Below are 58,494 nucleotides of genomic sequence, written 5' to 3' on the forward strand. Positions count from 1 at the left end.
CGTGCGGGCCGGCTATAAATCTTCACCTTGTCGCCTCCACGGGGTGACTTGCCTTTGTGTCCCCCACTCCCGCCCCCCCCAACCCGGACAGCGCTCCCAGGGAGGTGAGTACTTGATGTCTTCAGGGGTATAAGCTAGGGAGCCTTACCCACCTGGTGACTCAGCTCACAGGCTTGAGTAAGAACTTAAATATGCTAAAAAGGTCTAGTGCTCTCACTTGTAAATTAAGGTCCTGAGGGAGAAGTGGGTCCCAGACTGCTTGAGTGGGTGTGATGGCTTTGGGGGATTTCTGAAAATGTCTGAGGCGGCCCAGTCATGGAAGAGATATACAATCTATGCCAATGACTCGAAAGCTTATTTCGTAGCTAGCTGAATCTGGGCTTCCATTAAGCGAACGATACTATTAAAATGTTTTACCTGCGCGTTTGGGTGGTGAGGATAGGGAGAAGAGAAACAGAAACATGTTTGTCATGAAAAGGAAACAAAGTTAATAGTTCTCAAAATGTCCTCACGGGCAACTGGGTCGTTCTGTGGATTTTGACAGAGCCCTTAAGGAAAGTGGTGGGGGACATGGCATTGAAATCAGCTGAGTCACCTGGGCACAAACCACAAAGAACCATTTCCCAATCAAAAACGTTGTGTGGTATATGGCTTATGGTTCTCTGGAATGACAGGACTAGCAACAGAATCCCTGTTCTCACTTCGGGACCAGGCTGCCGGTCTGGGGACAGGTGGTTGTAGACTGTGGCGGGACGTGGCTTGGGCTCATCCTTTGGGCCTACTGGATACACCTTATAAGTTGGCACATCCGTGAAATAGACGGGGTTTCATATTCTCGTGATGAAGAATTTGTTTCAGCTTCTGCGTAGACCTTCATTCATTCAGTTCTGCAGTATATAATTAACTGTCTGCTAAGTGCTAAGCACAGGGGCTGAGTGAACAAACCCACAATCCCTGACCCGAAGGCACATGGCATCAGGTTCGTAGAAGATGAACTTACATGTGCGGTCGATGAGGAAACCACGCGGTACGAGCGAAGTACCTGAGAGTGGAACGAAATTGTGTCTAAGAATTCCATAGCTGTGGTCTGTTGCCCATTTTTAAGTTAGTTTCTGTGTATGGTGTGAGATGGGGTCCAGCTTCACACTTTTGTGTGCAGATAACCGGTTGTGTCAGCACAACTTGCTGGACAGAACCTTCTCTGCCCCATCGAATTGTTTCGGCACGCCTGCAACAAATCATTTGGCCCTCAACTTAGGAGTATATTTCTGAATTCTCCATTCAATCCCCTTGATCTATGTTCTTGTCCTAGCACCGCACTACCTTTGAATACTGTAGCTACATGGTTGTTTTTGAAATCAGGAAACCTTTCCATGATGGTTTTTGTTATTCTGGGTGCCTTGCATTTCCATATGAATCCTAGAACCAGCTTGCCAATTTCTGCAAAGAAGTCAGCTGGGATTTTGATAGGATTCTATTGAATTTCCACATCGATTCGGGGAGTGTTGCTATCTTAACAGTATGAAGTTTTCCAAATCATGAACACGACAGGTCTTTCTATTTAAGTCTTCAAATTTCCTGGAACAATCTCTTGCTGTTTTCAGTACACAAGTTTTACATCTCTTTTGTTAAATGTATTCCTATGTATTTTATTCTTTTTGAGGCTACTGTGAATATTTTCTTAATTTTATTTTTGAATCTGTGCCTTGCTGGTACATAGAGAGACAATTGAGTTTTGTCTATATTTTTTTCAGTTTGCAATCTTGCCGAAGTTATTTATTCAATATAAGTCATTTAGTGAATTCCTGAAGATTTTTCTGTGTTTAAGATTATGTCCCTGTACTTCTATCTTTCCAAATTTGATGCCTTTTATTTCGTTTTATTACCTAATTGCCCTGGCCAGAACCTCCAGTACAATGTTGACTGGAAGTGGCATGATGGATATCCTTGTCTTATTCTTAATCATTCAGTCTTTCAACATTAAGTACTGGATTAGTTGTGGGGGGTTTTGTTGTGTTTTGTTTTGTTTTTGTAGATGTCCTTTATCAGGCTGAGAAAGTGTCCTTAGATCCCTAGTTTGAGTGTTTTCATTACAAAGGAATATCAGATTTTGTCAGATTCTTTCTGTGTTGGGCATGATCCTGTGGTTTGTCTTTAATTTTTTTGATGTGGTGTGGTATGTAAATGGATCTTCAAATGTTAAACCAACCTTGCATTCAGGGGCTCAATCCCACTTGATCATGACGTATAAGTCGTTATTCCTGGATCTGGCTTGCTAGAATTTTATTAAGAATTTTGACATCTATATTCATAAGAGATATTGGCTTTCTTGTTTTTGTGTCCCTGGTTTGGTATCTAAACTACAAAAGAACTCTTACAACTCAATAGTGAAAGACAGCCTGACTAAAAATGGGTGAAGGATTCAAATAGACATTTCCCCAAAGAATATACACAGGTGGCTAATAAGAACATGAAGATACTCTATGTCAGTAGCCATTACAGACATGTAAATCAAAACCACTGTGAGATAACCCTTCACTCCCATTAGGATGGCTAGAATCAAAAAGTGTTGGTGAGAATGTAGTAAATATCCAGAAAGGCATTATAATAGCCCCAAACTGGAAAAATACTTAAATTTGTTAACTGATGAATTGGTAGATGAAATGTATATGCATTCGAAGGAGAACTATTTCTCGATAAAAATGGAAGCAAGTACTTATATGCTACAGATTAGATGAACTTGAAAAACATTATTTTAAGTGCAAGAAGCCAGTCACAAAAGACCACACATTATATGATTCCATTTATATGAAAGGTCCAGAATAGGTGAATGTATAGAGATAGAAATTAGACTCGTGTTTGCCTAAGGCTGCAAGGTGGTGAATGGGAGAGTGGGGAGCGGGAGAGGATTGTGGGTAAATACAGACTGATTGCTAATGGAGACAGCTTTACTAATTTTTTTTAATGAAAATGTTGTAAAATTGATTGTGGTGATGGTTGCATAACTGAATATGTGAACATACTAAAAGACATTGAAGTGTGTACCTCAAAAGGGTGAATTGTAGGGTGTGTGAATTATCTTGGTAAAGTGGTTATGTGTAGATGAAAACATGATTCTGTGACCTAGACAACCTGGCAGGTTTTTCACATCCATTCTATAATGACTAAAGCAATCCTGTTAGGGGGAGAGTATTATTACCCTCGCTTGACACATCAGAAAATGGACGCTTAGAGAGGTTAAGTAACTTGTCCCAGGTCACATACCTTGTAAATAACAGATTTGGGATTCAAAGCAGGCACTGTGCTTGTAAAGACCAGAGTTAACCACGGACCTCTCATGGCTGAGCAGACGTCTTATTTCAGTTCAACTGACCTCTGTGTACCCCATTTTTCCCATCCTGTGTTACATTTTGTATTAGCATAAGGATAGAAAAATGGAGGCTAAAAGCTATTTAAGTAATGTGACTAGCCTTATAAATTTGTACCTACCGAAGAAGAAACACAATGATCGATGCTGGCTATTTAAGATGACCATCCAACGCTCCGTGTGTGTGTGTGTGTGTGTGTGTGTGTGTGTATTCTGAATAGACCTGTTCTTCAAGAGAATTCACATCTATGAACATTTTTCAAAAAAGACTGTTCAAGAGCATAACTAGTTTAAAACACTGATTTGTGCTGTAGTGAATTAAAGCAGTGACATAAGGTCCTATTTTCCTTTTCACAAACTCTTTGCCATCTGGTTTTCAGTGTCCCCTTAACATAGTTTTCAGGCTATGAAATTCTGTACATCTTTATGAAGCTCAAGAATTGACCTCTGAGAGGGAAAAATCTTATTTTATTATGCCAACACCACACATCATAACTCTTATTTTGCTTGGAGATCTCACTCAATGTCATCACCAGCATGTGCAACAAGAGATACGTCATGTTTATGGCTAGAATATTCCTTTTATTTCCAGTTATAGTTTTCCCATAAAATCTCTATTGAAAATAATCTCCATTCAGTCATTGAATGTTATTGCTTGGAACAGAAATGCTAAAACAATTTGCTTATTTAGGATCTTGCGCCGTTCCCAGCATTTCGAAGTGTCTCGATCTCTCATGAAATATCTTTTCAGCCAGAGCAGTAGTAATGTGAGTCCGTGGCTTTTCTTGTCATGTATTTTATGGGATTGTGTTACCTCTATAATATATTTTGTATTCCTCCCATGTGTATTAGAGTACAATGGGTAAATAATTCTATGTTGACGCTTTTCTCCCAGATATTTTATAGCTATGATTGGCACTCTCTCAAGAGTTGGTCATTAAAAAATAGAAAAATTTTGGGGGATCCAAGAATGATAAAAGGCAGAACCTGTACATCATACTAAGGTCCAAAAAATACTGGTACACATCTTCACAATTAGATTTCTTTAGTCTTCTACCTATCCTCTTTTCTGACTATATAAGCCCCCTGTAGAACTGGGTAAGCAGGGGGAGGCAGACCTTGCCCCAGGAGGCGAAGGGCAGGAGAACAAGAAGGTCCCTGGAAAATCCTGAAGGTCACGCCCTGGAGACAAAATCCTAAGGATTGGTGGGGGTGAGGAAGGGAAGGTTGCAGGGGAAGGAGCTGGAAAACAAAGTCCAGTGGGAAAGAGCCTAGCAGAACTAGCAGGATGGGGGCAGAGGAAGGAATGATTTGGGTGATTTCCATAAATGCAGATGAAGTGTGTAAAACTTGGTACGTGAGATCTGGTGCACTGAAATGAATGTGGCATTGGAGTTGGATCTAGACTCAAATCTTGCTTCATAAGCTGGCTTGGATAAACAGTCCATTAGACTCCTGGATCAGAATGATCTGGAGCATATGTTATTAGAGGAATCCTAGACTCTACTGTAGACCTGCATTAGTATTTCTGGGGGTGGGGCCCAGGAACGTGCATTTGAACTCACCACTTAGGTGACTGTTCTGCTCTATGTAAGAGTACTCTAGAGCCTTGATGCCTAAGGTGTGGTCTATGGTTCAGGACCAGCAGCATCGGCATCACCTGGGAACTTGTGAGAAATGTAAATCCTCAGTCCCTATCCAAGCCCTGCTGAATTTGGATCTATATTGACTCTATCAGATTCCCTAGGTGATTCGGGTACTCATTAAAGTTTGGGAAGGTCTGATCTATAGGGGTTTTGTGAGGATTAAAGACACGAAATATAAAGTGTCTGCCATAGTATAGGCACACATGCTCTTTGTTACCATTTCCTTTTTGATCAAGTAGAAGATAGTGGTCTGGGAGGGCCCACGGGTATAAGATTAGGGTAAACAGCTGTCTTGCTCTCCCTTTCCCTTGGGATCTATGCCCACTGCTCTTATGCTTCCCAGCTTTCCAGCATATTCTACACAAACCTTTCTTTCTTGAAAGCACATCACGTTCTTCTTCTATCAACGCGTCAAACAGATGTGTTTTGGTGGCTCCGGTACCAACACTTCAGGGCGGAATCAGAAGACACGGCTTTAACTCTTGGCTTGGCTAATTGTTGAGGCTAAGACTCGACCTTTCTGAGTCTCAATTGTCTCAGTTCTAAAAAAAAATATAATAATGATGGAAATGATACACTTTATCATACTAAAACCTAAGAGTCCTATCTGCCCCTATTACCTTTGGGGTGTCAATTGGACAAGTAAGCAAGAGATGATAAAAAAGCATGAGAGTCAATATTTTCTTTTAAGTTTTAAACACTTCAATACTGTGAATAAATTTTATGAAATTATCTGTTCTGCTCTGATGACAAAAATCGACTTTTAGAAATAGGGGAGGAGGCGCCTGAATGGTTGGGTGAAGCATCTAACTTCGGCTCAGTTCATGACCTCATGGGTTGGGAGTTCAAGCCCCGCATCAGGCTCTCTGCTATCAGCACAGAGCCTGCTTTGGATCCTCTGTCCCCCTCCCTCTCTGCCCCTCCCTTGCTCATTCTCTCTCTCTCTCTCTCTCTCTCTCTCTCTCTTTCTCTCTTTCTTTCTCTCTCTCTAGAATAAATAAACATTAAAAAAATTAAAAAATAGTGTGTAAATAATCTATAATAAAAAATGAATCCAGGGGCACCTGGGTGGCTAATTTAAGCCTCTAACTTTGGCTCGGGTCATGATCTCATGGTTCGTGGGTTCAAGCCCTGCATCAGGCTCTGTGCTGACAGCTCAGAACCTGGAGGCTGCTTGGGATTCTGTGTCTCCCTCTCTCTCTCTCTCTGTCTCTCTCTGTCTCTCTCTGTCTCTCTGTCTCTCTCTCTGCCCCTCCCCCACCCGCACACTGTCTGCCTCTCTCTCTCTTAAAAATAAATAAACATTAAAAAAAAGTTTTTAAAAGGTGAATTTAGGTATAAATTCACAAAACTTAAAAATTTACCCATCCTTAGAAAAGCGTGCAGTCCAAATTCTTGATTTTTATGGCAATAGAAACAACGGAGTGTCTTTTAAAAATGACGTCAAGCTAGTTAATGGATGTGCTTGATTTTAATTGGCATAATTGATTTGCAAAGAGTTCTATTTAATGCTGTGTTTCTAAGTAAAAACATACCTCTCTTAATGAATGTTTAACTCCCTACAGTACATTCTATTAATTCATTAGTTTCAACACTTAACTGGCTTATAGCTAACAGTTCTGAAATGGAATTGAATTCCATCAGTTGCAAGGAGTGCATTTGGTGATCATTTTGTCTTGGAAGGAAAATGGGAAGTTCCATTACTCTCAAAGGTGTGCATGGCTGATGTTCTCTCTCTCTCTCTCTCTCTCTCTCTCTCTCTCTCTCTCTCTCTCTCTCTTTTAAATGTTTACTTATTCTTGAGAGAGCGAGAGAGGCAGACCATGAGTGGGGAAGGGGCAGAGAGAGGGAGACACAGAATCCAAGGCAGGCTCCAGGCTCTGAGCTGCAGCACGGAGCCCAACGCGGGGCTCAAACCCACAAACCGCAAGATCATGACCTGAGCCCCAGTTGGATGCTCAACCGACTGAGCCACCCAGATACTCCATGGCTGATGTTTTCTAATGGCCTTTTCAGTGCCTTTTACATGGCACTGTGGGTCCTGGTGGATTGTGTGTTAGAGTAGATTCGAATAGCATTTAGAGGAAAAGCTTGGCCCCGTCTGTGCACATTTCCTACTTCACTTCTCCGGAATACCCCATTTTTTAGACCTCTGTGTCTTGTAGCTTTTAAACGTCACTTCCTCAAGAAGGCCTTTGTGGGCCACCAGACTGGGATAATCCCTCCTCCTCATTACATCCTCTCAGCAACCTCTCCTTCCTCCCTGAGAACTGATTCATTGTAGTTTCTTAGGCTAAGTTCTCTCTCATCAGTGGTTTCACAGGGACCCTTGGCAATACCTGGAGACACTTGTGCTTGTCACAACTGGTGAAATTGCTACGGGTACATAGTAGCTAGTGTCCAGGAATGCTGCTAAACCTCCCACAGGACAGCCCCACAACCAAGATTTATGCAGCCCCACAGGTACAGCGCTACAGTTGAGAAATCCTGTTCTAGATTGTATTGTCACTTCTGTGAGCACTGCAGTGGCCACACCTGCCCCGATCAGCTCTGTTTTCCTAGCATGTAAACAGGCCTCTGGGAAAGAAGCTTTCAAGAAATGTGTGTTGAATTACTCTGAACTAATCGAGTGAATGAACGAATGACAAAGGACCGCACCCTTTCATTTAGTGCATTATCAAAACCTATAAATTGGCTTCCAAAAGCAAATAGTGCTATCAGGGACTGTTACCCAGTTTGCTGCGGCTCTCGGCTTTTCAGTTTAGTTGGCAGAATTACTACCGGAGTGTTTAAAAAGATGCGCAGTTTGTGCCTTCCTACATATGAAAAAATACCTTAAGATTAAGCAAGAGCACTGAGCTGCGAACCTGGACCGCTGGGGTCACTTCTCCAACCTCTGAGTTGCTTCTGATAAACTGTGAATTGGTCTGTCAGTATCAGCCCCCACTGGGAATCACTGCGAGAAACAGCTCAATGGGTGCGAATGTCCTGAAGGGGATGCTGGAAATTTCCCTCATTACGTCACATAGTTGTTCTTACTAGGGCTTTATGGAATAAAGTGTCCTTTGGTTTCTGCGGTGACTCTGTCTTGTTTTTGTCTTAGAAATATTATGAATTACAGAATTGTTGTATTGCATTGGTGGCATTGGCTACCAAGAAGCTTAAATACAAATTTCTAGCTCATTTTTATCAAGCATGTAGGATATCATGGTTTGCTCACCCCTGGCTATCTTTTTAAAAGTTTATTTTTCCTTTCCTTTGCTTTTCATAAACTTTTTATCCCTTCACCTCTCTCCTTTCCCTCATTTTTTCTTTTCTTTTCCTTTTTTTTTTCTTTCTAAATATGCTTTGGAAATAGTGTTTTCTTCAAAAAGGACATTTTGAGAAGTAACTTACTTAATCCATAAGTATTTGAGTGCCTATTTTATTACCACTGTAGCTGTTTGGCAATAAAACTTACAGCATGCCCTGGGCACTTAAAACTTTATCAAAACGGTCATCACAACTAATTGCACCCGGTATTTCTACAGAGTTAAGAGCATGAAACATTCATGGCACTCTGTGCTTGCTGTTTCTGGAGCCTAGTCCCAGAAAGCAATCCAAGGGATGTCCTTCAGATGTCTGAGAAGAGAAAAAGTGAGAGAAGGCTACAGTAATCAAATTGTCTCACGACTAACATGACCAATTTCCTGTCCACTCAGCACATATCATGGCTGGTCACACATTTTAATTCCTTTCTAACCTTTTGAGGTTTTGCTAAATTGAGTTGGTTTGGCTGTCCCATACTTACACGATGTGTGAGTGGGCCGCTTGCCAGTATTTCAGGATTCTCCTTGCCTCTGCTAAAAAAGAAATAATGACTATTGAAAAACAACAGATTTTTAAGTGCAGCACATTCTTTGTAAAATTTGGGGATGGGAGTGGAGTTGGGGACTCACGAGCAAAAAGCCAACCAAAAAATCACTCACCCAATGAACCGCTGCGCTGTAACGACTACTATCATTCTGGTAAATTCCACTGTTTTATGCATGCATAATGACGCATGCTTTTTTTTTTAATGGAAATGGGATATTTTACATATTCTTCTGCAATTCTGGTATACTTTTGCTTGGTACTTCCTTTCCATGTCCTGGAACATTGCTCTGCTCTATATTATCAGTTTTGGTCACTGGGTGTTATTCTGTTGTATGGGTGTGTCCTACTTGATTAACCAGTTCAATATATTAGACATTTAAGTTCTTTCCATTGTAAGTGTTATTATGGTGTGTGTGTGTGTGTGTGTGTGTGTGTGTGTGTGTGTGTAAGTACACATGCTTTTTAATCAGCTTGATTCTGTAATCCAAAGTCAAACAGTTGATAACTTTAAAATTTCCTTGAGACACAAATATAGAATTAGTTCCATTGTGGGCTGATATAGCAGGGTAATTTTATAATGTACATTTGCATTAATAGTTAAATACTTCATCGTCCTATTTAGTTGGAGAAATAATTGTTTAAGGAAATTAAAGAAATGTAAGGAAATCAAACAACGTGTGCAGCCTAATTCATCATTGTATGTAGTATGCTTCTGTCTAGGCTAGGAGCATGAAGTAAATGCTAAGTCTTAATTTAAAGCAACATTAGTGGTGTATCTTAGAGACCAAGAATTTCAGATGGGCATTTTTCTTTTTAAAGCAGAACGTGGAGAAAATATCTTAGAGATTGAATTTCAGTGAGCAAATTGTTGATCAAAATTAATGTGCCACTTTCAGAGCATAACGACCCAATCTTCTTTCACATAAAAGAATTAGGAGGACTATTTTATTTTCACAAATAACTGAAAAAGAGGTAGAGATAAAAGGGATGGGGAGGGAAAAGACCGACAAATCCCTGTAGACATCCCTGATTTACAGGTGGGATTCAAAAGTGCCTGCTGTGTGAAAAAGGCACCATTATGAAGAAACTCTCCTCAAATTACTCAGTCGGGAAAAAAGTGAAAAACGACTCTCAGTACACCCTTTCAGTATTGTCGCCCCGCCACAGCAAATTAAATTCATTCAGGTTGACTTCATGGTATGCACCACTTGAAAACCTTTTTCTTGCCTAACCCCCCCCCCCTCAACCCCATGAACTGGTTACCCTGGAAACACGGCAAGGAGAGAATAACTGATCCAAGTACAGTGTTAGTAAACAGCACAGCTCAAATACACTAGAGGAACATTCCAGCTCGCTCTGCTGCCATCTTGGTTTTGGAGTCTGTTTCCCGCTTTGCAACATTTGGCAAATAGCTTCCTTCTTACACTCTGAGGTGAAGACTGAATAAGAAGGTAGGGATCACGAAGCATTGTTTTGATGCTACAGAAAGATTGGATTTTGACTGACACATGGGTTCACTTGAATGGGTTTTAGGACCAGGTGTTAAAAAAATTTCCCCTAAACATCCAGGAGCTCAGGAAGGACCGTTTCTACCCCATGCTGAGATTTGTAAGCAAAGGCTCTAGGAGGTTCCTCCTGGTGGGGTCTTTACTACCTTTGATTTGCAACAGGAGAATGAGGTCAACATATGGGCCTCGTTCCGGAAGCTCTGAGTCATTCCATTCTGTCTGCCCTCTGTCATACCTTTTCAACTTTAGTAGCATTTTTCCCGCAGTGTGATGATTAGAACCGCATATCTTCACCCAAAAGTAAGTTCAGTGGTGCCCGCCAGGGCACCCCATCAGCTCCTCCGGCCTTACCCTCTCTGTCCTGGTCATTGCTCCCTCCCAGAGAAACCTGGTGGCCTCGTAGAGCACACGCTAACGAGAGCATCAGGCGGATGTTGCATTTTTTGGACGACACTTAAATGTCTTGTGTGAAGGCATGCTGTGAGGGGACTTAGCTGTCAGACTAATTTTTAAATGATCTTTCAGCACACTATGCTCTTAATAGTAAGACCCATGGCTTTGGGAAAGGATATGAAGCCATTCTGACTCTGCTCAACAGGAAACTCCATGTCTAGTACAAGAAAAAGTCTCTGTCTATCTGACCTGTAGTTAACTCAAGCTTTGCTTCAGCGGGTCTGAAATGTGGGGAAGTAGCCTGAAGGGAAGTGTTTGAAGACTGTGCTGTGTGTGTCCGTATACACGTACTGTGTGTGTGTGTGTGTGTGTGTGTGTGTGTGTGTGTGTGTGTGTTATCTGTCCCCGGGGCCCGAGGGCAGGACTGGGCCTTCCTGTGCCTCGCAGCTCCGGCTTCTGTTGGAAAGCAGGTACACAAAGCCTTCTTTAACTCGCCCGCCAGGAGCGGTGAGATGAAACGTGCCCGCTGATGCTTAACAGATCTGTCCCCTAAGACGCCTCTCCTCAGAACATGGCGTTTGTTGACTCTGGGTGAAGCTTTTGGTAGTTTCGCTCTGTGAGATTTGGCCAGTGGCCTCTGTGTTGATTGCCATATTCCCTAGCCAGAAATGTCGGTCACCAGTTTTCTTTCTTCAAATGCTCATTAAGCCTTTTGTATATTTTCCTCTCTGATATCCCAGGAATTAGTGGTGACATGTGTCATTTTCATAGCATTGAACTTCCTAAGGAACAAGGTATACAATCGTTAGCAATTCTCCACGTTGTAGGGGTTCAAATGTCTGAGGACATTGTACTTTCTTTTTAACTGTGAGCAAGTGAAAATGGGTACATTTATAATGTTGTTTAGCTCATTTTACTCCTATTTATTATAGACATAAGAACCAGGGTGGTTATTTACAAGTGAAACAAGCCCATAAGCTTATTTCCAAAAAGCTCATTATAGGCAATAATTTTATCCTTCAACGGCTTGTTTGAGGTAATAAAATTGCCTGACGTGGGTTTCCTATCTTCTGATCCCATCAGAGAATGACAGCTCTTTGGGAATCTTCTTCCATCTGTTCGGGTAATGAGAAAAAAAGGAGCCACTAGGAAGGCAGAAAGCAAAGACGAAGAGCCTGGGCCATCAACAGGCAGGGTGATCACTTTGTGAGGAGTTATAAATAAGTTGCGGTTCTGGACAGTTGTCACAGCCCTGCTTCTATTGGACTGTTAGGCAGCACGCCCGTGATGGTTTCCCCAGATGTCTCTGACGGCTCTAAATCTCTGCCTTTGGTCTCAGGAGGACCCCTTCCCACAAGTGGTCGATTTTTGTGCCTCAAACTGCCCAGTCTGCGGGTCTCCAGAGGCTTGTATTCCATACATACTCTAGTTTTAATATTAGAGTTCTCAAACAGTTCTATTCTCTTTAGAGGAGGGTGGCCCAGGGTCTCACGAGAATCTTCCTTCGGGATTTAGAGCACAGAGGGGCCAGAAATGGGCTTTGGAACCCCACGTTGTATGTTTCAGAATTGTCGTCTAAGACTCATCTTCAAAGAGAAATTCCAGATCTCAGAATTGGATAGGGATCCGATTAGTGAAAATGTCCAACTCTGCGGCCCCTCACCAAGTTCTCTCTGTCAGGATCTGTAACAGGCACTCTGTATGACTTTTCTCACTCAGTTTCTGTGGTAGAGACTATTACTCTTTTCCTTTTTTTTTTTTTTTTTTTTTTTTTTTTGGATGAGGGCATCATCCTGAAATGCAGACCCGTGTTGCCGATTCCCTGCCTCCACAACTACTTTGAATTCAACCAAAGCAAAACCAAACTCATTCTCTCTTCCCTGAATTTCCATTTCATTCCCCTTTGTTTCCTATGTTACTTGATGGAATCACTACCCATCTGTTAAGAATTGTGAGTGGTCTGAGATTTTGCCCTACTCTATAGGCTAACAAATTTGCCTACCACGGTTTCCCGGATGCCGGCAGTAAGACGCGAGTCTCCTGGGTCAGAGACAGCCGTCTTTCTTACTCCTGCACAGCAAGCAACATGAGCTTCATGATGGTGTAGGTTTCCCTCCCCCCCAACCCCCCACCGAATCCTACAGAGATGACGCGGAGTGATTCCGATGGATGTTGTGCACGTACTGGGTTTGCATCATCACTGCAGTATAATGAGCTACAGGCAAAACCGTACAACGTGTGATCCAGAGGGAAACGTTGTCTTTATTATACTGGACAGTAAAAAGTGTCACGCTGGGATACTAAGTTTCAACACTGTTTACTCACAGACAGACTTAAAAAGATAATTTGGACAAAGGTGGGGCTTACTCTCCTAGGAGGAAATTGCTACTTCACGTTCTGTGCCTTGCTCTCATCATGACTTCTGTCTTCCTTGTCCTTTGGCTTCCTGTCTAGCTGAAGAACTCTATTCATCCTTCAAGGCTTGGCTTCGTCACCTGCCACCCACCTACCTGTATGATAGCTTTTCCTTCCACAGGCATCCTAAGAAATTCCACATATTCCTTTATACGCACATTTCAAAATAACATCCATTCCCATTTTTTATTCCTTGAGCTGAATTCAAATTTGGTTGGGCTTCTTTCCATTTCTGCAAATTCTGGAAATTCCAAAATCATTTCATTCTCACCTCACTGGAAAAACCACGTAACTACTTTTGCAATGAATTGATAACCAGTCAAATATATTGCCATGCATTTCACATAAAAAGATAAATCCCACCCACTGGAGGATTAATGAAGGCAAAGCCTAAAACCATGCTAAATCCCTAACACTGGTGACTTTTATGAAATTGTTTTAGGTTTCATAGAAATATCAATCTGTTATTCATAAAGCGTATTACCTGGGTTGTTACTGATCCAATCCTTGAGATGGTATATTAGGCAGGACATTTGAGTCAGGTTCCCGGAAAATTGCTTGATTACTATCGAAGCTCATTTAAAACTAAGGTTTTGTTTTTAACCAAGGAAATCTATAAGAAATTAAATTTGTTTTATGCTTCATAGAGGGAGATGTGACTATAAAAATCCCTTAAAAAGGTAGTATTTAAAAAGTAGTAAAAAAACATTTTTAATTGGTTGAATTGTCTTCGTTAAGTGTATGAATAGTGGTAAGTTTTTCCTTAATGAAAGAGCATGCAATTAAGATAAATTTCAAACTTTGTCTCTTACACTGAGTCTATGTGACAACAGACTAAGTGTCAATAGACTATGTGACTGAGTCTAGGTGCCAATTGATAAGTGAAGACTTAGGTTGCTCAGGTGTTTTGATGTGTTCGATATGACATAATTGAGATGAATCTCTTTTTCTGAAACTAGTGATTCGGTTAGAGTTGTTGTTTTCCGTGTATACAGATAAATAAGCTATATAACTTTTACAACATCCTAGATATATTAGCTATTTCCTGTGACCGGGTTTCTCACGCTAAATCCTACGAACAGCGTTTAAGTTTTTAAAGACTGCTTTGTGAGTGAATGAATGAAAGAAGGCGTAAAAGGAGGAGCAGGGAAGGAAAGAAGGTAGCACACGCCATAGTCAGCTAAGAGACAGCCAGTCAAGACAATTTTGCTTTCTTGAGCGACATTCAGAAATACTTGGTATATATTGTTTCTAGCCATTTACTTGGGTATTAAAACTAATTCTTGGGGCACTAGGTGTCTCAGTCAGTTGAGCATCAGTTGAGCACTCGACTCTTGATTTTTGGCTCAGGTCCTGATGTTGGTTAGGGTTGTGGGATCAAGACACACACTGGGCTCCACACTGAGTGTGGAGCCTGCTTGAGAGTATTTCTCTCTCTCTTTCCCTCTCTGCTGCTTGTGCTCTCTCCCTAAAACAAACAAACAAACAAACAAACATAATTCTGGTTTTATCTTTATTTTCAAAAGCCATATGTGCTTTTTGTAGACAATTTGGTTAATATAAAATGAAATTGATAAAATCACAAATCTCTGTCTCATTTAAAGTAATAGGTAGAGAAAAGGATATTTTTAATCTCAATATATGTTCTGGGGTCCAGGTCATCTCTGTTGACCCTGTCCTTAGAGAGGGGTGTTCACAGCTTTAAGTTCCTTGTGGGTTGTTTTCAGGCCCTGCTGAGAAGCTATTCTGAAAATGTGCGCTATTAATCACCAGGGAGACTTACTTAGAGAACCCGTAATGGATAAAAACTAATTATGGCCATTTCTTAAAGAACAATTCAAAGTCTCCTTTGATAATGGATAAATAGTTTGATGTCAAACTATAAAAATGGTAGTACATTGTCTTCTGTGGTTTACATAATGGACAAAGTTTATTCCTTCTTTTATATGTCTGTCTGCAAAATTTGCCATCACATAAAGCCAGCTCAGTGGAAGACTGTTAAATCCCTCTAGACATTCTATCTGTAATGAAGGTGGTGACTTCTATACATAGAGTGCCATAGGTTAGAACACAGCAGCAAAAGTGCTAGGACTTCGTCAGGTGTGGCCAGATAAGGGACCTAACAGAACACCTAATCAGTTTGCACTTTGGTGTAAAAATAGAATTCTCCATGAAGAGAATTTAGATATTTAACAATTTATTAAAATTAGAAACTCAGATACTATACAGATATAGAGCAAGAATTAAAGGAGCACAAACAGGGGCTCCTGGTGGGCTCCGTTGGTGACCCATCGACTACTGATTTCCACTCAGGTCATGATTTCATAGTTGTGAGATTGAGCCCCATGGCGGACTCTGTGCTGGGCGTGAAGCCTGCTTGGGATATTCTCTCTCTCTCTCTCTCCCCCTCCCCCCCATCTCTCCCCCTCCCCCCCATCTCTCTCTGCCCCTCCCACCCCTGCTTTTGCACGCTCTTTCTCTTTCAAAATAAATAAGTAAACATTAAAAAAAACACACATGTCAAGGTAAAAATTGGTTTATTTTTTTCTTCTATACCTGTGTAATCACTCTTAGTGTCACGTTTGGGTCCTAGTCACAATTTCTTGCAATATACTTGGAGTTCTCCTGTTAACTACTCCTTACTTTTGCTACTGGTTGGGCTTCTTAAAGCTACTTGTTGCTGGTCCCAGTAACTAGTCTTTGTGTGGCTAAAAGATTATTGCTATCAATAGCAAGCAGCATCTCCTCTCTGTCTCTCCCCCTCCCTAAAGCTAAAACGATGCATGCCACGATTGTCCTCCTTTCAGCCAATAACCACCCACATTTAATTAGTGTATTCTTCTAGCTTGCTTCAGCAATATTCGATTAATGTTGAATAACTTACATAGCTCCTGTAATTTTGGGGTTTTTTTTTGTATATTTTATTTGAGAGAGAGAGCGTGCGTGAGTGAGTGGGGGAGGGGCAGAGAGAGAGGGAGAGAGAGAATCCCAAGCAGGCTCTGGCTGTCAGCACAGAGCTCCATGCGGGGCTCAAACTCATGAACTGTGAGATCATGACCTAGGCCGAAATCAAGAGTCAGTCGCTTAACTAACTGAGCCACCCTGCCCCCAGCTCCTGTATTCTGTTTACTGAATCTGCTGTATGTTTCAAGGAACTTCTCTCTGTCTCCTCATCCATCCATCCATCCATCCATCCATCCATCCAATCTTACTTTAAAAGAATTTAAGGCAGACTCTTAAAAGGAGTATGATATTTTTATTATGAATGTTTTGAAATGCCAGTTGAATTTATGTCAAATAGTAGCTTATTTATGTCAAATTCACTACTTGTCTCATCCTTTCAAGGGAAATATCAAGCAGGATATTGAATGATTCAAAACACGAAAGTGACATCCTTGTAAAGACTCTCTTTTAAATTAATAACAAATCTGATACTTTTTGATTCCATAGGGAGATGACAAGGTGCCAAACACAAATATAGCACCTTTGTTAGATAAATGACAGATTCAAACATTGGCCTTTGATAGATGAGGGAAATAGAAATTAGGATTTAAAAAACAAGGGATTTGAGATCAGTCAATCAGAGAATAAAGTGATGTAGGAGGGGAAATGACAGAAAAGGTGGTCATTGCAAACACAAGTGACCTTTATAAAAGGAAAATTACAGATCTCAGAAGGTTAAAGAATTCAGCCCAGAGCAGCAGGAGTAGCAACAACGACGACGACAACGGCGACAAAATTGTACCTGGAATATAGCAACATAATAATGTTTAATCGCTTGCCAGAAAAGTTAGCAAACTAACTGTCCTTGAAGAGCATAATGATTAAGTGAAGGCGTATAGCATACTACGATTGGAGCTGAGTAGCTGTTTCCTTCTTTGATCATCCCAACGTTGGCATGGAAAACATTCCACTAAAGGGACGAATGTAGATTTGACAGGTGGAAAGTGCCACTGTGCTGGACATTATGACAGCTACACCTAACCAGTGCATACCGCTCATCAGAACAGTGTAAGTAATTGTTTAGCAAAGTCGATTAGTACCTTTAGAAGAATGAGCAATTTATCAATAGGCATAATACGTGAAATACATTTATCGTGTTCACGTGCATTCACGTGCCCAACAGATAAAAACATATAGACTATGATCTAGGGCATGTCGGTATTTTTACCTTCCGACAGGTCCCTCTGGAACTGCATTTCAATATGAGCTTACATTCGAAACAAAACAACACTTACTTCTAGATATTACATATTTATGTTTATCATCTGGCACCAAGGTAGCTGCTTTCCAATCTCTCTTGGCTCCAATAGACTGATTTTATCGACGTGACACAGCTTCCTTCCTCCCTTCACCCAGAGGCACCCACAGCTATGTGTTCAGGGGGAGAAGCCCAGAGGAGAAAATGACATAGCCCTGGGTGGTGGTTTTTCCTGTTGCCAGCTAATCCCGGATTATTTATGGATCCAGAAGAGAGCCTCTGGAGAAATGGAATCCTTCTCATTTCTGAGGCTGGTGCTATTCATCATTTCCCAAAACCATTTAATACTTAGCACCCAGAAAATTGTCCATTAAATTATGGCAGAAAAGTAACTCCATACCCTCTCTTTCCAGCCACTTTAGCCCTGGATTTAGTCATTGGCACAGTAGAACGTAAAATCAGATCATCTAGGACACATGGAAGACAGCAGCCCTTCTGTGAAGAGGCCTCTCCTTGTCACTTCTTGAGATGGACCTTTTTTTTAAACATGATAAGGAAATCGGCATGGCAGGCAGCTCCAGTAGATAGAAAATGACAACAATGGGAGTTAATTTTTCCCACCGTTTACTGTCGCTCTAGCGCTATGTGAAAATGAATGGATTTAAAATCAAAATGCCCACAGACAGAATCTCTTCTTTGAGAGCCGGTGACTCTTGATTTTGTTCTCAGATGCAATTTTCGTTTTTGACCCCTGGGAGAAAACAGGGATTCTTACACCTTCCAAATTTCTTGGCTCACTTCGTTTGTGTGTCAAGGCCACATCTTTTTACTGTAGGTTGTATATCCACCATTCTGATGTGCTTATGTTTACTTATATGCCATGAATTGAAAAAAAAAATTAGGATAAATTTCTGAAAGTTATCTGGGCAGAACATGTCTTAGAGCATGCTCATACTAATGGAGGAAAGTAACCCTTAAACTTGGATTTTTTTGTGCTAAAGGAAAGCCTGTAAGTTATAAAAAGATCATTTCCTCCTCCCAGTTCCTGGTTAAAAAGGAAGCCAGTTGATTTGATTTAATAACTGGCAATTGCTTAATATATCACAAATGGGTAAAAATGACAGAGATGTCTAGAGTGGCATTAAAAACAATAGGTTTGTGGGGTACCCGGGTGGCTCAGTCAGTTGAGTGTCCGATTTTAGCTCAGGTCATGATCTCATGGTTCATGAGTTTGAGCCCTGCATCGGGCTTGCTGCTCTCAGCACAAGCCTGCTTCAGCTCCTCTGTCCGCCCCCCTTCTCTACCCCTTCCCTACTCATGCTCTTTCAAAAATAAATAAACATTAAAAAAAGAAACAATAGATTTGTGTTTCACTGTATGGTTTTCTTTTTTTTTTTTAATTTTTTTTTTTAACGTTTATTTATTTTTGAGACAGAGACAGAGCATGAGCAGGGGAGGGGCAGAGAGAGAGGGAGACACAGAATCTGAAACAGGCTCCAGGCTCTGAGCTGTCAGCACAGAGCCCGACGCGGGGCTCGAACTCACGGACCGTGAGATCATGACCTGAGCCGAAGTCGGACGCTTACCCGACCAAGCCACCCAGGCGCCCCATGTATGGTTTTCTTACTCTGTATATTAACTAATAGGGAGTAGAAGGCACACGTGTGGAATGGGAAGTGAAAAAAACTCCCAAATTGTTAAGTTCAAGGTTTTTGAAAAACAGTGAATAGAAGGAAAATGCGATTTGGGATTTACTGGGATTTTGCAATTTCCATCCTCACATTTTTCGCTGAATATTTTGCCATCCTGGCTCCATCACGTTATTCAAGCACAAGTAAGAATGCTGCGTGCCCAGGAGAACGAGGGGAGAAGCCCGAGACGCGGTGCCAGCTCATGGACGTTAACAAGTTTGCATATAAAATAAGAAACCATAACTAATTAACACCAGGCAGGTGGTCTCAATGGAAACTTAAAATCTCAACTGGGGCAGCAGGGAATACAGACTTGGCAGCTGAAACTAGCTGCAGTGATCCCCGAAGAGTCGCCAAGCGAACCTGGAGGCAACAGCCCTTCGAAAAAGCTTCCTATGCCAGTCGTTTCTGGGGAAATTGAGCCAAGGACAAATGACTGCAGATCTTAAAATGAACATGATTACATTACAATTTCAGGCCTCCACCCCCGCGCCCCCCGCCCTGCGCTCACCCAGAGTTGTCTCGAGTGCCAGTATTACTTTGTGAGAGCTGACATGGGACCGGCATGGATGCCACCCCACACGCCTGGGTTAATAGCAGAAGGAGGACGGTGGGGAGGGGCCGGCTAAGCTTTCAACAAAGGAGAGGGTGTGAAGTTTTGCTGGAATGAGCTGGAGTCGAGAGGAGGAACTGCTTAGACCCACAGCGACTGCCAGAGGAGAATCAGATACCAATAAGGACTGAGCTATCTGAGTAACAGCCAGGATAGCTGAAGTGTTGGGAGTGAAAAATCAGTTTTACGGCTACATGATTGGCAAGGGAAAGAAGGCTGAGAGTGTAAGATGAAATAGAGAAATACAGAGAAAAGGGGGATGCCCGAGGTGTGATTTCTATCACGATGCTGTGGTCAGATGACTCAGCAACGCATCTCGGCTTTGCTTTCTGGTCTTCCCCGAAGGGGCCCATAAAATGGCGGCATGTCAATCCTAGATGGGCCCTTAGAGATGATCTCGAGATCACGGCCCTTGTTTTACAGCTGAAGAAGCTGTAGCCGGGAGGGCAAGCGTCTCACCAAAGGCCACACAGTGAATTCTTTAGCAGAGCTGTCTGGAAATCTGACTCTTGAGTCTTTCCATTTGTTGCCCTTTCCACCTCAAGACAAGCACATGCTGTTGTTGATACTTACTCATTCACTTTATTTGCTTTTAGCATTCAAAGGCAAGCAGCGGTTCTGAAGAAAACAAAAAACCAAAAACTGGAACCACCCTGGCATCAAAACAACGGACGGAGAATTCCGCGTGAATGGATACCAGTGTGAAATTGTGAGGTTTCAAGTGGCCAGAACTATTTGGAGCTGAGCATGGGCTCAGTGCAAAATGGCCCTTGACCAGGAAGATGTTAGGTTTTCTGGTTATGAAAAAAATCATACTTACTGCAGGGAGTGGGAAATCGAAGACTGTTTCAAATAAGCATCCCTTACCTTCCTACTACTGAGGGATAACCACCGCTAATATTTTGATCTTTCCTTCCGGATTTGTTGAACATAATGTGTCTTATAAAAGGTTAGACCATGATAGACATATAATTTTTTAAAATCAACTTTATTCGGTTATAATTTACAAAGGATAAAATAAACCCATTTTCGGGGAGTACTCTGATGAGGGTCTGGCTCGTGCACTTACAAGCCCCCTCAGCCCTTCCTGTCTCCAAGAACCTGCTGACGGTCCTGCTGCGCAAAGCTGTGCTGCCCCAGGATGCTTCGGGTCTTTCCTCGTCTCTTAGTCTCCCTCCGTCTCCTCTTGGGCTCTGTCTCCAAACTATCTGTGTCTCTGGGTGACTCTTTTGTGATCTCCAGTCCTCCAGATTGTTAAAGTCTTCACGATAGGAAATCATTGACACCCTCTGTCCCTCCATTATTTTAACCCAGATTTCTTTCTACGTGGGCCTGTGGAGGGGGGTGTGTGGAGAGGAAGAGGAAAGAGGCTTTATTATTGACAACTACAGAGGTTAGGTAGATATTTTGCTTCTCCAAAGACAGTTTTCCTCCCGAAGAGGGAGGCTGCCTCTCTATTGCACACACTGTGAAAATAATTTAGGGAACTATTTGGTCTTTCCATCCAAGAACCTGGTGTTTGACCATGCTTTTATTTCTGTTGTTTTTTTTTCCTCCCAGAAATGGCTGTTTCTTACTTCCCTGTAACTCTTACATTACAGGCTTCCTGTTGCCCTCTTCTGAGTTACAGTCTTCACCTTAAAACCATTATAAATGCCTGTCCAGTAATCATACTAACACTGATGGTAGTGGTGATATTCAAATGTTTATTACTCTATTTTGAGAGAAAGAGAGTGCACCTGCGTGTGTGCATGTGTGTGTGAGTTGGGGAGGGGCAGAGAGAGAGGGAGAGAGAGAATCCGAAGTAGGCCCCTGAGCTGTCATCATGCAGACTGATGCAGGGATCAATCTCATGAACCGTGAGATCACGACCAGAGCCGAAATCAAGAATCCTACGCTTAACTGACGGAGCCATCCAGGCACCCCAATGATGGTGATATTTAGAATATAGTGCTTGTAACCTATCACATCACATTAATTCCTTTAGCAACCTGTGAGGATTGTCTCTGCCATTCGCATTTCGGAGTTGAGAATACTATAGCTGGTAATAGTTATAAATATTTCTTTGTTATTTTGTTGTTAATATGTTTGTGTACATATTAAACAAATATTTTTGTTTTTTCTTTCTCATCTACTTATCATCTAACATAAAATTTACTAATAGTGAACTTTGGAACACAGTGTTTAAGTAACAGGATGTCATTGGAAAAATGGTGAACTTTAGCCAAGAACTTGACATTGTTTTCTGGAGAAAGGGCTAATGTGTTTTTAGTTGTAGGAAGTATAGTTACACCATGGTAGGCCGAAGTATGACTTTGTTGTTCTTTTTATTTGGAGATTAAGTGTGATTGTAGGAGATGGGGAAGGGGCCAAGTTGAAAAGGGATAGTCTATGATGGTCTTTTGATATGTCAGCTTGGCAAGGTTAGTGCTTTATTATTCAATCAAACACTGATCTGGGCGTTGCTCTGAAGGTGTTTTGTGGACATGATTAAAGTCCATAATAAGCTGGTTTTATTAAGGGAGATTGTTCTAGTTAGTCTGGGTGGGCCTGATTCAATCAGTCAAAAGGCTCTAAGAGCACAGCTGAGGCCTCTTCAAAGGAGAAAGTCCGCCTGTGGCCAGAGTGATAGCCCATGTTCAAGACTTCCAGCTTGCCTTCCTGATTTCTTGCCCTGTGGATTTCAGACTTGCTTAGCCAGCCCCCATAATGGTTTCAGTCAATTCCTTGCAATAAATCTCTTAATGTACATCTACTGATTCATTTCCAGTTGAACTGTGATGGATAAAGGGGCTAAGACGCTCATCCCCAGCCAGATAGCTAGTACTGCCTTGGATCTTGCTCTCAGAATTCCTGGATGCCTTCCCTTCCATTGGTGTTATCCTCCCTAACCCCCGACTTAGATCTTGCTTCATGTCACGCTTGACATTTACTCTTTGCTGAGAAGTGTATTATTGATTATGTGTTAGTATTAAATACAGACATCTTCCCAAAGAGCTTAGAGTTAGCCTGTGCTTTTCACCTTACCCAATGACTAGTCAATGACTATTTGATTCATTTTTTTGAGTAATTTATTGCATCGAAGTAGAGAATATGGGATTTTCAGAATCTTACTTAGCTTGAAATTAGTTACTAATGTGTGTGGAATTCAACTGGTTTTCATTAACTTCACTGTAAATAACCACACATGCTGTTCTACCTCATGTGGTAAGACTTTTCACTGGACATGGTTCCTTGAGGAAGTATTCCTCAAATTTGTTAGACTTATGGGGACTGTGTTTTCAAAAGGGGAAATTTGAGATTTTCTTTGTAAAATTGTCAAGGAAGAGCGTTTTCACTGAAGGCTGGGAGGCTAAGTACTTAAATGGTTAAGAATCAAGTCTTTATCAGATGCAGTGTCCCCTCTTTATAAGAAAGGCACTTAAAATTTTTTTTTAATGTTTATTTTTGAGAGAGACAGACAGACATACCATGAGTGGGGGAGTGACAGAGAGAGAGGAAGACACAAAATCTGAAATAGACTCCAGGCTCTGAGCTATCCGCACAGAGCCCAATGTGGAGCTCGAACTCATGAGCCGTGAGATCATGACCTGAGCTGAAGTTGGACGCTTAACCAACTGAGCCACCCAGGCACCCCAGAAAGACACCTTTTTCTTTTTTCCTACATTACATTTGCTATCTTGGAATGAGAATCATTGATAACACAACCAAGCATACACACACATTAAACAACAACAGCAACAACAACAACAATGTAATACCCTAAGTAGAATGTGGCTAAAACGAAGTAAAGCGATTTACAACAAAAAACCCACCTATTTCTGAATGTAAAAGTTTGGGCATGGGTATGTGAGAAAATGTAATGAAGGACCCAAATGTTTGCCTAATCAGAGTCCCTGTCAATGGCACGGCTACAAATGCAAACTGGATATACAAGTTGTACTGGCGGCTTAGATATCATGAGGAGTCACACAATTTGTGATGTGGTTTTCTGATGCAGTAACTTATTCAAGTGGACTCAGAACAAAATTAATTATAGTTTTCCCTTGATTTGCATGGTGGTTGCATTTCAGGAAACACACTTTATCTTTAGACAGTACAAAAGTACTTTCTGTTTATGTGTAAAATTGAATTGGGTTCCAGGCTCAGAAAATTGGTTTTTATAAGAGCCAGAGAGCAGAGAAGTTCATTCACCCAGAACCCTGAAAGAGTGGTTAGCATGTGGCAGGCCTTTAGTTAATATCTGTATGAATGTATGAAAGTTTTTCATCTCCATGAAATTAGGTGGGACAATGGAAATCCTGCGGGATGAGGGACAATTCTCTGTCATATAGGACTGCCCCAGACGTTGCGTGATGGCTAACATCCATTGCCCTTAGTCACTAGAGCCGCTAGTGCGTCTAATTATTGTGAGAGCCCCAAAAGCCGCCACCACAAATTTCCAGATTGCCCCTTTGAATGGTACTGTTGAGAACCACAGCATTAAGTAATGATGGGGGTACGATGTCTGTCCATCAGATGCCAGGGAAAACCCACTCATAGAAACGATGCCTTAACCAGTGGTGATAGGACAACCCTGGTAAAGGGACTGCCTGCTATAGCTACTCAAGAGTTGAAAAAGGGGTGTGTGAAGCGGGTCAGAGCTATTGCCAACTCATAAGGACCTTGGTGTGGATGAAAGAAAAGGGCCCGCTCTGGGCAGACCAGAGTTCTTTTTCTAAGAACTGTCTGGTAGCTGACGAGAGCACATGGAAGTCACATGTCCTGGCAAGTGGAGTGCTGCTTGGAAGTTGGGTGATTCCCTTGATGTCTTGGCCCCAAGTGCCTTTTGACAGGACTCAACTTGGATACAGCTTTGCTGGGTTTCCACAGGAGATGGAAATCAGGGGTTGAGAGCAAAAGATCAATTGCCCACTGACTGGATGAGTGATGAACTCAGGGTGGCATAGGCAGCTTGATGTTTTTCTGGTAAAGTTAATCACAGTCTGGATAAGAGGACCGGTGAGTATTAAAGGGAGTGGGAAATGAGTAAAAATGATCAGTGAAAAGAGGATAAGTTAAATGAATTCTATCAACAAGTTAAGGGACTCTCTTTCCTCTATCTGCATAATAAAAATGGATAACACTGGTGGCTTCCTCCGGGTAGATTTCTTCATGGAGGTTTGGAACTTCAGTGATCTGTGCACTTGAGGGTACTGAAGTCTTGAGGTATTTGTCAGAATCCTACTAGCCAAATACACACTTCACTGACATGTGCAGGGAAATCTATTTATAGTTTTCCACAGTGGTATATATTTTGATGGGAACAGATATTCTTGTTGACTATCCAGGAAATCAAACTCTCAGAATCAAAGGGCCTTCCTGGTGAGAGTGGAACCAGAGAAGGTCTTGAAGGACATTTCCTAAATGTCACAATAGAACCCATTGACTTGTCCCACCTTATGCCAAAACATGCACTTTTTTCCACTGACTGCTTGTATCCTCAACATTGTCTTGGAAAGCACAGAGAAACATTGACGGATTCTTTCCCTTCATCTCTGGTTTGTAAAGGCACCACAGAGATCAGCCACTTTGTTTGAACTCTTCATCGTATTGTCAGTTTTTCATTTTCTCAGGACTTTTTTTTAGAGGAGAGACTTCTTACTTCATAGATGGCCCACAAGGAGACACCCCAGGACCACCAGGAGGCCTTCTCTCAAATTTATGTAGGGTGGGAACATCAGTAGGGATAGGCTAAGTCCTGCTGTGTAAAGAATAACATTAGAAATCTCAATGGTGTAACAGAACAAAGCTGTATTTCTCTTTCACACAATATCCTTTGCAGATCCAGGCCAGTTCTCCAGGGAGATACTGGTTTAGAATTCTGGGCTACTTCAGTCTCCTGGTACCTGTGTCTCCATATATTCTCTGATCACCACAGCATGGAAGAGAGCTACATGGGTTTTGACCCAGCAATTTAATGCTTTGGCTCAGAAATATAATAATGTCACTTCTGCTTACAACTAATTGTTTAGATCTGAGGAAGTTGTCCTCTTGTGCCCAGGAAGGGAAGACCAGATATGAACGAGCACTGGGAATGAATTAATGCCTACCATGTATGCTACAGCAGGTGCCTTAGTCTGTTAGGGCTGCCACAACAAAATACCATAGACTACGTGGCTTAAACTATGGAATTAATTTTTTCCACAGTTCTAGAGGCTAGAAGTCCAAGGTCAAGGTGTCCTTAGGTTTATTTTCTCCTAAGGCCTCATCATCTTTTTCCTAAGTTGCAAGAAACAGCTGAATTTTGGGTTTGTCCTCATCTGTACAAGTGACATTCCTTTATTATCTTAATTGATTATGGCTGGCTTGACCAAACTATGCTAAAGAATAACCTGGATCGAGGCTCCAGTCATGTCCTTAGAGACCATAGGTGGGTTTGGGCCAAAGCTGAAGATCAGAGAATATTGTCTCTTCTGTCTACCAACTGCTCTCACCAACAATCTTTTCTGATTTTTTTACGCATCTCTCTCCCAGTGTTCCAAAAGTGGGCTCATTCCTGTCCCTCTCCCACAGAGAGGTTTATTTTTTCCCTGGTGGTTCCCCTCGCCACGGAATTTTAGTACCACAAACATACTATATATATGTTTAGGTGCCTCCTATATATCTATAGCTTATACAAAAAGTAATTTTTTTTTCATCTCTCAAGAACCAATTTTTGCTTCCTTTACCCTCCCTATTAAGGATGCATGTTCTAGAGTCAACCGGTTGAAAGAAAGCTTGTCCAGGGGCTCCTGGGTGGCTCAGTCCGTTAAACATCTTATTTAGCTCAGGTCATGATCTCACAGTTCATGGCTTCATAGAGCCCCACGTTGGGCTCTATGCTAACAGCTCATAGCCTGGAGCCTGCTTCAAATTCTGTGTCTCCCTCTCTCTCTGTCCCTCTTCTGCTTGCTCTCTCTCTCTCTTTCTCTCTCTCTTTCTCTCTCTCAAAAATAAAATAAACATTAAAAAATTTTAAATAAAGAAAAAAAGCTTGTCCAGGAATTGATCTAAATTAGTGAGTGACACTGTCAGTCCCACACCTTTCTTCTGCATGCTTCGACGCCAGCCGCGTACTCAAAACTGTGGCGCTGCACAGATCACCCTGCAGGACAGTGCTCACCTTTCTTTCCCCTATTTAGTGAAGCAGAGCAGGAGTTTGTCATAGGCCAGGATGTCACATCCTCAAGAAGGGTTTACAAAAATCCTTTTTCTGAAATTGATGGGTTTCGTGTCTAAGAGGATCGTGGCCCCTGGCCTTCAGGAATGGGGTGGTTTATGTGAGAGCAATGCTGATGAATGGTCACAGCCTTTCTAGGCTTCATTTATGTGGGTCTATTTTATTCCTCAGGGTTTCCATCAGGAAGGGGTCTCAATATGTTTATCTAGCTCGGGCAGCAATTTCCATATTAACTCCTCCACATCAAATGGTCCCTGTTGCCCAATCTATGGGCAGCTAATGACTAAAGTGAGGTGGGATTTAAAAAATATTTTCATCAAATTTCTTGCATCTGTCTTCCTGAAGGAACTAACCTAGGAGCGAGGCTACTCCTCCTTATTCTTTTACCTTAGTTTATATCTACTTCCTCACGCACGATGACCTCATCAGAAAGCTTGCCCTCCAGGGGCTTCGTGGGTCTTTACCTATCCTCTTAAGTTGCATCCATGTGGGTCATTTTACCAACAGACCTCTTCATGCACTTGGAACTACCTTTGCAAACCTAGAATTAGGGGCTTTTAAAGATGGACATTAATCTCTACTGTCCATACTCTCCTTTCACCCCTCTGTACAAACACAGGTTCTAACAGCATTGGGTGTTCTAAAGGAGGCAGCTGATAGTCTAGTAACTGGTAGATCAGGTATAGGAACTTTCCCTGAGGTCTGCCTAGATTGATGTCCTTACTGTGGCTGGGGTGGGGGGGGGGGTGGATGTGGTGGACAGCACAGTATCCAGACTGTTGCTGTTTTGTCATGATATATAGGATGCATGGGCTCTGATTTGAATCTGTTTTACCATCTCCTGTGAGACCTTAGAAATTACTTAATTTTTCTGTGCCTTAGAGTTTCCTCATCAAAAAAACGCGGAAAGAATAGAAGCACCTATGCCAACATCTGTCAGTGAGACCCCTTCCTCGAGGAGCTTATGATCAAAAGACGAGGTAATGCCTGAATATAAATCATCTTAATAATAATAATAGGCATTTGAAAATTTGCTCCTTGGTAGGCTATGTTGAGCACTTTTGTACTTGTTACATAACTGAATTCTGAAATCAAGCCTGTGGTGCAGAGAGACAGAGGTCCTAGGGTTTAAGTAGCAAGTGAAGTGAAGAATTGAACCTTGGTCCATCTGACCTCTGAGCTTGTCCCATTCCATGACACGTGTCTCACTGATTGCTTCAGCGAGGATTTGTTCATGTGTGCCTATTGAATGGTTGAAAGGGCTACCCCCTGCCTTATATTGTTATTGTGAGAATGACAGTAATCAAGGCAAAACACTGAAACCAGCGGTCAGCAAATGGCAGTGACAGTTGTTATATTAGGTAAAGATGAGTCCTTGAGGGTGCAGACAAGTGGGTAGCATGAACAGAGTCTGGCTTTTAGAATATTACTCTAACACATGTGTCTGTGACAAAGTGGATATGCTATAAGTGGGGAGATCGGTGGAAAGCCTCTGAGTCATACAAGAGAGAAAGAATGAGAATCTGAAGGAAAGTGCCTGATGTGAGACCCTGCACATGTTGGGGGCAAGGGCAGTGCTGTTGACTGCTTGTTAGTGATCACAAATAAACCCAGGAAGCGCCTGTGTAATAGCATGTCAGGGCACCCCCCCTTGCAAATTTTCTCAGTCCTTTTGAACCCATTGGATGTTTACAAAAGTAAGGTTTCATGGCAGAATCTAGTTCTAGATGATTCTGATTTCCCAGGCATTGAATGCCTCCACTTTAGCATCTTGCCTTGTATCTATCATGGGACAGATTTCTCATTAGGCTAATAAAGCTTCAGCTGTATGGGGTTCTTCCAGCTCTGTGTTGTCTCCAACTCAATGGAAACCATGTAATTGTTGTGACTCTTTGGTTACAGTTAGGGAAAATCATATGAATATGTTAGATCCACTAAAAAGCAATAACTATGACCAAGTGGATCTCTGCAAAAAAAGGTTTACCTAGCACTGCACTGATTTCCATACAGCCAAGCTACAATCTAGCCTGTGACTTCCCATTCTATGTATCAATAGAAATCCATATGTGTTATTTGTCATGCACAATTCCAAGTATCAGAGGGGAGACGGCATCTTTGATCCCTGCCATATAATTATTACTATCCATCAAGGTTGGTTATTTCGATGACAAGAATAAATTCTAAATAACTTAGATTTACCTTATACATGCATGTTTATGTTGATGCACAGCCACTGCATTTCTTTTTGAGACTGGGACTAGCCTCCCAGCCCTTCAACTGTTTTGATTATGACCAGTCACACAGAGCTCTTCAGGCAAAAGCAAGGAGGAGGTTGGTGGGATGGGCCCAGAGAGCTCTGTGTGCCCACCATACAGTGGGGAGCAATTTTGCCAGTGAGAGGTTAGGTTCTGTTTCATGATGAGCTAGAATTTTTGCTCCTAAGCCAACTAGGAAGGAGGTAAGGCATGTTAAGACAGGTTTTTTTCCCCCCTTTCTTTCTTTCCTTTTACTTTGTCTTCCTTCCTTCTTTCCTTCCTTCTTTCCTTCCTTCTTTCCTTCCTTCCTTCTTTCCTTCCTTCCTTCCTTCCTTCCTTCCTTCCTTCCTTCCTTCCTTCCTTCCTTTAAACAAGACTGGGAATGTAAACAAGCAGTAGCCTGGACAAATAAGAGGTAAGAGTAAACATATACCAGAAAGTCAGGGTCCTACTCGAGACCTGATCCAATGGCTCTTGGATGCCTCTAGCAGAAACCACTTCCATATTATCCCAGACTTTGGAAGCTGTAAAGAGAGCTAAAGAATTCCCTGAGTCCATTGCTGTGGGTTCAGTATTCGAAGCCTCTTATCAGGTCTCCTCCTGACCATTACTTTTAATGTTTTTATTTATTTTTGAGATAGACAGACTGAAAGTGGAGGAGTGGTAGAGAGAGAGGGAGACACCGAATATGAAGCAGGCTGCAGGCTCTGGTTCCAGGCTCTGAGCTGTCAGCACAGAGCCTGACGCGGGGCTTGAATTCACAAACCGTGAGGTCGTGACCTGAGTCGAAGTCCGACGCTCAACCGACTGAGCCACCCAGGCACCCCTGACCGTTACTTTTATAAACCAGTTTACTGTTGTATTATCAACACTGACCACTACAATTACCATGTGACACATGGCAAGTGTTTAGTCAAAGGTTTTCAAGTGAAAAGTCTCAATGTCTGGCCTCTTACCTTGTTTCTCACGACCAAACCCTGTCCTCACATTCTGATCCTGCATTGGAGTTCTTTGGTTTCTTTCTTTTGCTTTGGGTCATTCTTTGATTCCTTATATTTACCTCTTCTCTGGGACCTAAATCCTTTATTGCAATGGTCTCCCTAGAGCTCGAAGTTTGGCTTCCAAAAGATCTCTCCTATGATTGTTACATGTTACCTGACACCAGTTCTCCTCTCCCTGCCTGTTCCCCATGCCCCTCCACCCATGTCTTCTCCACCAGTGAGACCCGCTCTTCTTAGCTGCCCTACAAAGTGTGGCTACCTAACCATTGGCTTTGGACTTTTCCATCTAGCCCATCCCCCTACTGACCATGACCTGATTTGGCAATTACTTAAAAAGTCTGTGGGAAACCGTTGGAACTAGGGAGGTGGATGACCAACCAATGGAAGACCTTTGGATGAAAAAGATTTATCTGTGACTTCCAAATGAGAAAATACACTATTTTTAAAATCCTTACTACAAACTTCTCAGGACATGTGCTAGAGGTCCTTAGAAATGAGTCTATCTTGGTAATCCACTGTCTTCAATGGGCTGAAAAAGAGCATGATCAGGATTAGTACTAAGAGATATAATGAAGGAGAAGTTCCTATCCTTTTGTCCTCATTTACCATAATACCTGATTCTATGCAGCAGAGCAGTGTCTGAGGATAATTTTCAATCATTTAGTTGAGGAAGTAAATAAAAGCCCTTGAAGGAAACACCAAAGTCGGACATTCCACCCCCACCCCCCGCCCTTGTACTGTCTCTAAAACTGGCAATGAATAAAGCATCCAGTACTTCTCATCGAGCCCCTGGATGACAGAGGAAGCTGATTAATATTGCCCTTTGGGTTAGTAGCCAGAATCTGGAGAGTTAACCCAGCATGGCAGAGGATAGGCTGAGTTTCATGCTTTGACCCAGCAATTGCACCCCTAATTGGGCACACAGTTGTACTTTCATGGCATTTAAACACTTTAAAGAACCCGTACTCAAGACAGAAGGCCACTGTGTGTTTTCCTGAGGGTATAGTCAGGGAGTAAAGAATGCAGGGGCTCTTTAAGCATAATTAGGCATTTAATTGCACATATAGACTTCACCGATGGTTTTGCACATGCGTGTGATTGTGATTCACTTGAAAGCACTCCATTGATGATCTTCTGTATTCCATTTTTCTGCAAAGCAAATTAGGAAGGAAAATATTCAAAACATTTAATTCTTAAGTTCTATTTCTTTCATTTCGTTTTAGTTCTAACTTCCCTTCAAGTTTCTAGAGAGTTAAAACAACCACCACCACAGGGGATTCCACATCTGACTCTTATAAAGCACATAAAACAGAATGTACATAACTGTGGGTAGTTAGCAATTAGAGCATAAGTATAGTACAAATGTGGTGTCTCTCATCTACCAATATTCCCCTTCTTCCTCTCTCCCCAAATTTTCAGATTGAGAAATCAAGGCATTGGAGTTAACGTCTTTTGCCTAAGTCACTGAGTAGCAGAGACCAGTTAGGAATACAAGTTGCCCTTGGCATCGTGTTCTTTTCTACCAAGCGAAGAGCCCAGTTTAATTCCATTGTTCTATTGCACATTCAAGAGAGTAAGCAATGTATAACCTCTGAGACGTGGTTATACAGAAATAGGAACTTGGGTATTTGGTCCCATTTCTTTTTCACACACATCTCCATGGTGACAGCACCAAAAACTTTCAAACGAAGATGCTGGAAATGGACCTATTTCCTTCATCCTTTCTGCCTTCCTATTGTGAGCACTTTGGAAGGATTAATCTTTTCGGAATTTTCCCCTTTTAATCCAAGTCTGTGTTCCATATTTGAAAATTCACACGTTCCATTTACCCAAAGCCGCTTGAGACATGCTTGCGTCGCTACACCTGCGCCTCTTGCCGCTGCCTCTCCCCACCATTTTTCAGAACATGGCCATCCTCAGAGCATTCCATGAGGAGTGCTCTTTAACCTGGAATTTGGCTTCATCTGACTTTGGCTTACTGTACTCAGTAACGTGTCACCCAGAGTGGACAGAGTGAATACAGAATCTCGAGAGGTGCTTCGAAAATGCCTGGGCCACCACCCTGGATGTGGGCCTATGTGGCCACTACTGCATGTTCATCCAAGGTGGCTTTATATTGGGTAGACAACAAATGCTTACTGGTAATATTAAATGTTGATTTCGGATGCCTCCTCACTGAGAAATACGTAGCAGCTCAGCCAGATACAGCCGAGTTTGTCAAGAAGTTCTTCACAGGAAGTGTGTATGAGAATCGTCAGGGCAGGCTAGGAGGGTTGCTTCAAAACACAGGGATCCAGGCCCTCTGGATCAGAAATGGCAGGCTGGGGCCCAAGCACCTGTATTTTCAAAGCATTCCGTTGTGATTCTGATGCTTTTGCTGTAAGCAGTCAGAAGGGCGGGAGAAGAGTCTCTGCTCTGGTCCTTCCTGAAGTACGTTTCCTCTTGCCGTGCTATGATGCCGGGAATCACAGAATCAGAACTGGAAGACATGGATTCAGTTTCGGACGGGACAGTTTTTTAGAAGTTTCGTGAACTTGCGTGGGGTTCTCTGCATGTCTCTCGGCCCCAATGTCCTCACCTGTAAGAAGTGAGATGATGACAGGGGCTGTGGAGATTGAGAGAGGATATTTGCAAGGCCCTTAGCAGTGCGTCTGGGATGTGCCAGCCATGAGTCATGCTCTTCAAATAGACCACTTCTGTCATCGTGCTGATGAATTGATTCCCCACACATCTTACCCGTGGCCATTCTGTTGGAGTGGTCAAAGTCTCGTGTCGAGGTCCTTATGTTTTGCAGAGAGGTGCTGTGCCTTATTTCTAAAATACAGTGTGAAAGTAATAATAATAATAAAAAAAGCCTAACTTCCCTCAGATACGCTCTGTGAAGTGCATGCTGCCTGCTTTTACTCTTTGCCCCAGCTCTCTTCTGTCTTACTCTGACCCCAGCTTTGTTTTGTCAGTCTACGCAGGAGTAACTTCCCAATGGGTCTTATCCCAAAGTGGATTCTCCCACTGGGAAAAGGCATGGGCCTGTTAAAACTTCCTCTATAAAATCATTCTACCTTCCTCCCGTAGGACGACAGAGGATGACCATTTCATGTCCGTGAACACCCTGCTCTGAGAACGTTTGGGTTTTAAGGTTTTCTTTCCCAGCTATGTTGTCAGTTTCCCCAGGGTGGCCTTATCCCGTATGGAGCTCTGGGAACAGAGAATGCATGTGCCAGGCAGCCCTCTGGCACAGGCTTGGCGTGTTTACCTTCTGGTTTAAATTGCCTTTCTTATGTACCGGTATTTATATGTATAACAAATGGGGGCTGGCTAATTATGTGGTTCTTAGTAGGAATCAAGTCTCTGTTGGAACCAGCCCAGTCTCTGCCCACTATTTATAGCCTTCATATGTCCCAAATTTTCCAGTTCTGATTTCAAATATTCTATCCCACTGTCTCCAAAAGTACACTTTATGCTTGTCCGACCACATGTCAATTTATGGTTTGAGAAATATAGTCACAGTATTATAACTGCCACCCTAAACACCACATTTTCTGACTGTGAGATTGGAATCCTGCCTTTGAAAAAATTGGACATACTTAGGAAGTGCAAAAAGATTTTCTTCTTCGAATGTTCTTGGTAGGCAATCAACTGTAGGCTTTACCTAAAAACTACAGATGGGAGATTAAAGCCTGGTGTAATAATAAAGAGCCTGATGACAGTTGCCCTTCTTGAGACCGTGCCTTTCACATGGAATGTGACCTACAGATAGTTGAATAAGCAAATGGGTTGAAAGATTACATAGAGACTTTCATATTGCCAGAGACTACAGAACTCTGATCCGGATCTCCTGTGTTTCTTTGCGGTCATAAATGAAGGCAGAAGGTTTTGCTGTAGGAAGTGAGCAAGAAGCAGATTTCTAACACTGTTTGGTCTCTGTTTGGTACTGGGAACCCTGATAGACACTTTATTTTACTTAACCGTCAGAAGAACAGGAGCTCAGAGGCAGCATAACCTTCCTGTCTCAGATGGGAGAACGGAGACTCAGATTGAGGAGCTCGCTCAAGATAGGTGGCAAGCCGTGTAGTTAGAATTAGAACTCAGGCCATTGTGACTCTAATGGCTCTTCATAAATCAGGGTTTCTCATATTACTCTTCATTTTCCCCAGAATGATAGGTGAAATTGAGCTAAAATCACTTCCCATTAGCTCCAAGCTCTCCATTGTTTAAGAGACATTTATAAATGTTAACTATCATGATAAATGCCCTGCTGCCTTTGTCTCCACTCCATAGCTGGGGCAGATGCATACGTTTGGGGCCATGCATAGATGGGAGTAGCTAGAGGCCATGTGGAGAGATGGCCATGTGCAGTCTTGTGCCTTGTTCATGAGGACACCCTCCAGTGTTCTGCGTTACTTGACTCAATCTTCAGGTATCCGATTTCCAATATAACCAAGCCCTGGTCAGTGGAACTATATCTCCATGTGTCTGTGAAACCAAGGGAAGCCTTCCTACACGATTGCTCCCTATCCCACATATGTCCACAGGCATCACTAATGGACTGAGTATAACATGGCGGTTGCTGGCTCCAGACAACCCAAAGCCTTTTCAGACATGCCAACCCCTGTTCGGTCTGTGGAAAATGATCTCGATAAAATGCTTATGAATGTAAGAATGTGGAATGCAGCTTCCGTAAGAGGAATGGCTCTAGAAGCTAGAACAGTACCTAATCCAAAGTTGGTGCTCAAGATCGTTAAGAAAATGAGTGCATTAAGGACTTGATGAATCTCATTTAAAATTTATTACAGAGAAGTCCACAGACTATGGTCGGCATTTCATAAGCTGGAGGATATGATGCCCAAGGCAGAGAAGGATCTTGATTAATCCCTTGCTGGTAGTAGTCAGGGGTGGTTTTCCGAGGTCCCTGGATGCTGCAGTGAGCTTGCTGTCTATGAAGCCAAAATATTCCAGCACCTAGCACGGTCCTTACATTCAACATGCAGGTGACGGTGCCGTGGCCGAACCGTGGCTTATCAAAAAAAGATTGTTTTAAAAAATATTGTTTTAAAACTGATGGTTGCCAGACAGGAGGGAGGTGAGGGAAAGTGCAAAATGGGTGTGGGAGGAACAGGTTTCCAGTCAAGGAGAGAATAAGTCACGGGGATGAAAGGAACAGCATAGGGAATAGTCAACGGTATTACAATTGTGCTTGCTGTATGGTCACAGAACTCCAAAATATGGAGTGTTTTTTAGATTTAGTGTTCAGCTCAGATTGGTAATATGTGGTCTTCATATTTACAACCATCACCCAGTTGAGTCTGTTGTGAAGAATTTCCCACCACCTCCTTATGAGGGTGCACTGAGGGGGCGTCTTGGGAAAACCCTGGTAGGATTTCATGCTCATGACTTTTCAGGTGCTGGGACAATCTAAATAAAGTAAGTTATCGTTAGATATTGCAGGATAGTCTTGAAGAAACTGGGCTGTGTTGCATTCAGCTGTTATATCTTTTCATTTTAAAACCAAAAGCATACCCGCCTCTGGGGAAGAAAATAGGAAGAATTTGAACATAAGGTCTAATAGAGTGACCTCCAATTAATCAGGTAGACTTGAGAAATTGCACTGTTTATTTTAGAGGAAAAAAAAAATCAGACGAGGGGCTTCCGCAGTCGTCCTTTGCTGAGCTGTAAGACAGGTTATTTGAGAAGAAGAATCATAAATTCTTGCCTTTCAAATCTGGCTGGAAACCCATAATCAGATTGAGAGCCCTTTCCACCACATGGCCCTGTGCTGGTAAGTCTGGAGCGAGCTGCTCCAAACACAGAGTTGCACGAAACACGGAGTCTCCAGCCTCTACCAGGTACGGCAAAGACCGCAAGAAAACACGGGGAGGCAGCACCCTGTTTTTATTTACTCTGCATTTGGTGCGGCAAGACAGACGTTAAAAATCACTTTGTGGGAGTGCAGAGTGAGGAATTGTGGATTAACTCTTATCAGAAGCTAATTAAACTTCACCTTTACCTCCCGGAGAGGGGCCCCCGCCACCAGACGAAGGAGTGATCATTTACCTTGGGCTTGGCTTGACAGCTGCTAGAGGGTAGATACCTTTTGGTTCCACATCCAGCGGTCTCACATAGAGGCGGCCACAGGCTGGAGTCCCCTCCTGCTGGTAAACTACTATTCCATCTGGCCCAAAGGTTAGAGGGAAAGAAAGGGGAATGGAGGATGGGCGGGGGGGGGGGGGGGTGGTGGTATGTGTGTGCCAAGCTGCACTGTGCACTGGCTGATGTCCTCCCTTCTAAATGGGCAGGATCAGGACCTCAGCTTTGCATGAATCAGTTCTATCACCGTCCATGCACCACAAACCCAAAGTTTGGGAGTAAGGAAGGTGGATGAGCAAGGAATGAAAAGAGTGAATGTTTAAAGGAACATTTCTAACAAAGCTGATTTGATTCTATAAAAGGGACTAAAAAGTGTTTTAATGACTTTGCTGAATTTCCTGAAAGCTTCATTTCCTATCACCTGTGTATGTATGGGTAGACATACGAATGACAAATTGTCCAAGATTGGTTTTGTTTTTCCAAGTTTAATGTCTCTACTAAATGCGAGATTTATAAATTATGTCCCATGCTTGATGCTTCTGAGCTTGAAACACGGGCTTTTTGAGGAGGAATGTTATGTTAATGATCCGATGGATTCTATTGCCAATCCTTAAACGAGAAATGGGTGTTCTTGTTTTTAAGTAGGCTCCATGCCCAACGTGGGGCTTGAACTCACGACCCTGAGATCCAGAATTACATGTTCTATCTACTGAGCCAGCCAGGTCCCCGGGTTTTCTTTTCCAATCCAGAAATGCTAACTTAATATTTAATATACCACGTCTGTTTGTAGTATCCAAAAGGAGTTTGGTGGAAAATCACATAAGTTACAGCCTAGCGCAGTGCCTAGAATATAGTTGGTGCTCAATCAATGTTTGTGAAATAAATGAGTGGATAGCCAGGAGCCTTTAGCATTCGTTTAAGGGCTAAACACATCAATACTCCTGACACAGCCATGGAACTCGATCAACTGGTGGCCTGAGGGAACGCTTTACCCTTACAATTTGTTACTGATACAACTCGGGAGGCAGATGCTCATTATAAGACAGAAAATTAATGAGGCCAAGGATCTCTGTTTAATGCCTCCAGGGGCCGGTTATTTTTGTTCCGTTCCACGGCTGCGTCCACAACCCATAACCTTTGCCAGCTGTCACACACTAGGGCATGCTCTTTGTCACACGGGGATCCAGAAAGGAGATTGTGAGGAGATGAGCTCAGACCCATTACCATTCAGGAGGAATGAAGCTACAGGCATGCGCTCTCCGGAGAGGTCAGTGGCAACAGCGGAGCAAATGAAGAACGGCACATTTTGGAGCCGACCGGGCCGAGGGCTATAACATGCTGTTGCTGCGGTTCTGTGGGTGCTGTGCCCTGGCATCGTTGGCCAAGGACGTCGTAGCCACATTTGCTGAACATGGAGCAATTCCAAAGCACTGACTGTAGCAAATGCTCAACCCACAGAATTCAAAATGGACTCGGGCGCATTACGACGACTCACCCCGTCCAGAAACCTCCTTTTGCTCGACCTGTAGATTTCAGATCGTTCCAACATTACCTGGTCACATGCTTTGAATCATAGACTAGTCTATCTTCTTCCTGGCAAGCCTCACCTTGATCTGCATTATCATTTAGGCCCCATCTGCAAACACCATGCATTTAAATAAGCAATAGAGACTAAAATAAAATTCCATTCATGCTTAACTCTCCAGCGTGGTTTGGAAATGCTTTCTTCTTCAGCCAGTCTTATGTTACATGCTGGATGGTCTTTTCTTTGACCACCTCATAAAAAAGGGCTCATAAATACTTTTCATGTGTTATTTAAACTAGCGGTACTCCCTAAGGCACCGAACGCCCATTTTTTTCCAATCCTTTGTGTATTTCTAAAGTATTTCTAAACCAGTAGCAGAGGTAAAAGCATATTCTAAGTTGAGAGGGCCATGTTCTGTCACTATCAGGCCACAAATTTCCTTTACTGATGAAAAGAATTTACTTCTCAGCAAAACGGTGCCTGATTTATATGCTTTCTTGCTAAAAAATAATCCTTTGTGAGATCTAAGTGCCGGGGCCAGAATACACGCGTCTTTTCTTGACGCCTCTGAAACCGAAATCGTGACTTTGCAGCACAAGAATTGTCTAGGACTTTCTGATAAACGAGAGCTTTAATTTCTCATAATCTATCAACGTCTGAATAACGAGGCAAAGGAGACGGAAGGGTAGCCGCCTCGTGTATAGTCTTGTTATGTTGTGTGTGGTGTTGTCTTGGTTAGGAGGGGAAATGGTCCATCCGTCCGCTCTGGCAAGTTAGGGCGGGGTCGTGGCCCTTCACCAGTCCTCTGACTCACATGTGTTTCGTCTCCGTAGAGTCTCTTAGCTCTTTCTTATATTTTTATTATGCTTGTCTTTCCCGCTCTGAAACAAATTTTGGTTGGCTCTACCGCGTCCAACCACTGTGTTCCTCGTTGGCATTTTACACGAATCCACCATTGCTCCCCATTCTCTACTTACGTCATAGGATCATGACCTACATTGGAGAGTTGGAAGGGAACTGAGAGCCATCTAGTCCCACTTCCCTCCAAGCACAGGGATTCTTCCTTTAACGCATTGCTCAAACTGGGAGACACTGCAAACACGGACTGTATCTCTACCCCTCTGGTGGCACGGACCTGTAAAGTTGATGAACTCATGGAATTTCTTATACCTAATCGTGCCAGACTTCTTAAGGATTTGAAAAGTGTCAGTCCTGATGCTTTTAGCTGCCTTCTTTAACATTTTTTTTTTTTTGGCGTTTATTTATCTTTGAGAGAGAGAGACAGAGCACGACCGGGGGAGGGACAGAGGGAGGGGGAGACATAGAATCCGAAGCAGGCTCCAGGCTCTGAGCTGTCAGCACAGAGCCCGATGTGGGGCTTGACTGCCTTATTTATAATCATCCTTCTTCAATCTCTGTAGTCCAATCCATATGAAGAGACAAGACTTCTCCAACATTCGTGGACCCACATTTCCAACTGCCTTCTGGCTATGTATACCTGGATTCATTTAACATTCTTTATTCATTTAGGAAGTCTTTACTGAGCAGTGGATATGTTCCAGGCATTATGTTAAGCACTGGTGGTAGATTACCCTTGATGTCTTGGACTTTATATCTCATGGGGTGATGATTCATTGAGAAATATATGACCTGTCCTATACGTTCCTTCATCGATCATGCTTAAATTTGACCCATCAGTTAATTTTAACTACCTTTAAAAAAAAATATTTTTCATGTTTATTTATTTTTGAAGGCGAGAGAGACAGAGTATGAGCAGGGAAGGGGCAGAGAGAGAGGGAGACACATCATCCAAAGCAGGCTCCAGGCTCTGAGCTGTCAGCACAGAGCCCGATGCTGGGCTCTAACTCAGGAGCTGTAAGATCATGACCTGAGCCCAAGTCGGATGCTTAACTGACTGAGCCACCCAGGTGCCCCTTAACTCCCTTTTTAAACTATCATCCACCTCCTTAAATGCTGCATCATTGGTTCTCAAAGCATGTTCTTCAATGCAGAAGCAGTGTCTCCTAAGAACTTGTTAGAAATGCCGACTCTTGGAGCTCAGTCGGTTAAGTGTCCGATTTCAACTTCAGCTCTGATCACAATCTCACAGTTCATGGATTCGAGTCCCACGTTGGGCTCTGTGTTAACATCTCAGAGCCTGGAGCCTGCTTCGGTTTCTGTGTCTCCCTCTCTCTCTGACCCCTCCTCCACTTGTGCTCTCTCTCTCTCTCAGTCTCTCTTTTTAAACAATAAAAAAAAAACATTAAAAAAATTAAAGTGGAAAGAAAGAAATGCCGACTGTTGAGCCCCACTTAGATCTACCGAATAGAAACTTAGGGGATGGGCCCCTGTAATCTGTGTTTCAGCAAGCCCTCCAGGTGATGCTTGTCTGATGCTTGCCCAAGTATGAGAACCCCTATCTACGTGGAATGACCATATAGCCTCTCAAATTAGAAACTCCATAGTCCCCTTGGTTTATTGGTCTTCCTTTCTCTCCCCCAGTCACAAAGTCTTGCCAATTCTCCCTAAGACATTCCTTCTGCCAAGTTTTAAATTCAGAAATTTCTTCTGCATGAGAATCTGTGCCAGGTTGTAAATTCATACCCTTTTGTCTTGTCTGATGTAACTTCCTCATTGGTGTCTTACCATCATTTGCTTTCCCATCGAATTCACCCACGTACAGCGAACAGAGGCCTCTTCCTACATTAAAAATGGCGTCCTGCTGCTTAACAGAAGTAATCAAACAAACAAATAAAACTTCCTCTTGGCTGCTTGTGACCTCCTGGAGAGAATCGGAAGTGAATGAGGGACATGGGGCCCTGAAATCTGAATGAAAGTGATCTCCCAGCCTTGCAACGTACCCTTTGCGCAGTTCGTCACTACTTTTCCCTCATCCCCGAATACACTGTCACACCATCCCCTTTCGTGGTTGTCTGCCAATAGCTCTTGATTATGACTACACAGTCACTCCCTCCTCTCCTGTCCTCACATTCCTGTCCCTGGCTTTTCAGCAGGCAAACCCACTCATCTTTCAGAGTAGACCAGATGTCTCCTCCTCTCTGAAGCCTTCCCTGACTTCCTCTGAGAGAGTTCCTTGTTCCTGTAATTCTCCACAGCACTTTGTGCATTCCTGCTGAGCCAGCCAGGCACCCCTGCCCCCAGCACCATGTTCATTCCCAATGGAAGCACATCGACGTTCCACATTTACTTTAATAACTGAGAACATGAAACTCGGGGAACATGATTTGTTCAGGGTCACACAGCTATACAACCGCAGAGTCCAGAATTAACCAAGGTCTCCTGGCTACTAGTCCAGGATTATTTCCTCTGTGTTTACAAAATCCTGTTTGGTGTGTATAGGGATCTGGGTAGTGGGTCAATTTTTCTTTTCTTTAGACGTTTACCAGTGAGATCCGGGAGATTCTTTATAATCCCACTTAAAGTGGGAGCCTTTGTTTTTGCTAAGTTGAGAGCTGGGGACATTTGAGAATCATTTTATGCTGCCGAAGTCTCTTGCTGAATTCCCATACTATCAAGATTCTCTTACAACATCTGGCCACTTTACAGGGCATTTCATGGAGCAAATCAATTAACGTTTTAAAAGTCAGGGCTGAGAGGAAGAAAGAAAATATTTGAATGGTAGCACCACACTCTGCAAGTTCCCTGAGAGATAGTCAATGACTAACTTGCACAAAACTTTATAACCAATCACTTCTCTACGAAACAACTTACTCTTAACCATTTTGTTTTCAAGCTTTGATCAGGGTCCCCGGATTCTTTGGCCCGTCAACAAAACATAAGTAGACATTATTTAATATGAATACCCTTAGCCTTGCCACTGATCGGTCCTCTCTCTGACAGTGGGGTCTAAGACTAAGGTTGTAGGTTGAGAAGCTGCATTTAGCCTTTAAAGCCCTGGGTGTGGTTCTTTCAAGATACAGTGGATTCTGACTAAACCGTGCAGGAAAGCCTTGGCAGTGGTCACTGCAGCTACTTGAGCAGTGCTTGAGGACCTGAAAACATAGAAGCTGTTTCCACTTGTGAATTAAGTTCTGGTAAATTCGCTTCAAATGGTTCAAGCTGTTTCCAAGAGAGCCTCAGTAGGCATATGAGCACACAGACACACAGAATAGCGGTCATTCGCTTATCTCCACTTTGAACCTGCAACCATCACAAGATGCCGATAAATCTAGAGCACATAGAGGGGTGCTTGCCATATAGCAGGCACTCGACGCACAGACTGTCAACTAAATAAAGGGGTGTCATTAAAGAACAGAGCGACGTTCTAATGGTCATAGTAACCCGGTGTACTCACCATTTTGCAAATTCCGTGATGTTTTGGAACACACGTAATTTCTGACTTGAAGAGATCCTGATCTCTAATAAGGCATGATAGCACTTCTCTTGTAGGGCTGGTGTAAGAATTTTTTTTTGAAGTTTATTCATGTTGAGAGAGAGAGAGAGCACAAGTGGTAGAGGGGCAGGGGGACAGAGAGAGAGAGAGAGAGAGAGAGAGAGAGAGAGAGAGAGGGAGAGAGAGAGAGGGAGGGAATGAATCCCAAGCAGGCTCAAGCACAGGGCCTGATGTGGGGCTGGATCTCAGGAACCTTGAGATTGTGACCTGAGCCAAGATCAAGGGTCAGATGCTTAACTAACCCAAGCGCCTTGAGGGCCGGTGTAAGAATTAAATGAAGAGATATTTAGGAAGTGGCTCTATTATTAATTAGCAGTTCTATGGAAATAAATGTATTTAACTCGAATCTGTTTCTTTGTGAAATGGGGCCGAAAACGTCTGTCTCATGACTCCCCTAGGGTGTTACAATCCAAGAAAGTAATAGATGTGAACATGCTAAGTTGCAAACGTCGTGGAATGTAAAGGTGCTGCTCTCCTATGCCTTTGCTAAGGGTTGTCAAGCAAGTGTCCTCCCCAGGCGCTTTATCTTATTCTAAGTGAAGCAAAATGAGGATCTTCAAATAAAGTCACTGGGACTTCAAATAGAGGGACATCATAAGCTTTGCCCTGTCTTGAATCACCTCTCAAGCAGAATCAAATGAATTTACTCTTAAGTACCTTTTTAAACTAAAGGGATTTTCCCTATCGTTTAACTTATATAAACAATACTGAGAGTAAAGAAGCCGAGAAAGAGTCAGTCCCCTCCAAGTATTCTGTGAAATGCGGAAGGGATTGCTCTATCTTTCCACTTGGAACGTCTTTGGATCACACTTTTCATCTAGTTATTTACCATCTCTCCCAGTCCCTTCTCACAAGACCCTCCCCTTACACACACACACACACACACACACACACACACACACACACAGATATTGAAGTGATCCAGGCTTCAGACTCTGTCCCTCTTTCTCCCTTCCCTAAATCTTACCCCACGCTGTAAATGGTAATGGGCTCTGATCTTTTGGAAATGGGAACATAGCAATGACTCCAACACAGAGCCTCCCAAGTTTGAAAAAGTGAGCCAAGCTGCAAGATTTTCTAAACATTCCATCACATTAATACCTTGTGGGTCTATGGGGACCTTCATCTAAGTCTCTCCAAACACTTTTCCGAGTTTGGTTAATCCTCAGAGTAGCCACGGTGAAACATTCCCACATTCTGCAGGGGCCATGAGTGAAGCCCCCACTCAGCCAGGAAGCGGCTCAGGAACCTGGGTGAGAAAAGGAAATGTCTACCCTGAGCTCTGTTGTCTCTCAGCACATACAGGCACGCCCAGCAAATTCATGGAGCAGGACGTGGGGAGAAGACAAGGAAGTTTGTTTCAAATCAAAATAAACTCTCAAATGGAACAAGAAACATATTGCTTTATTTTTCATAGCTGAAAGAGTCTGTATGTGCCAAACAATGGAATCAAGGGAATCTGTCTATAATCAACTGTTCTCTGTGGCCTCTGTCTGGAAATCTCCCCATGACCAAATTAATTATTAATAAAGCTATTCATTCAATAAACATTTACTGAGCACATTCCAGGTACTGTCATAGGTATTAGAAAACAAACCATAAATGTGGACAAAACAGTGCCCCTTGCCCTCAGGGAACTTGCTGTATAATAATTGAGAGAGATAAAGAGACAAGTTATTAAAATATCACGAGGTAATACATATACCTACAGTGCATATATTTTATTGTGAGCTCATTCTTCAACTTTAAAAAAAAATGACTTCTTTCAGGAAGCTCTCCCTGATCTTCCTGTACCTAAAATTTTTCCTCCACATTGTATCTGTACTCCCCTTATGTATTTCTTGTTTCTCCTTGCTTTATGCTTGTGCACGTGCATTATTTTTCCTTAGTGGTCTCTAAGTCTCTCGAGTGTAAAGTTTGACTTATGTTCATATTCTGAGCATCTAGCACAGATAGGCATTTAATAAATGTTAGTTGCATGAGTGAATGAACAAGTCAAAACTTAGCCAATAACATAAGAGATATTATACTTTAAGACCGAGCAATTAAAATCTTTGGTCCATAAATATCAGTAGTTGCTGGTCAAGTATGTGAAAGGAGGGAGGGAAGGGGAAGGAAAGAGGAAAGGAAGGAACTTTAAATATGTAAGATCTGGACATCTAAAGGCAGTTCTCAACTATATTTATACATTTTTAATTTTCGTTTAGGGTATATTCATTTTTCAGAGACAGAACGTGAGCAGGGGAGGGGCAGAGAGAGAGGGAGACACAGAATTGAAACAGGCTCCAGGCTCTTAGCTGTCAGCACAGAGCCTGACACAGGGCGCGAATTTACGGACAGTGAGATCATGACCTGAGCTGAAGTCGGATGCTTAACCGACTGAGCCACCCAGGCGCCCCTATTAATGAGAATCTTAAATAAAGTGGTATAGTTGATCCTTGAACAATGCAGGGGTTAGGGGCACTGACCCTCAAATAGTCAAAAATCCATGTATAACTTTGACTCCTCAAAGTCTTAACTACCAATAGCTTACCGTTAACCAGAATCCTTCCCAATAACCTAAACAGTCAATGAACACATATTTTGTATCTTCTATGTATTATGCTATATCCTTATAATAAGGTAAGTTAGGGAAAAGAAAATGTTAAGAAAATAATAATGAAGAGAAAATATATTTACAATACTAGATTGTTTTTATAATAAAAATCTGAATTTAAGTGGACCCATGCAGTTCAAGCCCATGCTGTTCAAGGGTCAATACTACAACTGTTGAAAATGGATTTTTTTTGTTCTTATCATTTGATTTCAGTAGATAAATTGAACAGGGCTGGGATTCCTAAATCCTTCAAAGGTCAAACATAAACTCAGTGTGTGTGTGTGTGTGTGTGTGTGTGTGTGTGTGTGTGTGTGTGTGTGAGAGAGAGAGAGAGAGAGAGAGAGAGAGAGATTTCTGTTGTTCTTTTCTTAATATGACAAACTGAAAAAAATAAAAGCTTATTCTCAATATTCTCCCCTGTGCTCAACAGGTGTCTGGAAAGTGGCTGGGACTACTTCCTACTGGTAATCTTTGGTGCTACATGAGTTAACCTGGATCTATGTAGATTTGGAGGAGAATTTGTGCCCAACATTGAAAAGACCCGAGGGAACAGTGGACATCACAAAAATTATAGATATGAAGCAGAAAATCTGACACAGGCCTATAAAGATAGGTGTAACCAAAGATGCCAATCACTGGGAATCACCGGCAGGGCCCCGGGTGAACAAATAAATGCCAGAGCCTAAGTGGGCAGGTGATCCTGCAGCATTAGCCATAATAGAGTAAGCATGTAGACAACGGGTCAATTCGTTTTCTGGAGTTCCTCACCATCCTGGAAGCATGCTTGCACGAAGCTTCGTAACTGAATTTTTCATTTTGCTTAGATGGGTGTAGGGACACATTTGGAACGTAGAGCTACGGCCGCCTACTTTGCTGGGCCCTTCTCACCTTACTGGGCCAGGGAGTCCGCTGTGTAATAGGTTTTTGGCATGGTGGACGCATGTACCAGATCGGGGAGGAGAGAGGGGCTGTTCTTTCCTGCTGTGAGGAAGGTTGGAGCTACTTCATATACTACTGGGATTCCCTTTCAAGGAATATCTTGGACTAAACTGTCCTTTTCCTGATGGATTTTGTTTTGGATCATCCTTTACCAAGGATATAATCCTGGGCTGTTAACATTTTTTTGGACTTTGATTTGGCTGGTAACTACACTGTTTTTGGAATCCTGTTTTCATTTAATTTCATTTCCTTTTTCCTGTTAAGTACATCATTGGGCTAGGAGAGCAGAGCCTCAGATTTTTGGAAGGCTTTGTGTTTTGTGCCTGCTGCTCGATTCATATTGGATACCACAGGAGAAAGGAACCAAAACGCACTCATGACTTTTGTGGTCCCCTCCACTGGAAAGCCAGAGTCCACACCCTGACCTGCCTTAGGTGGTTAGCACGAACATCGAAACAATAGTCACTTAATACTATCATAACATTGCACAAGTCATTTCCTTCCCTTCTAGAATGTGGGGGGATATGTGAGAAGCAAAGAAAAATCTGTGGCCCCACTACTCATACTTTCCACAGGCTTCCAATTACCCTTTCATCTGTACCGAACTCTGGAGGGTGATGTTAAAAACTTGTGTGAGAGTCTGGCAGGGTTTTGTATTTTAACGTTGTTGTCTCTGGTCCGGTTTCTAAAACCATTCTGGCAATTTGGAAAACTTGCCAACAAGAGCCGATTGTTCAACAGGAATAGCCAGTTTAATTCTCAGACAGTGGCCTTCCATGGTTGGTTTGGTGGTGTTTTTTACAGAATACAGGGGCGCCTGGGGGGTTCAGTTGGCTTAGCACCCGACTTCGGCTCAGGTCATGATCTCACGGTTCATGGGTTCGAGACCCACGTCGGGCTCTGTGCTGTCAGCTCAGAGCCTGGAGCCTGCTTCGGATCCTCTGTCCCCTCCCCCCCTCTCTCTCTGCCCTCCCCTGCTCATGCTCATGTTCTCTCTGTCTCTGTTTCACTCTCAAAAATAAATAGTTAAAAGAATTAAAAAACGAATACAAAAGACGCATATCAGGATTCCTGTTGCCTCCTCTGGCAACTGCGTTTGGCATCCGTGTGACAAACAAATGAGTAGTATCATTAGAAAACACGGGAGTGTTATGATACGAGAGAAACATAAAAGGAATGAAGAAAAGCCTCAGTGAAGTTCCTTCTCAGACATAACTTCGTGAATCCAACGGGAGCTAGCTTTTCCTTTGTCACCAAACCACAGGTAAAATAGATTGATTTCATTTACTCATTCATCGCACAAATATGTCTTGAGCGCCCACTATGTGATGGCACCATTCTTAAACTGATAGGGAAGGAAAATCCCTGCTGTCGTGAAGCTTCGTCTAGTGAAATCCTGGGATCGTGAAGCAGGGCTCCCTTGGAATAGCAACCTGCTCTGGCCCCTAAGCTTCTTTTTGAAAAGCCACCATGAAAATAATCTAGAGTGATGTGGTTCTGTAAAAAGAAATTAGGAGAGTGACACGGTTACTGGTTTTTCTTTTATCTTCTTCAATTCTAAAGTGGAGCTTTTCCAGAATAGCTTCTGGATGAGGTGGATGATAAAAACAAAGTGTTCAAGAGACAAAACGTAAGGACAGGTTTGTGCATGTGCTAGCATGACAGCAAGCACACTTTTGGGGAAAGATTTATTGGTCCAGCCAAGTGTGGCCTTCCGTTCCTTAATATGCCAGCTGGACCCCTCCTACCAAACCTTGGCTCCAAGGTTTTGTTTCCAATCAGTCGTCTTTGCTACACTGACAGACCTGCTCCACGCAAAAGCTTATCCCTGGCAACGGTGGGAGATACACAGTCAAGTTCACCGTCTTTCACCTCCCGCCTTCTCTCCGTGCCTTGATCGCCGTCACAGTCCCCATAAACCCTGCATCGAACAGATCAAAACGTGGAGATGTTCACGACTCTTTAGGTGCACGTAGCCCACTGACAAAGGTGAAAGCCTCTGGTGCTGAATACCAATATGAGGGGCGTAATTTGCTTTAGCTTGCCAGGGATCAGAGTCATTAGCTTTGTAGTTAGCTTCTCTCCACATCCCCCTCTCCAAGCCTGCAATTAATAAGCGCGCCCACACCACACTCACCGGCCTTCCCTCTTTTTTCACCATCTCCTAGATATTGGGACGGGATTGGGGTCCGATACACTTGCCAACCAACAATTTCAGTGCCCGCACACGGTTAAGAGAGACTACTGGTCTATAATGGATTTTACTTAAATACCAGTAGGTAAGACCCATTTTTTCCACAACACGGCTCAGCCGAGATGAAAGTTGACGCCATCTTGGTGCCCAAGTCAACATGATTGCTAAGTGAAATTTTTCAGTGCATCAAAACAGTCGGCGTCAAGCTTGTGTTCATGGCTTTTAACATGTAGTTTCCCACTTTAATCACAGGGAGTCAAAGTTCTACCGATTTTTCTCCACTAGAAAAAAAGTGTCTCCTCGTGAAAGGGAACAGGAAGAGTAACGAAAAGGAAAAAAAAAAATCCTTTCAATAGCATACTGTCTCTTTTTTCCTATTGACAAGAAATCGGGTTTTCAGCTTGTTAATTAACTTGCAAACACAAAAGTTTCCTGGTTATTCTCTCTTGGTTGCAGAGTGTGACTTTGAGGTAAGCCTCACTGTTGAGTGGCTGGACATTGAGCTAATGAGATTTTACTGTTTTGAACAGCTGGTCAAATTCGGAGGCCCCTCGAGCCTAAAGGCAACTGCTGATTTACAAGGATCCTGCTATATATGCAGTCTTGGCTGACGCTTTTGTTGTTGATTTAGGCTGGAGCAAAGGTGTAGATTTTGTGATGCCGTAAAAATGTCAAGGGATTGATTTGAGAATATGTAATACCTACAGGTAGCCCCCACTAGGAGCCAGCATCTTGTGTGGCTCATATTCGAGAATGTTTTAGAAACGTTTGGGTTTTCTATGTGGCGATGAGGAGGGTTTGGATGCGTTGGCTGTTTACGGCTGGGAGGAGCCAAAAAGAAGCCTTTGAAAATTAGAACCCCTATTGATGCCTTCCTTCCCTCCCTTCCTGGTTGGTAAGACGTAGTAAAGCAAATTCTGGAGTGAAGATCATGTTACCTTTACATCTGTGCATCTCAAAAAAGAATAGGGATGGTTTCTTCAAAACCTAAACCTAATGATCTTTTGGTAGCATCTAATACCCAGCCCCTTTTTATTTTTCTTATTGTTTCAGAAGTTTCTTTTCCAATTGGTTTGTTCATATCAGGGTCCAGATAAGGTCACACGTTATTATTTGATTGTTATGGCTCTTAATCCACAATAGTCTGCCCTAAAGTAAATACTTTTGTCAACATTTATAGATAAGAAAACTGAGGCCGCAGAGGACCCAGAGGTGATGGGAGGAAACCATTGTTCTCTCGGGGCCCAGATGTGTCTCTACACCGCTTTCTTCTTTCTCTTAGCGAATTCATTCTTTCTGTTGAGGCTGGATTTGTTTTCTCTGGGTGTCTTCCTTTCCACCTTACCGTTTTATCCTAGTTGCGCCTGAGCGGAATTTCAGACCAGAGTTCTGGTGGTAGTGCATTCATATTGCCTGTCTTTGCAGGGTTTTTTTTTTTTTTCTGAATTATTTCAGAGTAAAGAATGGCAGGATCCCAGAAATTGTGCAGTGAGCTCTAGAGCCTGGAGGTGAGGTCCCACTGATGTCTTCAGTAGTTTCCAGAATTCTCCCGGATGCCCTGTGACTAGAGTTCTTTGACTCTGTGTGTGAGAAGGGAAAGCTGCTAATAAGGAGATAAACAGGACAGGTTCATTTCTCTGTCATTTTAAATAGAGATAAGACTGCAGTTTTGCAGCCAGTGCCTAGTTCAGGTGCCTAGCAAGGGCAGAGTTTTTAAATTATGTTTTCACTAGTTACAGCCCAGAACATATAACTTCCTTTTGGGTAAGAGTGAGAGCACAGAGGAACGAATCCCTTGCTGGTCCCCTTACCTTGGTTGGGTAATGAGATCAAAGCAAAACACAGGAACACTTTATACATCCATAAAATCCTATGCTCTGCCTCTGTTCATCCGGCCCCGCATTCCATCTCTCCCAGAGGCAAGCCTACCCAGTCCCACCCTTAGCGTTGCCCTCACATCCCGCCAAGAACAGGTGGTTTGTGGGAAATCATGATGCCAGTGTCTGCCTGGCCCGATTTGCAGCTTCGTTGCCATCGGGGCCGCCTCCACTGATGCACTCATTTCCCTTCTCAGAGCCCACCCTCTCCCACCTCCAGGACCCCAAGCCATGCTCCATGCTCCATGCTATGGCAAGTTACGCCTCTGGCTTGCTGCGTGCTTCGGCATCAAACAGTCCTGGGTTTGAATCACATCAGCCACTTACTCCCCGTAGGATCCTGTGCACGCTGCCCGGCTGCTCTGGTCATGCTATGCCTGCTTTCCGATCACGGGCCCGGGAAGACATGAGCTACCGCCTTGTGTTAGGACAGCTAGCCCTTCCTAATTTTCAGTCTCAACTGTCTTAGCAATAAATAAAGTTACTTCCTGCCATTTTTGCATTTTATTTCTCTGGATAAAAAGTACTCCAGAGTACCAATATCCCAAGTCCCTTCTTATCTCGTTAATGCTCTTTCCTTGTAGTGACCACAATTTTGTTATTTACATGGCTTAAAACACAAATTGGTCCATTTGAAACCCAGTCTTTCCTGTGTTTACCCCAGAAGGAAGCAAAATCTCCCTCCTTTGAATTTCCATAAGTTGTTGTTTGTTTTTGGTACGTTCCATATGGTCTTCACTCTATCTTGCTTTTCTTCTTCTTCTTCTTCTTTTTTTTAATGTTTCTTTATTTATTTTGAGAGAGAGAGAGAGATAGGGAGCACAAGCAGTGGAGGGGCAGAGAGAGGGAGAGAGAAAATCCCAAGCAAGCTTCACGCTATCAGCTCAGAGCCCAATGTGGGGCTTGAACTCACAAACTGTGGGATCGTGACCTGAGCCGAAATCAAGTGTCGGACTCTTAACCAAATGAGCCACCCAGGCACCCCTATCTTGCTTTTCTTTTATTCCAGGTGTCACTATCCTCTCTTACTGGACCGTACGTCCATCAGGGAAGGGTCCTGTCTTAAAGTTTTGAACAGCGGCTCTCACCCACCTCATAATGCTCAGCATAGTATTTCAAGCACACCAATATTCAATGAACATTCAGTAATTAGTCCATGAATCCTCAAGGACACCTTAGGAGCAGAGTGGTATTGATTTCTGCTTAATCTCCAGCTTTGATGCTCCCACTAGTTTGGGAGAAGGGATGAAAGGTTTGGAAAGTGTTGGGCAATTACCTGCCTCTCAACCATTCTAAGACTTTTTATGAGCTTATTTCATTTGCTTATCTTATGTATTAAGTGTTTGTCACCTGGGTTTCTTCTTCAGTAGGTAATAAAAAGAGATGTACCTATAAAAAAGGCCAACTTCCCTTAGTAGTGGATGCCGTGTGTTCCTTTAAAGATCAAATGTGTCAATAAATACTCAGAACCAAATATTGAGGGGATTTCCTTATATGTAAGTCATTGCTGTTCACCTAGGAAAGCATTTCTGCGGCCCTAGAAACTATGAGGCTATTGTAAGCATGCTCTAGAGAACAGGACTCAGGCTTCTGCTTCACCTGCACTTCCATCTTTACTAAGTTTTTCTCTACTCTTGCTGGGGTGAACTTGGGTGGGAAAGGCTAAATGAGTGGCTCTACCATGGGACAGGTTAACTTGGGTATAGACTAACCTTGATTTAAGTGTTAATAGGTTCCATCCCACGGTTCCATATCAGGAGTCAGGTGGCTTTTCGTAGCCAGGCTTGCCCAGGGGCAGGAAGTCTAGAAATCCTCTGACGACTTGCCAGCCAGTCTTGGGGAGCTGATTGCCAAGGGGTCTGGGTGTTACTGAGCTCTGCTTAAAAGTTAGACAAACTGTGAGGTTAAGGGTGCCTCCAGACCCCCAACTTTGCCCGAGACTTCTGAAACCAACTACAAAGAGTTAGCATCCAACAACAAAGTTGGAGGTCATAATCCCAAGACTGCCTCACTTCTGACATCAACTGCAGTTGAGGGGGCTGCCTCAAAGTATCCTCAGGTTTGATAATTCACTGGAAGAAGTTATTGAATTCACTGAAAGATATTATACTTACAGCTGTGGTTTATTACAGGTAGAGGACACAGATCAAACTTAGTCAAAGGAAAAGAAGCATATGACATAGCCTGGAAAGGTACAAGTACAAGGCTTCTGTTGTCTTCAGGAATATGTTACCCTCCAGGTATCAGTGTGTGACAACATACAGGGAGTACTGCCAATCAGGGAGACTCACCTGAGCTTCAGGATCCAAGGTTTTTATTGGGGTTTCATTCAGCTTCCTGGTCAACTGCATGACCCAAAGCCATCACTCTAAAGCACATGCTTAGTCTTCTATAGTGGTCAATCCCCCCCCCCCATTTCATGTGGCTGGCCTCACCCTCACATCCCACCCACCCTCAGATCTAGTGTGGCCAACCCCTTCCCTAAAGACTGTACTATCGATATGACATAGATTACATCCCAGAAGTTGAGGGCAAATGGCAGACCTCTCCATACGAAGCCAAATTCTTTATTATATGGTGGCTTAGCAAGTCTTCACTGTCCCCAGGTCTCCCACCCCTGTGGCTCTTTCTTGGCAAATCCATTAAAATAAACCAACAAGCTTGTCACTCTACAACACCTCCCTTGAACCCTTGGGCCCAAACATCATCACTTACCAGATTAATGTATATAACATTGGATTAATTTACCTAACGGTATGTAATATAAAGTTGGGATTCAATGGACCAGGGGTTTTAGTCTGTGAATCTCCTGAAATCATATGTAAAAGTTTGCAGGGATGTTTGCATTTGAGTTTGGGGGTCAGAATTCATATATGTCTTCAGATTTCAAAGAGGTCATATCCCATAAAAGATGGAGCCTTCTTGGCCTAGATAAATGTGAATTCTCTTCCTGCACATCACCACCGCTGGACACTGGACTATTCTTTTGTGAACTCTAGGAGTTCTGTTTGCCAAGAGAACGGGCCGCAGAGGAGACAATGCCTGGGCTGGCAGTGTAAGGGCACTTTTGCTATCTTGGTTTACAAGGCCTCTTGGGTTAATTCTAGAAGAATCAAAGCAAACGTTTCTTCTGTCTTTCCTGTGCTCTGCAGGCCAAGCGTTTCTTGTGCTAAAATAAACAACTGGCAGTTTCATTAGACTCTGCAGAAGGAAGGAAGAGGTTTATGTTTCATACCTTTTATATTATATAACAACATTACTATGCGAACTTCAATTATTCAATCTGTTTAGTTTATTTAAACTTAAAAAATAGTACTAACGCTATAAATAGAATAAACCATGTCCAATTCCGAGCACTTACAATAAGCATGCAGTCAGTAATACAGCCCCTGGAATAATAAACCACTTACTTCTGATAGTTAGGCGCGTGCACGTGCGTGTGCGTGTGTGTGTGTGTGTGTGTGTGTGTGTATCACCTTTAGATTTTATTAAGCTATAGCTGGCTGGGGGTGGGGGGTGCCATTAGGAAGAGGTTCTACTTGTTTTAAACTGTAGGAAATAAAAACCCACACGTTATTTTGCATCTGTCCGAGTTTTTTTTTTTTAATGTTTATTTTTGAGAGAGAGAGAAAGACAGAGCATGAGTGGGGGAGGAGCAGAGAGAGAGGGAGACATAGAGTCTGAAGCAGGCTCCAGGCTCTAAGCTATCAGCACAGAGCCCGATGTGGGGCTCGAACCCACAAACTGTGAAATCATGACCTGAGCCGAAGTCGGATGCTCAACTGACTGAGCCACCCAGGCGCCCCCTGTCCGAGTTCTTACATAATGGAAATTATGATGTGTTTGTACCAGCCAGGCCTCAACTTTGTTTGACTTTACTGAGAAATTAGAAGTCTGGTCATAAAGAAGCCATCTGTTTATTTTCAGTTTGTTTTGTTCAGTTCTTAAAACATCTTGCTTCTTATCAGATAAGGAAATAAGTACTTGATGCTCTGTAATCCTGATTCATTCAGAGGCATTAATTGGGTTCTACCCAGCACATGATTCAATACCACATTTTTATTACAAATATGAAATGATTACCCTTGGATGCTTAAAGTTTAGTGGGAAAGATTAGTGGCTCCCAACACTCACAACATATTATTATAATTATCGATTTGCATGTCTTTATTGTGGACTCTTTCAAAATCCCAGCAACTTTTTTTTTTTTTTACAGAAATAGAGAAATGCATCCTAAAATCCATATGGAGTCTCAAGGAGCCCCAAATTGCAAAAACAAAAACAAATAAAAATAACCTTGAAAAAACCCCCCACAAATTTGGAGGTTTTACACTTCCTGATTTCAAAACCTAATAGAAAGCTAAAATAATCAAAACATAAAGACAGAAATAGAAACCAATGGAATAGAAGAGAGCCCAGAAATAAACGCTCACATGTGTGGTCCAGTGATTTTCAACAAGGGTGCCAAGACCGTTCAATAGAGAAAGGACAATCTTTTTTAACAAATGGTGCTGGGGAAACTGGATATCCGCATTGCAAAAGAATGAAGTTGGACCCTTACCTGACACTGTATACAAAATTAACTCAGATCAAAAACTTCAATGTTAAAGCTTAAACTATAAAACTCTAAGTAGAAAACTTAGAAGAGGGAAAAACTTCATGATGTTGGACGTGGCAATGAGACTGTGTTTTATGTCGAAGTGGAGAAAAGCAATCAAGTGGCTGGAGTCAGAGACCTGGGTTCAAGACCACCAATCCCTACCTGTATGATCTTTAGCACGTTATCTGTCTTCTCTAGGTCTCTGTTTCTCATCTGTAAAAAGAACACAGTAAGAGAATGACTGTGGTAATTACTTAAATTAATGTGTGTAAAGGACTTAGCCCAGTGCCTGGCATATGGGTTACTATGAGCCATTACTATCCATTTAGAGGATGCGGGCAGGGGGTAGTATAATAGTTCAGTTAGGTAGGTTTTGGAGTCAGATTTTCTAATTTTATATCTTAGTTCTACCCTTTACCATGTCTGTGATTTTGATCCTCTGTAATTGAGGACCTTTTTCTTTTTTATTCTGAACAGTATCTCCTAAAGTTGTAAGGCTGAAATGAAACAGTTTTCTTAGCTATCTCTTAGAAAAGTGGTTAACACGCCCCAGTGTTAGTTCCTACAGCTGCTACAGTACTCAGTACAGCACCTGGCAAATAGTATGTACTCGTATAAGGAATTATGATGCTGCCCTAAACAATGGCATTTAGGAAGTGTGTTTAACGACATGGGTAAATACTAATTACAAACTTTCTGGGAAAACAAGACCAACGTTGAATATGCAATTTGATCTCAACTATGTAAGAAAAGAAGGATACAGGACTTAAAAGGAAACTTGTTAAAATATCAACACTGCTCATGCCTTACATGGAAAAATCATGCATGAGTTTATTGTTTCTTCATATTTTTGTGTACTTTTCAAAACGACCACCAGCGCTTTTTCTAATGGAAAATATTAAAATGCAGTTAAGCTGGAAACAGGAACAATAGTCAATGTTGTCTCCTGTCATTGGGACACTGATTTCCTTTTTTTTTTTTTTTTTTTTCACATTTCAGTAAATCTATTCTGTAAAAACAAAACTGGCTTCTAGGAGTAAGTAGCTAGCGATCGCCAGAACAGGGCAAATACTGTGGCCTGGAGGAGGTGGGATAAACATAACCCTGCTCTTCAGTGTGGGTGTGTGTGCACATGGGGAAATGTGCACCTTGTCTCCCAGTGTGTGCACATGGGCATATGTGTACCTTGTCTCCCAGGGAATCTGTGATCTCCTTAAAGGCATGAACTCTTAGCCAGCCAATCCCCCATGATTTCCTTCTGTCTAGTTCAGAATCTAGCATAGATATTCAGGGACTATGTAAATAGATATTCACTGAATACACGGTGAAGGGGTAAATGGTTTTGGTGGTGAAAGAGAGGTTCAAGTCAAGCCTACAGTGGCAGGGGACTGGCCTACCTGGGTGATCCAGCATTTTCCCACCCCACAGCCTGGGAAGATGGATGAGATCATGGAAAAGATCATGGAAAACTTCACCTCTTGGACCGGGTGTGGCCCTCAAAACACCTAGGTTCAGGGAAGAAGTCACCTCTCTGCAGAAGATCCCATGTTTGAGCTAAATCTTGCTAAACATAGAGATTAGAAAATCGAGAAGATTTTATTGAAACATTAAAATAGCTTTTAAATTATTTTAGGTATATTATTTGCTCATTGGTAGCTTCAGAAAATAAAGACATAACCAAGAAGTTAAAATCCTGCAAAATTCCACCATTCCGAGATTTATCACTGAATCTATTGTATTGGTATATACTTATCAAATCTGCACCTTTTTTCCCTTTGACTAAATAATATATTGTGGGCAGCTTTCTGTGACTACAGGTAGAGTGTTACATCATTTCTCTAATGGTCACATAGTATTTCATCAAATCGGTGTACAGAGAAACAGAAGTCTCCGGCTTTTTGGCACTTTTAAGTATAATTTATAGTACCTCCATATTTATCATCATTTATTTTTTTTATTGAGGCATAATTGCCACATAACATTATATTATTTCCAGGTATACAGCATCATTTTATTTTTTTGTTTTTTTACTTTTTAGAGAGAGAGTGAGCGGGGGGAAGAGGCAGAGGGAGAGAGAGATTCTTAAGCTGGCTATATGCTCAGTGTGGAGCCCAACGTGGGGCTGGATCCCACGACCCTGGGATCATGACCCGAGCTGAAATCAAGGGTCAGAGGCTCAACAGACTAAGCCCCCCAGGCACCCCATGACTTGATACTTTTATATATTTCAAATGATCACCACAATAAGTGATTAACATTTAATGCTATACATAAAAAATTATTTGCCCTGTGGTGAGAACTTGTAAGAACTATTCTCTTAGCAAATTTCAAGCATTCAGTACAGTATTATTAACTATGGTCACTGTGCTTGCTGTGTATTACTCCCCCATGACTTAATAATTTTATAACCAAAAATTTATACCTTTTGACCACTTCACCCATTTTGCCCACTCCCTATCCCCTGCCTTCAGCACCACCAACTACCTATCTGTTCTCTGTATTTATGACTCAGTTTGTTTTGTTTTATGTTTTTAGATTTCATGTATAAGTGAGATCACGTGGTATTTGTCTCTGTCTGATTTATTATACTTATCATAATGCGCTCAAGGTCCAGCCATATTGTTGCCATGGCAACGTTTTGTTCTTTTTTTATGGCTAAATAATATTTTATTGTGTATATATATTTTCTTTTTAAAAATTTTTATTTTAATTCCAATTAATTAACATACAGTGTTATATTAGTTTTAGGTGTCCAATATGATGGTCTAACAATTCCATGCATCACCTGGTGCTCATCAGAAATATATTCCTTGATTCAATCTGTTTAATCCATTTTCCCTACTCACCTCCCCTCTGATAACCATCAGTTTGTTCTTGATAATTACCAGTCTGTTTCTTGGTTTCTTTCTCTCTCTCTCCCTTTGGTCATTTGCTTTATTTTTTAAATTCTACATATGAGTAGAATCATATTGTATTTGTCTTTCTCTGACTTATTTCGCTTAGTCTTATACATTCTAACTCCATGTTGTTGCAAATGGCAAGATTTCATTCTTTTTTATGGCTGAATAGCATTTATATACATTTATATATTATATATTTATAAAAATCTATATATACCACTTCTTCTTTGTCCATTCATCAATCAATGGACACAGCTACTTCCATATCTTGGTTATTGTAAATAATGCTGCTATAAACACAGGGGTGCATGTGTCCCTTTGAATTAGTATTATTATATTCTTTGGGTAAATACCCAATAGGGCAAGCCCTGGATCATAGAGTACTTCTATTTTTGACTTTTTGAGGAATCTCCATACTGTTTTCTACAGTTACTGTGCCAGTTTTTACTTCCACCAAACTTTTCAAGAGAGTTCCTTTTTCTCTACAGCCTTGCCAATACTTGTTGTTTCTTGAGCTTTTGATTTTAGCCATTCTGACAGGTATGAGGTGATATCTCATTGTACTTTTTTGATGGTAAGTGCATTTCCCTGATGGGAAGTGCTGATGAATATCTTTTCATGTGTCTGTTGGCCAACTGGATGTATTCTTTGAAGAAACGTCTGATCATGTCTTCTGCCCATTTTTAAGTTGGTTTATTTAGATTTTTTTAGTGTTGAGTTGTATAAGCTCTTCATATATTTTGATTTATTAGACATGTCATTTGCAAATATCTTCTCCCATTCTGTAGGTTGCCTTTCAATTTTGTTTATTGTTTCCTTTGCTGTGTGGAAGATTCTTATTTTGATGAAGTCCTAATAGTTTATCTTTGCTTGTGTTTCCCTTGCCTCAGGAGATATATCTAGAAAAAAGTTTCTAGGGCTAATGTGAAAGTTGTTACTGCTTGTGTCCTTTTCTAGGATTTTTATGGTTTCAGGTCTCATATTTAGGTCAATTTAATCCATTTTGAGTTTGTTTTTTTTTTTTTTTTGCATAGTGTAAAACAAGTGGTCCAGTTTCTTTCTTTCTTTCTTTCTTTCTTTCTTTCTTTCTTTCTTTCTTTCTTTCTTTCTTTCTTTCTTTTCTTTCTTTCTTTCTCTCACCCTCTATCTTTTCTCTTTTCTCTTTCTTTGTCTTTTCTCTTTTTCTTTATCTTTCTTTCTTTTTCTTTCTCACTTTCTC

At 42.2% G+C, this 58,494-nt stretch overlaps 1 long non-coding RNA gene across 1 annotated transcript; it reads right to left on the reverse strand.

Moving 5' to 3' along the window:
- Positions 1 to 31,178: 31,178 nt before the first annotated feature.
- On the reverse strand, positions 31,179 to 34,213 carry LOC109495903. The gene is made up of 3 exons (XR_002151624.2): positions 34,108 to 34,213; positions 32,286 to 32,724; positions 31,179 to 31,295 (listed from the first exon to the last, which is right to left on the reverse strand). It is a non-coding gene; the product is annotated as an uncharacterized LOC109495903 (long non-coding RNA).
- Positions 34,214 to 58,494: the final 24,281 nt, after the last annotated feature.

Source organism: Felis catus, chromosome F2 (genome assembly GCF_018350175.1).
Source record: "Felis catus isolate Fca126 chromosome F2, F.catus_Fca126_mat1.0, whole genome shotgun sequence".
Lineage (NCBI taxonomy): Eukaryota > Metazoa > Chordata > Mammalia > Carnivora > Felidae > Felis > Felis catus.